Source organism: Carassius auratus, chromosome 28, assembly GCF_003368295.1.
Source record: "Carassius auratus strain Wakin chromosome 28, ASM336829v1, whole genome shotgun sequence".
NCBI classification, from domain to species: domain Eukaryota; kingdom Metazoa; phylum Chordata; class Actinopteri; order Cypriniformes; family Cyprinidae; genus Carassius; species Carassius auratus.
In genome coordinates, this window is record NC_039270.1 from 25,518,015 (window position 1) to 25,590,103 (window position 72,089).

The window sequence follows — 72,089 nt, forward strand, 5'->3', positions numbered from 1 at the left end:
CATTACCTTAAAAAGTAGGCTGAAAAGGTTTAAGATGGCATTTTTAAAATGTTTATAAAACCCTGGCACATGAGTGGAGCCTTCCAAACCACTCAAGACAGGTGCCGCCATCTTTTTCTTGGCCTCTATTCAGGACCCATATATAATACCAAGCTTGCTTTGAAAGAACTTCATGCAGCCATTAGTAAACAACAGACTGCTGACCCGGAGGCTGCTTTTATTGTCGCCTGTGCATGGATCCAACTCCATCATTAAGTTTGCAGATGACACCACGGTGATTGGCCTCATCACAGACAACGATGAGACTGCCTACAGGGAAGAGATACAGCACCTGGCCAAATGGTGCGCTGACAATAACCTGCTCCTTAACACCAATAAGAACAAGGAGCCCATTGTGGACTTCAGGAAGAAGAAAGGAAGCACTCATGACCCCATCCACATTAACGGGATGGTTGTTGAACATGTTTCCAGCTTCAAGTTCCTGGGAACCACCATCTCGGAGAACCTGTCCTGGGCCACAAACACCTCCAGCCTGGTCAAGAAGGCTCACCAGCGCCTTTTCTTCCTCAGGACACTGAAGAAGAACCAGCTGTCTTCATCCATCCTGGTGAACTTTTACCGGTGTGTGATCAAGAGCATCCTGACCAGTTGCATCCCAGTCTGGTATGGGAACTGTTCAGTGGCTGACCGCAAGGCACTGCAGAGGGTGGCGAAAACTGCCCAACGAATCACAGGGACACCACTTCCTGCTCTTGAGGACATCCAGAGGAAACGCTGTCTACGACGAGCTCACAGCATTCTCAAGGACTCCTCTCACCCTGACCATGGACTGTTTAACCTCCTGCCCTCCGGGAGGCGTTTCAGGAGCCTCCGGACAAGGACCACAAGATTCAGAAACAGCTTTTTCCCTAAAGCTGTCTCCTTGCTTATAGTATTTAATATCTGTAAATTATGTCCATAATACTTACCTGTATAGTTATTGTACATATTATAGACCTTTATTCTGTACTTACTGCTTATTGCACTTCTGGTTAGATGCTAACTGCATTTCGTTGCCTTGTACCTACATGTGCAGTGACAATAAAGTTGAATCTAATCTAATCACAGCGTCGCGTCCCATCTCGCGGAGGGGAGCAAAGGGGTTCTGGGTGGAGATCTCGAAGACTGGAGGGTTGCCCAGGTCCTGGCTCACATCATCCGCTGTGGATACACCCAGGGTCCGTGGTGTCCGGGCGCTGGAGTGAAGGACATTTGGGAAGATCACGTCCTGGGTGCACCGGGCCTGTGCAGAGAAACACACAGAGAAGACGTGGAGGGACTGTTAGCAGCGCGCTGTATACTTACCCTGGACTTGTGAGCGTTAGCCCAGGATGATTCCAGCGTGGCTCTCCGCTCTCTCAGCTGGGCCTGCCTCACCTCCAGGTCATGAATCTGCTTCTCCATGGCCTCGAACGTGTCCTCATCTGCAATCAAAGGTAGACATACATCTGCCATTAATTCAGCCTATTTTGCACTACGAGACAGCCACTCATGCATTAAGACGCTTTGGTCCCAGAAATACCGTACCCCCTCAGCACTACCTCCTTCCCTTTTGTTCTACACAGCCTTAACACAACGCGTTAGAGAAGGGTCGGATTTTTGGGGTCTACCAAGTTGTTCTCTCCCAATTGTCAGAGAAGGTTCTTTCTCAGGAATCTCATTATCTGGATTACCCACACTGGACAAGACGGATAACTTTAACTCAGGGGGAGAATCTGGAGAAGCAAGAAAAGTGTCAGACAGATCCATCACATCCTCATTTTTGTGTGTCTGTGCACGAGTAACAACACATGCTGAAAATATTGAAGGGAATCGACTAGCAAGCTCTGCTTCACAAACCGGAGTCTTCGCTACAATTGGGTGAGGAAAAACTTTAGCACTGGCCAGGTCATTTCCCAAGACTAAACTTATGCCCTCTACAGGCAATCTGGAACGTACCCCCATCTTTACAGGACTTGAAACCAGATCAGAGGTCAAAAACAAAGTATGAAGAGGAACTTTCTCACAATTCAATTCGATTCCACAAATTAACACATCAGTTCCAGTGTACGTCACCTCTGAAAATGGTAAGGCACTTTCCAGTATAAACGATTGGGCTGACCCTGTATCCCTTAAAATAGAGCCTGAATTCATGGTACCGTCCAGAGAAACTGACACATTCCCTTTAAATACAAAGGGAGTAAATGCAGAACTGTCTGAAAAATTCTCAATGCCAGACTCTTGCTCAAGAACAATATTAGCTACACTTTTAAGCTTCAAGGCAGCATTTCTAATTTCTTTCTTCCAGGCTTTACAATCAACAATAAGATGATTTGGATCTAAGCAAAAAAAAAGCAAACGCTTTTATTCTCACTCTTGCTCTCTTTCTTACCCTCTACTGCAGAGCGCACCATAGGTTTTGTTGAGCGAGTGTACATCAAAGATTTCTGCACACCTGAAAACTCTGGAGTACTATGATTCGGGCTAACAGCAGAAGAAAATACAGCCTTATGTATCAAAATATATTCATCCGCCAACACTGCAGCTTCTGAAAGGGATAAATCACTAAATTGTCTGAAAAACTATTTTTAAAATCCTCCAACAGAATCAAATCTTAATGAGAGTCATTACAGTGAGAGTAGAAAAAGAGAAACAAAGAACCCGCCACGGAAAACTTGACCACAAATACACATCTTCCTCCATGAACCACACAAAATACCACAATCCCACGTTACACCCTCACTGCAGTTGAAGCTGAGATTCAAATTATCAGCCCAGAATTTTTTCGCTCCATCCCTCAGTTCCGATTTTTAATTTTGCCCTGAGGTGCTCAGAGGCCTTGACAACTGAGATTTTATGCCTTTTATTAAACAGTTTACTGTATTAAAATACACATAAAGAGTAGTGTTAAAGAGAAGTGGAATCTTTTGTGACAAGAGCATAGTTTTTTGTTTTTGATAATTTTTCTGAAAACTAAATGCAATCTTTATTTTTTGTAAAAGTTTCAAAAATACATTGTTCGCCTTTTCTAAAGATTTTCACAAAAAAAAATATTTTAATCTACCTGCATTATTAGCAAGTTTAAATAAGACTACCGTAATTGTATTCTGTATGTAATAGAAATGTGTGTATTTCCAGTGTAAGTACACATTAGTTCCCAGGTACCAACGCAGGTTCCATACTTTATTTTGTGGCCAGTTTTTGTGTATTTTCAGTGTAAGTACGCATTAGTTCCCGGGTACCAACGCAGGTTCCACACTTTATTTTAAGGGGTCAGTTTTTGAGTATTTTCAGTGTAACTACGCATTATTTCCTGGGTACCAACAAATGGTTTCACACTTTATTTTAAGTGGTCAGTTTTTTGTATTTTAAGTGTAACAGTTCCTGGGTACCAAAACAGGTTCCGGACCCTTTCTGGTATCACTTTACAATAAGTTTTCATTCGTTAACAGTATTCCTGTCACAGTTAGTAAACCGTGATCTCGGGGTTTTTCACTATGTGGGTGAAGTTTGTGTGTTTTGCGTCAACACTGATTGTTTCATGTGGGCGTCTCCACTAATTGTTATCAGCAGCAGCTGTCACTCATTACTTATCCCTGTATACTGCCCTGTCGAGCATCTTGTGTTTGTCAGAGCTTGTTTCAGTTCATTGTCTCATGTTCTGCTCTCCTTGTGTTGTTTTCTTCGTTGGATTGTCTTTTCTCCCCGGAACCCCGTCCACTCATCTCACCGTTGGATTCTTCACTTACCTTCTCGGCTTGCTTCCCCGCAGTTCCTGTGTCACCCTCTCCTGCTGCCAACTCACCACCGCACTTCAGATCCTCTGCACACCAGCATTTTCCCGGACTGTGTATCCCCTGCCAAGTATCACATGTGTTCCTGTCTTCATGTACCGTGTTATTCATTCCATTAAAAACCACTAACTCACACTTGCTTCCTGCCACTCCTTTCCCCAGTTACAATTCCACAGCATTTATTAAGCTTAGTTAATGTTAATCTCAGCATTTAGTAATACATTTTTAAGATCAAATGTTGCATCTGACAACCTTGGTTAATGTTCTGTGAATTAACATGAAAGAGAACATTTTAATTTACATCAACTGAGATTAATACATGCTGTACAAATAGGGGTGTAACGGTATGTCTATTTGTACTGAATGGGTCATGGGTAAATTCCAAATGGAAGTGATCATCCCTATGCCCTATTCCCTTGGAAGGACGGAGCAGGGAAATGCATGTTATCATGAAGCCTTTAGGAATGCACTTGGCAAACACCTCGACTACAAAATGGTTTGAATGATATATATACACAAACAAGTAGGCATGAACAATAATGCTTTGTATGTGTAAAAGCATAGCTCCCCCCAAAAAATTTACAGAAACTGTAGCGTAGTTACAATTGTATTTACAATATTGCAATTATGGTGTGTACATACAAAAGTGTACTTAAAAGTGTAAGTACACTACAGTAACTACAGATAAATCAAGCAGGTACCTAAAATGTAAGTACAACCTAAATACGGGTAGGTACAGCATAAGTACATTGTATCAAATGCTTAATTTACCATGTAAGTACATAGTTGTCAAGGCCACTTAATATAAAGTGTGACCAAAAAAACTTTAAGAAATAAGCAGCTTTATTGAGTGTTTGTGCCCAGACACAAAAAAGCATTTACAAAAATCACATTTAGATGTATTAATTTGGCACACTTTTATCTGAAGTGACTTACAGTGCTCTTATTACAGGACCTCAATCCCTCTGGAGTCACCTGGAGTAAAGACAACCCTCTGCTGACCAGTGCAGTTCACTACACCACAGAAGTAATGAAGCTTTGTTAAATTAGCATGCAATTGTATAAATATTAAATTAAATTTAGCAATAAATAGAATGCTGACATTATGAGATATAAACTGTTTTAGTGGTGCTCATGGAGAGCAGCACACAGATGTTTGGAGCAGACACAGCAGCAGTCAGATTGTCCCGCATGTGTTTGTGACGATTCGTGTACCCAGAGAGACACAGGGAGAGCGAGAGATCCAATTGCAGGTGTTTTATTCAAACAAAGGGTAATCCAAAAATCATTGTCAAAACAAGCCAGGGTCAAAACCAAACAGACAGTCCAAAAATAAACAAACAAATAAACAAGGAGGGAACAGGAAAGGGAACTCGGAGGACGAGAAGACTAAGGGGAATCTCGGATGACGAGAATGCTGCATACACGAAAGGTAAGGACTCCATACAAACAACAGAGAAAGACTGGTATTTATAAGGAGGCTAATGACAAGTGACAAATCAAGTGACTGCACCTGGTGCAATTAACAGGAGTGCAATTACTGTGAAGACGGGACTAGAGGAATTATAGTGCCTAAGGAGAAGTGAGCTCACTAGTGGACACCCAGGAAAACAGAGACTGACAGCATGACAGTGTTCTCCTGCTCTTTTAAAGGGCCTCCATCATGGTCTTCCTCATCCTCTCTGTGCACTCAGACATGACTCGATCTCTCTCTCTCATCATGATCAGATTCAGATTTTCCCGCACATGTTTTCCTGCTCTTAAGCTATGCAGAACTACCCCCCCCAAAAAAAATTCCAGCTGAACTGAATTCGGTCTGTTTTTTGGCTGAAAGAAACTATGTATTTTCATGTTACTGAGTTGTAACATGCGTACATTAATCATTATTTAATGAAAATCATTGTTATTTGTGAACATAGCGTTTGCGGAAGGCTTTAATACCAAGCGGAATACTCTGCAGCTGCTCCACCTAAAAGCGCGTGGGACTCCGCTCACTGACGCAGCTTCACCGCCTGCGGTTTGACTTTACTAAATCAGATTGAGGTGAGAGAGAGAGAGAGAGAGAAACTAGTCCAAACACCAGAAAAGTTATGTATTTTATGAATAATGAAACGTTATGAAAAGTATGCATTTTATTTATTGACAGGCTATGGTTGAAATAATATTTTAGTTCACAACTTTAAGTTCCATTGTTTAAAAAAATGCTTTATTGGCTAACATTGCATAAAACTTCATTTTTTATTCTCTAAAATCCAATGCCATTTGTAATTTCACCTCCTAAATCACTAACCTTTAAAGTCACAATTCTATAAAGGTCAAACTTACTCAGGCTGATGGCATTTTTTAATGACATTATTTTATTATTATTATTATTTTTAATATAATTGTAGCCTACATAAATAGGTGAAGCAAAACAAATATTTGGATTATCCCTTATTTTTTTCCCTCATTTTATTAAAGAAGAAACACTTATTTTACATTTACATTTACATTTATTCATTTAGCAGACGCTTTTATCGAAAGTCTATATTATAACTAATCGAAAATTAGGACAGCGGAAGCAATCAAAAACAACAAAAAGAGCAATGATATATAAGTGCTATAACAAGTCTCAGTTAGGTTAACACAGTACACATAGCATGGGATTTTAAATAATATAATAAAAAAAGAAAACCGAATAAAAAATAAAAGAATAGAGCAAGCTAGTTAGAGGTCTTTACACATACACACACACACACACACACACACACACACACAACTGCATAATAAATGAAAAGAAAATAGAATACAAAAAGATTAGAAACGTAGTTAGATTTTTTAAAGAATAGAATTAGAATAGTGAGTGTTAAAGTTAGAGGGTCAAATAAAGATGGAAGAGATGGGTTTTAAGCTGACTCTTGAAGATTGCTAAAGACTTTTAATTTAAAAGTCCGTAAAAGTGACTTGTGCTTCTTTGGGATGGCACAATCAAGCGATGTTCACTTGCAGAATGCAAGCTTCTAGAGGGAACATAAGTCTGAAGTAATAAATTTAGGTAAATGGGTGCAGAGCCAGTGGAGGTTTTGTAGGCAAACTTCAATGCCTTGAATTTTATGTGAGCAGCTATTGGTAGCCAGTGCAAATTGATAAACAGAGGTGTGACGTGTATTCTTTTTGGCTCATTAAAAATTAAGTTCTGGATTAATTGTAAAGGTTTGATTGAAGTGGCTTTTTCAAGAATCAAGAAATTTACAAAGAGAATAAACATGATAACGTATTATTAATTATTATTATGATTACCGTAAATCATAAAAATAAGTTAAGCAATCAAAACTTTTTTTTTTACTTGAATTTAAATACCACTATACTAACTTTCAAATCTCAAGGAGTTTTTAAGGTAAAAGGGGTAAAATGTCACAGTGCATAAACTTGTGTTAACAATGTAATTAGAACTAATATAATTAGTTAATATAATATAACTAATATAATTTAGGTTTTTTTTAAATGAACAATTCCTGTATAAAATGGGGCCGCAACCTTCATATCAAACATTTTTTATTAATCATCCACAGCTTAGCAACGGGAGAGGCGGATCTGCGCCAGAGAGCACATGAAGTGAATGTGATGCACACAGTCATTAAAAAACAACAACAATAACCCTGGATGGCCTAGATTAGGCCCAGACTCTTCCTAAGTATATAATAGTTATAATTACTGTTAAACCAGAGTAACACATTTTAATGGATTAATCTCCTATTTTCATTTGCTACATGTTTTTTAAACACTCTGAGAAAATAATTAAGTTTATGAGAGGAAAAAAAAAAGTAATGTATAAGTTGCATTTTATTACATTTAGAAATAATAACGGCTGGCCAAATAATGTTATAATGTACCAACAGGATATTTTTAGTTCTGTTAACTTTACAACAAATCCTTTAAATTTAACAAATTTCTAAGACCTAAACAAGAATTGAAAATATATAATTCTAATGGATAAATATAATTGCAGTATATAATAATATATGCTTAGCTATAGCCTAAACAAAAAAACTAAAATAATAATTTAAGTTAAGTTTGGGCTTTCTCATTCTCTCACTAGGGAGAAACCCAAACGTGTCCATATTCGTGATGTTGCCCATTTGAAGCTTAATTATTATTCATGAGGTAAAAGAGTTCAATCATTTCTCAGTATCGATGGAAACAAAATCATAATTAACAATATGCCAAAGTGGACAGCTGCTCACGCTGAATGTGATGGCTCCATGGAAATTAAGCCTTTTTTTTAGGACTTAATATTTTTAGCATTGTGGTTTTCAATTAAATTCAGTACATATATACTTAGTGTAACTTACAATTTGTTTGTTACAAGTCAATTTACAAGTACAATTGAATGTACTGTAGTACAGTAAATTAGTAAAGATAATCGATCATGTCAAATTTTGATGATAATGCCACAGTGCAATATTTGTGATTTTGGGTTGACATTTTTAATATGAGTGAAATTCACCCTTCTAGCTGTGTTTTTGTTTCACCAGATGATGGTCCTCTTCACCAGATAATGAGAGATGACCAGCTCAATTACACAAGTATATAATACATGCGTCCCTGCCTGATCTCAGAAGCAATGCTTTATCCCTTTTCAAATGAACATTCACTTTAGATGTGGAAAATCTCTCTAGATTATTGTCTGACCTTAACATTATGTCGGCTTAAAAAGATAGAGACCAGAATCTTTGCAAATAAGAATCTTTAGAAATTATGAGAGAGACCCATGGCACTGTTTTTGGCTTGAATTGCCACAAGCAAGAATATAGCAATATTGCATTTTTGTATGAACTGTCCCTAAAGAATAGTTAGATGCCAGACTCTTCAAAATAACATTTACGTGTGTAAAATGAAACAACAGAGGGGAAAACATATTTCTATAGTGTAATGAACACACAGTAATATTGTTGTTGTTGTTTTGATATTTATGTCATAATGGATCTTTGGATTAAAAAATTTCAAACAAATATAAAAATTACGTAGTGACTAAGTTCTGAATATTTTCTTCTCTTCAAACACAAAGACACTGGAGAATTGCTTAGTTGTCTTTATGACCATGATTTGTTTAAGGAACTCCATATATATACTTTTTAAATAACAGCTCCAGAGTTATATTTATAAATGTGTATTTTAAAGTTTTTAACCAATGAATGAAAAATATGTCCAAAAACTTATAAATTCATAAATTTTTGCTTGTAAATTTGGGAAACTATGTCATCCCAGTGGGCTTTAAAATGGAAACCATATTTGCTGGGTTTATAGTCAACTCCTCTTTCTCTATTTGTAGATAACACACAGTTTTGAATGACATTGAAACTCTAGTTTGCGAAGCAATGGGCCTTGTTTTTTCAGATGCTGGTTTGCAGATGTCCATTTAGCAGTGTGTCCTGAGTTTCTGTTGGCTCATTCATGATTCGTGCATTGTCCTGTTTGATGTCAGCGTGTTCAACCTCATCCAAAGCATCTGCTTTATTCAAGAACAGAGTATTCTGGAAACTCTTTTTGAAGTTCTCTGACAGGAAAGCGTACAATATTGGGTTTGCACAGCTATTGGCGTATCCCAGCACCACCACAAATACAAACATGCTCCTTAAAAAAGGTGTGGTGCTAATGGTGCCTGTAACTGATGTCACATTGAAGATGTAGAAAGGCAGCCAACAGAACACAAAGACGGCAACCACAGTGGACACCATACGCATCACCCTCTTCTCGGACTGCCTCCGTTTGCTGGAGCTCACCCTGATTCCTGAGGACTTCACCTTGATGATAATGAACAGATAGCACAGACTTATGACCATCAGAGGCAGGAAGAAGCCCAAGAAGAAGGTGTAGAACATGAAGGCGGTGTAGTAGACCTCCTGCGGCTCTGGCCACACAATAGTGCAGTAGCAGCCATCGGGTTTGATGATCAGCCCACTGTAGATTACGATTGGGAGGTTGACAATGAGCGACACAACCCACACGATCAGGTTGATGGTCTTTGCCACTTGGGGCTTCCTCCATTTGGTTGACTTAATGGAATGCACCACAGCAAGGTATCGATCAATGCTCATCACCATCAGACAGAAAATACCGGTGAACTGATTGAGAGAGTCCACAGTCATGACCACACTGCACAGAGCTGCACCAAACGGCCAGTGCACCAGTGCCAGCTGGAGAGCAATGAAGGGCAAACTGAGCATGAACAGCACATCTGCCACCGCCAGGTTCAGGATGTAGACATTGGTGACCGTCTTCATCTTGGCATATCGCAGATGAAGACATAGATGACCAGAGCATTTCCGCACAGACCGACAGCACACACCACGAAGTACATGAAGGAGATGATGACTGTCAAGCTCTGGTTGGTCTAGTTTCTCAGGCCTTCCTCAGATATGTTGCCGAGCAGGATTCTCTCGTACATGGGGAGACCGGACAGATTGTTGGGAAGGTTACTGGGTGAGAATGAAGATGTCCAGGAATCCATCATGAATTTCCTTCAGACTCCCAATTCCATTAAGTGGGACATACAGCCTGGGGGGAAAAATGGTAAAACTTTATTTTAAAGACTCACTATTAACTAGTTGCTTATTAGCATGCATATTACTAGCATAATGGCTGTTTATAAATACTTGGAAAGTTCATATTAATACCTTAATCTACATGACCGTATTTTAGATTCCTTAACCCTCTGGAGTCTAAGGGTATTTTTGGGGCCTGGAGAAGTTTTGTCATGCCCTGATATTTGTGCTTTTTTCAGTTTCTTATAAATATCTAAACGGGTAAAGTCTAATATCAGCTCAAACTGGGCTATAATAATATGTGAAATGCATGCATGTACATGATTGTATTTTTGAGTATAAAAAATGTTATGCATGGTTAGTGAAAAACAAAAAATGTTAAATCACTTGAAAAGGCCATAAAACACATACATAACATTGGTTCCCGGGACTGTTGAGAACTGGAGCTTGTAGTCTAGAATTTTTCTTTCTAAATTATGTGAAAATCATCTTGTTTACTCACTCACAGAAAACAATATTTGATTTAAATTTTCTAAGACACTTTTTGTTGGTAAAAGTCATATGCGAGTAGGCGTCAACTATCATGAATATCATTGTGATTTACACCAGAGAAGAAAAAGGGCCGCATAATGAGCTGCATAATGAGCCTCTCATTCAGCTGTGCCACTGTGAGGGAGGAGTTACAAAAAGAATGTGAGAACAAAATAAATCTATATAATTTTATGTTTGTAGTTTATTAAGAATATATTTAAATATCCCACAACATAATTTAATATCCACTTGGGGGAGCAGTTAAACAGGTTATAAGGAACAATCAAAGCTTACTTTCAAACAAATTTTTTGGCATCCTCCAGTCACACAATCCTTCAGAAATCCCTTTAAAAATCTTATTTTCTACCAAAAAAACCCCATTTATTATCATCATCATCATTATTATTATTATTAATGTTGAAAAGAGCTGAGAATATTTTTCAGGTTTTTTAGGGGGAATAAATTGAAAGAACTGCATTGTTTTTACATTTGTTAGAGTTATCTCTATTTGTCACATATTATTTACATCAAGCTTTTGAATGGTATAGTATTGTATATTGCTATTGAAACTTCATAATGTTTCACTTGATTATACGTTTAGTCAGGAATTATAGTTTGGAAAAAGTATTTGGAAAAAGTCTAACTAGTAAAATATTTACACGTTATGTGAAAACTAGTACAAATAAATAAAAAGAGACTTACTCATGTTTATGATCTCTGATGAATAAAGTGCTTCAATCCATTTCTCAAATCCTCAACCATTTCACATTTTTTTGGGGTGAATTATGCCTTATTCCTCTCATCGCGAAGCAAACAGTAAAATAAAATAAAAACTTGAAGAACAGTCTGGCTGCTTTTTCTTCAGTGTGGGCGTATTCAAGCAGCCACGTGCTTCAGTTTGAATCTGAATAGAGCGTTAAGCGCCGGGGCGTGGTCACATTAGATATAATGAAGGGAGACATGAAAAACAGACATTGCGTTGTTTTCATATGGATTACTTTATCTCAGAATATTTGTTTTCGGCAGCACTTGTTCAGTTTAAAAGTAGACATTTCAGGCTTTCTATAGATACAGTATTGTTCAAAATAATAGCAGTACAATGTGACTAACCAGAATAATCAAGGTTTTTCGTACATTTTTTTATTGCTACGTGGCAAACAAGTTACCAGTAGGTTCAGTAGATTCTCAGAAAACAAATGAGACCCAGCATTCATGATATGCACGCTCTTAAGGCTGTGCAATTGGGCAATTAGTTGAATTAGTTGAAAGGGGTGTGTTCAAAAAAATAGCAGTGTGGCATTCAATCACTGAGGTCATCAATTTTGTTAAGAAACAGGTGTGAATCAGGTGGCCCCTGTTTAAGGATGAAGCCAACACTTGTTGAACATGCATTTGAAAGCTGAGGAAAATGGGTCGTTCAAGACATTGTTCAGAAGAACAGCGTACTTTGATTAAAAAGTTGATTAGAGAGGGGAAAACCTATAAAGAGGTGCAAAAAATGATAGGCTGTTCAGCTAAAATGATCTCCAATGCCTTAAAATGGAGAGCAAAACCAGAGAGACGTGGAAGAAAACGGAAGACAACCATCAAAATGGATAGAAGAATAACCAGAATGGCAAAGGCTCAGCCAATGATCACCTCCAGGATGATCAAAGACAGTCTGGAGTTACCTGTAAGTACTGTGACAGTTAGAAGACGTCTGTGTGAAGCTAATCTATTTTCAAGAATCCCCCGCAAAGTCCCTCTGTTAATAAAAAGGCATGTGCAGAAGAGGTTACAATTTGCCAAAGAACACATCAACTGGCCTAAAGAGAAATGGAGGAACATTTTGTGGACTGATGAGAGTAAAATTGTTCTTTTTGGGTCCAAGGGCCACAGGCAGTTTGTGAGACGACCCCCAAACTCTGAATTCAAGCCACAGTACACAGTGAAGACAGTGAAGCATGGAGGTGCAAGCATCATGATATGGGCATGTTTCTCCTACTATGGTGTTGGGCCTATTTATCGCATACCAGGGATCATGGATCAGTTTGCATATGTTAAAATACTTGAAGAGGTCATGTTGCCCTATGCTGAAGAGGACATGCCCTTGAAATGGTTGTTTCAACAAGACAATGACCCAAAACACACTAGTAAACGGGCAAAGTCTTGGTTCCAAACCAACAAAATTAATGTTATGGAGTGGCCAGCCCAATCTCCAGACCTTAATCCAATTGAGAACTTGTGGGGTGATATCAAAAATGCTGTTTCTGAAGCAAAACCAAGAAATGTGAATGAATTGTGGAATGTTGTTAAAGAATCATGGAGTGGAATAACAGCTGAGAGGTGCCACAAGTTGGTTGACTCCATGCCACACAGATGTCAAGCAGTTTTAAAAAACTGTGGTCATACAACTAAATATTAGTTTAGTGATTCACAGGATTGCTAAATCCCAGAAAAAAAAAATGTTTGTACAAAATAGTTTTGAGTTTGTACAGTCAAAGGTAGACACTGCTATTTTTTTGAACACACCCCTTTCAACTAATTGCCCAATTGCACAGCCTTAAGAGCGTGCATATCATGAATGCTGGGTCTTGTTTGTTTTCTGACAATCTACTGAACCTACTGGTAACTTGTTTGCCACGTAGCACTAAAAAATATACTAAAAACCTTGATTATTCTGGTTAGTCACATTGTACTGCTATTATTTTGAACAATACTGTATCTCTCTCATGTCTCTTCGTTGAGTATTCATGGAGTTACAGTTCATTTTAATGACGTGTTTGTACATGAAGATCAGCGCACACAAAGGCTGCAGACAGTGCACCTTGTTTGTTATCTTTATTTTATAAGTGCACAAATGTTTTTTGTTATTAAGTCTGTATCCAAAAAAAGTAGACCCTTTACAGATTCGATTGATGTATTGCTCTTATCTGTACAATTAAAACTGAGAGTGTAATTTAAGTTCTTTTCGGGGTTATCAGGAGAAAATGACTCAAAACGCATATATGCGTTAATCAACTTCAAAGGGTTAACTCACAATTCCAAGAGAAAGACTTTATAACTCACAATTGCAAATTTATATCACGCAGTTTTGTCTTTATGACTCAGGATTGTGAGATAAAAAGTCGCAATTACCTTGTTTTTGTCACGGTTCATGAATGCACTGTTTACATCATGTTGATTGTTTCATGTGGGGTTGGATCAGCGGCAGCTGCAGCCCATTACAACGGCTTACTTAAAGCCCTGTCTTTCGTCTCTTGTTTGTCAGATCGTTGTTTGAGGTCCTCCGTGCTTCATGTCTGTGTCTCCTCTGATCAAGCATTCATCCTTGTGTCTTCGTTCCTGTTCGTCATTCTGTGGATTCATCATCATCATCTCTCACCAACGCTCTCAACTCACCAACTCACCAATCCGTGCCGCCATCAAGGTCATCTGCTTCCTGTCCTTATCTCCCGTGACCATCATGAAAGCAGCGAGTAACACATCAACATCACTAGAAGAATTCCTCAGCTCCAGTGTTCAGAGGATGGACTCCCAGGAACGGAATCTTAACGACACTGGTCACGTCGTCCAGGCATTGGTGACACAGGTGTCCGAGCTCACCCAGCAACTACAACTCCTGCGAACTCCCACTGTGCCGCTCACGCTGCCCGTTCCCCCCACACCATCAGAAACCCCCTCCCAGCTGGAACCAAGCCTTCCGATTCCGGAATCTTACCCTGGTGAGCCCAATTTCTGTAGAGCTTTCCTAACACGATGCTCAATGCACTTCTCCCGTCAACCCAGAACCTTCTCCAACAAATGAGCCAAAGTTGCATTCGTCCTGACGTTGCTCACTGGGAGGGCAGCGCTATGGGGAATGGCAGTGTGGGAGAACCAGGTTCCATGCTGTGCCTCATTCCAGACACACGCCACGGAGATGAAGTGAACTGCTGGAAGGAAAGGGATCTGTGTCGGACTTGAGTGTCATTGGAACGAGGAGGCGCAGTGGGACGTGTTCCTGCATGGGCTGACTGACCGCGTCCAGAAGGTGATCTACACTATGGACCTTCTGACCACGCTTAACAGACTCATCGAGCTAGCGCTCAGGGTAGATGCACGACTGATCCGAGGAGACCGACGTAAACCACCCACTGTTACACCAAGAGACACTATAGGTAACCGAGTCAGCGGCGGGGACGCGGACAGCCCGCTCTATGATCACGAGCCCATGCAGGTAGGGCGAGCTCGGCTTTACCGGGAGGAGAAAGAAAGGCAGAGATCCCTGGGCCTTTGCCTCTACTGCAGGGGAACCGGTCATCATGCCTACACCTGTCTGGTAAAAGACCAAGCCCGGTAGTAAGTATGAGCCTACTATCGGGTGGGATCTCCTCCGAGAAGACCTCATCTACATCTACCCTCCTTTCGGTAAGACTGAGGTGATCAGCACACACTCACGACACTCAAGCACTTCTGGCCTCGGGGCTGAGGGTAATTTCATGAACTACGCGCTTGCATGCCAACTTCAAATTCCCCTCAAACAACTCACTCACATTGCTGTACACGCCCTCAATGGCCAAAGACTCCCTGTCATTTCACTCACCACTGAAGACATCAACCTCATCACGTCTGGCAACCAATCCGAAACCATATCCTTTTACATATTGGACTCACCCCTTGCACCCATCGTTCTTGGTCACCACTGTTTTGGCCTGGGGTAATAAATGTCATGAGTCTTGTCTTATGTGTTCCTGTCCATCTGTGTCTGTGTTTCAGGAGGAAGCAGTGGATTTGTCTAACGTGCCTGCGGAGTACCTCGACCTGAAGGAAGTGTTCAGTAAGTCTCCTGCTGTTTCTCTCCCTCTGTTGACTGTGCCATAGATTTACTGTCAGGTAAGTCTCCGCATAAGGGCTATGGAGAAATATATTTCTGATTCTCTAGCTTCGGGATTCATCTGCCCTTCCTCTTCTCCAGCGGGGGTGGGGTTCTTTTTTGTGGGGAAGAAGGACAGGTCTCTCCGACCTTGTATTGATTACTGGGGACTGAACAACATCACGATAAAGAATACTTATCCTTTACCGTTGATGTCTCCAACCTTCAAGAGGTTGCAGGGAGCATCGATCTTCACAAAATTGGACTTACGTAATGCTTATCATTTGATCCGGATTAGGGAGGGGGATGAATGGAAGACCACTTTTAACACCCCCAGAGGGCACTTTGAATACTTGGTCATGTACTTTAGGCTGTCCAACTCCCCAACTGTTCCCTTTCTTGGATACATCGTGTCGACTGAGGGCATGCGTATGGATCCTGAGAAAGTTAAGGCTGTGGTAGAGTGGCCAAGTCCAGATTCCTGTAAGGCCCTACAGAGGTTTCTGGGATTCTGATCCTTCACGTCAGTTTGTGGTAGAGGTCGATGTGACAGAGATGGGGGTAGGTGCGGTGTTATCCCAACGTTCGCCCTCAGACGGCAAGATGGACCTGTGCATGTTTTTTTCCTACCGTTTATCCCCTGCTGAATGTAATTATGATATTGGTCACCGAGAAATGTTGGCAGTCAAGATGTCATTGGAGAAATGGCGCCACTGGTTAGAAGGCTTGGGGATTCCTTTTATAGTATGGATTGACCATAAGAATGTATAATTCATTAAAACTGCCAAAAGATTGAACTCCAGGCAGGCTCGGTGGGCACTTTATTTTGGCCATTTTGATTTTACTCTCTTGTACCGCCCAGGTTCTAAAAAACATCAAACCCGATTCTTTGTCACATATTTTTGACCTTTCCTGAATGCCAATCTACTACCAAGTGTATTTTCCCCGAGAAATTAGTGGTCTCCACACTTACATGGAGCCTGTCCTCTAACAAAAAACGACCATTTAGATCATTTGTGCAAGCATTTATTATGACCTATATTTTTGTTTTAAAGTTAATTTCCCTCTAGCGGACATTAAAAATAATTACACTATCGCATTGCGTCTGTCGTTATCAATCAATCAATCAATCACCTTTATTTATAAAGTGCTTTAAACAAAATACATTGCATCAACGCAACTGAACAACATTAATTTGGAAAACAGTGTCTCAATAATGCAAAATGATAGTTAAAGGCAGTTCATCATTGAATTCAGTTATGTCATCTCTGTGCATTTATTTGCAATCAAGTCAATGATATCGCTGTAGATGAAGTGACCCCAACTAAGCAAGCCAGAGGCGACAGCGGCTAGGAACCGAAACTCCATCGGTGACAGAATGGAGAAAAAACCTTGGGAGAAACCAGGCTCAGTTAGGGGGCCAGTTCTCCTCTGACCAGTAAATATTAGCGTAGATGCCATTCTTCTAATGATGTAGCAAGTACATAGGGTGTTATGTGAAGTGTTTCCGGTTCCGATTTACCTTATTAATGCAGCCTAAAAATCCTTTAACGGATTTGGATATTAAGAGCATATTAGTATGTTATGTGTAAGCCAGGTTAAAGAGATGGGTCTTTAATCTAGATTTAAACTGCAAAAGTGTGTCTGCCTCCCGAACAATGTTAGGTAGGTTATTCTAGAGTTTAGGTGCCAAATAGGAAAAGGATCTGCCACCCGCAGTTGATTTTGATATTCTAGTTACTATCAAATTGCCTGAGTTTTGAGAACGTAGCGGACGTAGAGGAGCTCATTCAAATACTGAGTTGCTAACCCATTCAGGGCTTTATAAGTAATAAGCAATATTTTAAAATCTATAAGATGTTTGATAGGGAGCCAGTGCAGTGTTGACAGGACCGGGCTAATATGGTCATACTTCCTGGTTCTAGTAAGAACTCTTGCTGCTGCATTTTGGACTAGCTGTAGTTTGTTTACTAAGCGTGCAGAACAACCACCCAATAAAGCATTACAATAATCTAACCTTGAGGTCATAAATGCATGGATTAACATTTCCAACAGAAACGTGGCTTTCTAAGGAAAGATTGTGATCAAATAGCACACCTAGATTCCTAACTGATGACGATGAATTGACAGAGCAGCCTTAGACAGTGTTCTAGGTTATTACAAGCAGAGTTTTTAGGTCCTATAATTATCACCTCTGTTTTTTCTGTATTTAGCAGTAAGAAATTACTTGTCATCCAGTTTTTTATATCGACTATGCATTCCATTAGTTTTTCAAATTGGTGTGTTTCACCAGGCTGCGAAGAATTACAGAGCTGAGTATCATCAGCAAAACAGTGAAAGCTAACACCATGTTTCCTGATGATATCTCCCAAGGGTAACATATAAAGCGTGAAGAGTAACGGCCCTAGTACTGAGCCTTGAGGTACTCCATACTGCACTTGTGATCGATATGATACATCTTCATTCACTGCTACAAACTAATGGCGGTCATATAAGTACGATTTAAACCATGCTAATGCACTTCCATTGATGCCAACAAAGTGTTCAAGTCTATGCAAAAGAATGCTGTGGTCAATTGTGTCAAACGCAGCACTAAGATCCAATAAAACTAATAGAGAGATACACCCAATGTCAGATGATAAGAGCAGATCATTTGTAACTCTAAGGAGAGCAGTCTCAGAACTATGATATGGTCTAAATCCTGACTGGAAATCCTCACATATACCATTTTTCTCTAAGAAGGAATATAATTGTGAGGATACCACCTTTTCTAGTATCTTGGACAGAAAAGGGAGATTCGAGATTGGTCTATAATTAACTAGTTCTTTGGGGTCAAGTTGTGGTTTTTTGATGAGAGGCTTAATAACAGCCAGTTTGAAGTTTTTGGGGACATATCCTAATGACAATGAGGAATTAATAATAGTCAGATGAGGATCTATGACTTCTGGAAGCACCTCTTTTAGGAGCTTAGATGGTATAGGGTCTAACATACATGTTGTTGGTTTAGATGATTTAACAAGTTTATACAATTCTTCCTCTCCTATAGTAGAGAATGAGTGGAACTGTTCCTCAGGGGGGTCTATAGTGCACTGTCTGATGTGATACTGTAGCTGACGGCTGAATGGTTGCAATTTTATCTCTAATAGTATCGATTTTAGAAGTAAAGTAGTTCATAAAGTCATTACTGCTGTGGTGTTGGGAAATGTCAACACTTGTTGAGGTTTTCTTTTTCGTTAATTTAGCCACTGTATTGAATAAATACCTGGGGTTGTGTTTGTTTTCTTCTAAAAGAGAAGAAAAGTAATCAGATCTAGCAGTTTTTAATGTAGGATATGTTACTTTCCCGCCAAGCAATACGAAATACCTCTAGTTTTGTTTTCCTCCAGCTGCGCTCCATTTTTCGGGCTGCTCTCTTTAGGGTGCGAGTATGCTCATTATACCATGGTGTCAAACTGTTTTCCTTAACCTTCCTTAAGCGTAAAGGAGCAACTGTATTTAAAGTGCTAGAAAAGAGAGAGTCCATAGTTTCTGTTACATCATCAAGTTGTTTTGAGGTATTGGATATGCTAAGGAATTTGGATACATCAGGAAGATAACTTAAAAAGCAGTCTTTTGTGGTAGAAGTGATGGTTTTTCGATACTTCCATAACAAGAAGTAGAATTTACAATTTTGGCTATATGAAGTTTGCACAGAACTAAATAATGATCTGAGATATCATCACTTGGCTGAATAATTTCAACACTATCAACATCAATTCCATGTGACAGTGTGACAGAATGACAGAATGTCTATAAATGCTGATCCCAATGCATCCTTTTCATTATCAACATGGATATTAAAATCACCAACTATTAAAACTTTATCTGCAGCCAGAACTAACTCGGATGTAAAATCACCAAACTCTTTAATAAAGTCTGTATGGTGGCCTGGTGGCCTGTATACAGTAGCCAGTACAAACATAACAGGGGATTTATCATTAACATTTGTTTCTCTGGATATATGTTATATGTAGCACCATTACTTCAAATGAGTTATACTTGAAGCCTGCCCTCAGAGAAATCCTGAAAACATTGTTATCAATTGCAGCAACTCCTCCCCCTTTGCCTTTTAGACGTGGCTCGTGTTTATAACAGTAATCTTGGGGGGTGGACTCATTTAAACTCTGTCAAACAGAGCACATCTAGATTATGATCAGTGATCATATTATTTACAAAAAGTGTTTTCGTAGAAATTTGTCTGATATTCAATAAGCCAAGCTTTATCATTTGTTTATCCATATTGCATTTATTTTTTATTTGTTGAACCTCAATTAAATTGTTAACCTTAACTTGGTTTGGGCGTTTTTTGTATTTTCTAGTTCAGGGAACAGACACAGTCTCTATAGTGTGATTTCTAGGTGAAAAAGTCTCTATGTGCTGAGAATTAACTGACCTCTGTGTTATGAAATGATGTATAACGTCATTACCAATCAAACCACACGTTTATTTAAATGTAATGTGTGGTCTTTTTACACCAATCTCACAGTATTTCCTACATATTTTACTAGGTGGTTATTCGTTCGAATGACCACACCTAACCCCACCCCTAAACCTAACCCTCACAGAAATCATGCTAAACTATGATTTATTGAGCATATAAATTTAAGTGCACATCCGTTCCCTGGGATCGAACCCATGATAGCATGATTACATATCAAGGTATAATGCAATAACCTACCAACTGAGCTACACGAAATGCAAATCAGAGTGCAAATAAAAGAGTACAAAAGATTAATATATAAAAGAACCTTTTGCCGATAGGGGCGCAATTGTAGTATACGCTCTGATGGGTCGTATTTCAGGGATTTGGACAAACGACCTATACGAGCATATTAGTTAGAGGACAGGTTGCTCACATGAGAGATTTAATCGAAGGTCAAGATGGCCTTAGAATAGGTAACCCCTCCGCCCGTGTGCTGACCAAATTGGTTATTTGTGCCGGAGGGATTATGGTCCAGTGGGGGCATTGTTCCAATGTGGTTTGTCATCCAGGAGATAACTGTACAACATTTTTGGTCAAGCAACGATTCTAGTGGCCACTTATGGCTTGTGATGTCCACAGTTTTGTACCACTGGTAAGACTTCCAATCAACCCCCTGATGGGTAACTCCAACCACTGCCGGTCTGTTCGAGACCCTGGTCCCATATCATATTAGATTGTATTACTGTCCTCCCAAGGCAACATGATAGTTTCGCCAATGAGACAGCGTTGACCGTCGTAGATCACGTCTTTCGCTTACATGGCCTCCCGACAGACGTGCGTAAACTTTGAAGTGTCAGCTTTGTGGACAAATGTTGATTATGTATCTAGCCAGAAAGAATCATGAGCAAAAACTTTTTTATTTTGCGTATGTCCATTTCTGTCTCCATGCCAAAAATGGGGTGTGACTGGTAATATGCTTTTAATATCCAAATCCATTATTATAGGATTTTTAGACAGCATTAATTAGGTAAACCGGAACCGGGAACACTTCCCATAACACCCTATGTACTTGCTACATCATTAGAAGAATGGCATCTACGCTAATATTTGTCTGTTTCTCTCCTATTCCGAGGTCACCGTAGCCACCAGATCCAGTCTGTATCCAGATCAGAGGATCACTGCAGTCACCCGGATCCAGTACGTATCCAGACCAGATGGTGGATCAGCACCTAGAAAGGACCTCTACAGCCCTGAAAGACAGCGGAGACCAGGACAACTAGAGCCCCAGATACAGATCCCCTGTAAAGACCTTGTCTCAGAGGAGCACCAGGACAAGACCACAGGAAACAGATGATTCTTCTGCACAATCTGACTTTGCTGCAGTCTGGAATTGAACTACTGGTTTCGTCTGGTCAGAGGAGAACTGACCCCAACTGAGCCTGGTTTCTCCCAAGGTTTTTTTCTCCATTCTGTCACCGATGGAGTTTCGGTTCCTTGCCGCTGTCGCCTCTGGCTTGCTTACTGTGCGTTCACACCGTCGGCGTCAATATTTCAATCTCAATATTTCGTCCACAACAATATTTAATGAGGTTAACTTATAACGTTCCCCTCCTTGTGGTTAGTCTTCACGAGATCAACAAGCTTGTTTGCTTTGCAGCCACTTTAAATACAAAATAAGCATTCGATCTACGTCAGAGCGTCTGAGCGCTCACAAATCTTTCTGCAGCGTCGTGAGCAGAGCGGCAAGAGCGATTTTTGACGCTCTCGACGCCGGCGTTGTGAACGCACAGTTAGTTGGGGTCACTTCATCTTCAGCGATATCGTTGACTTGATTGCAAATAAATGCACAGACACTATTTAACTGAACAGAGATGACATCACTGAATTCATTGATGAACTGCCTTTAACTTTTTGCATTATTGAGACACTGTTTTCCAAATGAATGTTGTTCAGTTGCTTTGACGCAATGTATTTTGTTTAAAGCACTACATAAATAAAGGTGACTTTGACCCAAATTTTTTGTCGATATTTGGCTTTTTTTTCTGTCATGTACTGCCGAAAGCTGCATCGCTCTTTGAATGGCACAAGCTGGTCATCCACTGTGACATCTTTGCCAGGGTTGAATAGGAGGGGAAAGTGATGCGTCCACATTTCCCACAGGGATCTGATGGGGGCAAGCTTGTCCTCTCTATGACGAGCTGGTCTCTGCAGCTTGATTTTATAGAATCTTGAGAGGGACATGGTGGCTCTGGATATAGCAAGACAGCTACTCTAGAGGTTCGAATCATGTTTAACCTTTGCCACTGATATTAAACATCTACACACACAGAACTAGTATACTGTACATTACACAGTGTAGTCATCCCTTCAAACTCTTTCAATTAGTTAAATTGTAGCACTTATTTAAATTCAATCAATATGCACCAAATATGTCATGAGACAAAGCAAAAACAGTATTTTATTAATTCTGGTAAAAAGAAAAGAAAAAAGAAAATAAACTGAAATGACACACTGACACAAATCCAAGAGTCACATTACAGAAGCGTCGTTATTCTAGAATCCTGTTTTATCTTTGTAGTGACCATGGTGATTTCAGATCACAAAACCCATACTAGAGCAGCATTTCCTAATTGCATTAACTCCACACATCCCTCTCTCTCCCAAGTGGTAAGCATTTATAAATTATGGAGGCCCCTGTGGTCTTGGAAACCTTCCATATGTAGCTTTTTCTCTGATAGGCGTTGTCAGCTGAGAGATCTAATATAGACAGGCATGTGCCTTTCCAAACCATGATTAATTAGCGGGATTTACCATTGGCAGTGTCTCAAGTCTCAAAAATGATAAAGGTAATGGTACAGGAGGAGGTAGTAGGAGGAGCAAACAACAGACACAGTGGGAGTTATTTTTTAACAGAAAATTACCAGTGTAATCACCAGTGTAACTGGGTGGAATGAACACACAACAAAGAGAGCTCGAATAAATACCCCAGAGTGTCCAAGTGAGTGGAGTAGGTGCTGAGGTGAGCAGGTGCTTCTCTGAGAGTGTGTTCCAGTGGCGGCGTGTCTTTGAGGCACTCTTGTTTGGGTTGACTGGTCACACGCTAGTTTCTGGAATGCAAGGGGAGAGAACAAGTTAGATCTCAGCTTCATGGAGAGTATGGGTAAAACACTATCGGGCCTAATGAGGCTTATCTGGCCTGATGGCTGATGACTTCTAGCTGTGACCGATCAGCCCGTGATAAGCCCGTGCAGGTGTTACTCGTAAATTTTCATGGCAACGCTGATGTAAGCTCGGGATGGTCATCACACTATACATTAAAATTTTTTTTTTTACAAAAATATAATAGCTATATATGTGCATTTTGACAAATCAAGTTGGAAACAAATTGAGTCTTAAAAGCAAAGCTTTAAAATTTAGCTCATACTGACCTTTACATCTGACACCAATCCACTCAAAAGATGACTGCTTAGTGGCAGGTAAGAATAAGTTGGGATGGGCAGGTAAACACAAAATATTCCCAATGAACAAGGCACTGATTCAAGGAGTGTAGTGCTGGGCAATATACAGGTTCATCCGGTATAGCCTTTCAGTTTTGTGTGCAATATGTATTTTTCAAATTCCGCCATTCCAGTCCACAGCTGAAGCAATTGCTGTATCTATTTCAATATATATGTATATATGTATATATATATACACAAATACATACACACACACACACCTCGGCATCCTGGCTAAATTGGCTAAATTCGCCCATTGGCCTCTGACCATCATGGCCTCCTAACAGTCCTCATATCTGCTGATTGGCTTCATCACTCTGTCTCCTCTCCATCAGTAAGCTGGTGTGTGGTGGGCGTTCTGGCGCAATATGGCTGCCGTCGCATCATCCAGGTGGATGCTGCACACTGGTGGTGGATGAGGAGATACCCCCCCACACACACACACACCTGTGCTGGCAATGACAAAAATGTGTTATTTCTATGTTCATGTCCTCCATTAGAATATTTTCAGAATGATGTATAATTTTTTGTTATCAGATGAAACATATATGAGTTACACCTGTTTGAAATGGATAGTCAGCAAAGTCAATTTTGAGGAAAACCCTAACATTGCATCTTATTTTACAGGCACTCAAAGCGCTTTACATTTGTCAGGGGGTATCTCCTCATCCACCACCAGTGTGCAGCATCCACCTGGATGATGCGACGGCAGCCATATTGCGCCAGAATGCCCACCACACACCAGCTTACTGATGGAGAGGAGACAGAGTGATAAAGCCAATCAGCAGATATGGGGACTGTTAGGAGGCCATGATGGTCAGAGGCCAATGGGTGAATTTAGCCAGGATGCAGAGGTCACATTTTTACTGACCACAGAGAGACAGGACCTAGGTTTAACATCTCATCCGAAGGACGAGTTCTTCTCTTTATAATAATTACTATATTATCACAACATAGTTATTTTTTATTTTATCTTTGTTATTATAAATAAGAACAGATGCAAAAAAAGTATAAGGGAAAAAAAGAAAATAATACATTACCTTTTTCATTTTTACATCTAAACAAAAACTCAAGAAAAACAAATTATAAAATGTAAAATTCCCTTTACTGTGGTTATTACAAATAAATGTATAATTATATTATGTAAAAACAATAGAGTTGTTGCAGTTTTACCCAATTCAAGGAACAGTGACAAAGTCTTCAAAGTTTTTATTTTATTTTTTTGCAAGAAAGGTGAACAGTCATACAGGTTGGCTGCAAAGTGCAACCCAGAATAACACTCTGACAGTATTTATATCCTAATCAAACCAGGATGCTTCTATCTCATCCAATCATAATGCATATTCAACATATGTGTCCATTTAAGGTATCCAACTATGTCTCCTCGATGCAGTTTTATGTATTTAATGCAAATCAACTTAGAAGCTAGGATGTAATAATGTCTCTAAAATATATATTTTTTTGTCTCAAACTTGTTTTGCACACACACATTTCATACATTTCCTGTTGTTGTTTTACCACATAAAAATAACTCAAGCATACTGATGAAGCACTCAGAGAACATTCTTTAGTAGAGTGAAGGAAATAATATCAATGATAATAATAACATTTCTTCCCCAATAGAAGTATATGTAACTTCCCCATTTAGATAGCTAAATGTGTGTGTGTGTGTGTGTGTGTGTGTGTGTGTGTGTGTGTGTGTGTGTGTGTGTGTGTGTGTGTGTGTGTGTGTGTGTGTTTGTTTATATTACATAGTGGGGTCCACAACACGTTAGCACACTCACATAGTGGGGACCGAAAACATAGTGGGGACCAAATCCCCGGTCCCCACAATGTTTTGCTTTTAATCGGCTCAGGAGGCGGTGCTGATATGACTAGTGCAGTTTTTTTCTTGATCCCCTCCATGAACAAAAACCGGATTTCTGTGTGTGAGTGTGTGGGGCCGCGCTGCTCTACAGCGCCCCTGTAGCCAGGTCGCGGAACTGCACCTTTATACACACATGTGACGTAATATATGAAGGTACACATTTTTTAAACCGCTCATGCCAAAGTCGCTTAATTAAACGACAAAAACAACTTTAAACAGTGTCTGTCAACGGGGAAAGTACATTCTTTCAGGTAATTAACCTACTTGTAAATATTATATTACATAATTCAATAAATATACATCACAAATTCGAATTATTTTTAAGAATGTTTATGTGATGGAGTTTTTTAATGAGATTAATTAATTAACGTTAAAGTTTTTATCAGAATCATAATCTTTGAATAAGGCGAATGAATTATTGCTTAACTTAAATTTAATGCTGTTATACAATTTAAAGTGTTTACTTGTGCGTGTTACTGCATATTGTAAAGTGTTATAAACTGCGGTGTGGCGGGAGATTGTGAGACCGCGTGACCTCTCTCAATTACTGGAACCCGAGGAGCAACGTGAGACGGCCTGTTGAAATGAAACGGAGAAGAATAAAACCGTTAAAAGAAGCGGAAGATCATGTTCTCCGTTGCATCGACAAGACCGACGCACTGGAGGCCAAACACATAAACGATTATAAAGGTAGGTTTGTAAATCACTTCGATGTTGTTGTGACTGATTGTGATTAGCACTACGGCGCTCCCCACATGACGCGGGAAATATAAATATATAACTTCTCATGGCTATGAATTGGATGTCTTCCACGAATTAATTATGAAACTGCTAACACCAGGGAATAAAATAGGAATTCCTGGCCACGAATAAACAAGGCAGCGAAAGATTTCTTATTTTTGCTTCCACTATATAGCAAAGAGCCTATAGTACTGTATAGTAAGGCCTAGGTATTGCTAGCAGCACTGGGTTTCTGAATTGGTAACGTTATGTGTGAGTCACATACGTTTTAAATATGATTTAAGTGGTTCAAAAATACTAAATAAGTAACCATGATTATTTTATGGGATCTGGGTCCATTGGGATATAAAGGATAATGTTAGTGTTGTTTGTTTTAGCAGTTTTAAATTGCTCTTTGTGATAGTATATGTAAATTAATGAAAGAAATACGCATGAGCTATGAAAGAATGTTGAATACATTGGTTAAACTAATACAAAGCATAAAAGTTGTTTACAGTTGGCTAACCATCAACATATTAGTTACATGTCTACAATGAATTTTATTAACAATTGTATTTACCCCCCTCCCCCCACCTTTTTTCAGGTCGTGGAGTCTTTGCCTTAATTCCTTTTATTAAAGGAGATTTTGTTGTCGAATATAGGGGAGAAATGATTAGCTTAATTGAAGCCGAACAAAGAAGAGAGGCCAATCAAGACACTTTTTTTATGTTTGACTTCATCTGGCAGAACAAGAAATGGAGGTATTTGTTTTTTGTTTTTGTTTTTTTGTTTAACGAATACATTAAAAATTTACAGTAAAGAAAAAATTAAAATTTGTAGTTTGTTAGGTTAAATTATACATTTGTTTTTTTCCTGAAGCATTGATGCAACTCATGAGGATGGCACCCTTGGCCGCCTTATAAATGATGATCACATAAACCCAAATTGTACAATGAAAAGGATTATCGTTGAGGGAAAACCCTGTTTGTGCCTATTCGCTGCAAGAGATATCATTCCTGGAGAGGAACTCACATATGACTATGGAGGAAGTCACTGGCCTTGGAGAAAGGTTTGGCAAAATTTGACTACTTACATAATTTGTACAGTAGAGGAAATGGAAAGTTTTTAATTAAAGACCCAGTATGTGCCTTTTTTTTAGATTAAAATATATAAATAAATTACTATAACAATGCTATATTTTTTTTTGACCTCCATACATTATCCCAAATGTTTCCAAGAATGTTTGAAACCAAAGAAATCAGCTATTTTTACCGGTGTAGCGGTGTCATTGCATCACCTGTCAACAATGTCATACCCGCATGGAAACGTCAAATAAATAACTTTTTCTTTTTTTGGTAATACAAATTTATCTAAGGGAATAAAAGCCTTTACAATGGCTTAAAATACATATATAATAGCAATGAGGCAATAATAATTTTGATTCAAAGCAAGCACACCTTGTTTGTTATCTTTATTTTATAAGTTCACAAAGGTTTGTTGTTATTATGTCTGTAGCCAAAAAAAATAGACCCTTTAAAGATTAGAATGATGTGTTGCTCTTATCTGTATGATTAAAACTGAAAGTGTAATTTAAGTTCTTTTCGGGGTTATCAGGAAAAAATGATTCATAACGCGTATCCGCGTTAATCGACTCCAGAGGGTTAAATGGTTTTATTGAACAAAAATGTTAAAATACATAATGTAATATTTAAAAAATATATACTCCTAACTTAAAGGGATACTCCTCAAAATGAAAATTTTGTCATTACCATTGGTACCATGTCGTTCCAAACCTTTAAAAGCTTTGTTCATCTTCAGAACACAATTTAAGATATATTTTATAATAAATCTAGGAGCCTTGTGACTGTCCCATGGACTGCCTGGTAAATAACAGCATCACGGTCCAGAAAAGTTTGAAAGACATTGTCAGAGTACTCCATCTGCCATCAGTAGTTCAATCTGAATGCTAGGAAGTGACAAGGATTTCCTCTAAAATGTCTTAAATTTTGTTCCAAAGAAGAACAAAGCTTTTATAAGTCTAGAATGGCATGGGGGTAATTGATTAACTACTAAATGTTCTTTTTGGGGTGGAGTATCCCTTGAAGTACATTTATTTATCCCCCAGTTTCACAGACGAGGTTTAAGCCTATAGTAACAGAAATAAGATAAGGAATTTCTTTAAAGTACTTGTTTTGCGAGTACATGTTCGGTGCTGTATGTAGGGCTTGCAGCCAAAGTCCTTTAATAGTCATTGTTGCAGCGCTTAAGTTAAAATACTGAGATTTTATATATATATATATATATATATACATACACACACACACAGGCAACGTTGTCCGCACGCACCGCTCCTTTATTCACGTAAACCTCACCCCTTTCTGACGGGAAAATGGATATTCGCATGACTACTAACATTTAATAAGTGTAGCATAAGTGTGCACATCAAATTATCCTCACTCATTGAGCCTGGCTCAAATTAGTGAGACTGTGTGAGTTAAATTGTCGTTTATGAAACCGCTTTAGTCCACAATAACACTTTGCTAAAGTAAGAGTTTGAAATGGTTGAAATGCATAGTGCAGCCTTAGGAAGAGGATTAATGCGTTTCATGGATTCTCATCTGGGTTAATCTACAGTTAAAATAGTAATCATACATTTTTTAAATATAGTACTCCTTAATGGAATCATGGAATCATGACACCCCTTCTGTATGCCATTCTGTCTATCAGTCTATCTTTTATTTTCTTTTGTTGTTGTCCGTCCATTTGTCTGTCTATTAATTTGTTATATTTGGTATTGACTTGAGAAAGTCTTACACACTATTTCCAGTGTAATGTACATAGTGGGGACCAGTAGTCTTAGGAAAGCCATACAAACCCGTTGGTACCAAATACACACATTTCATAGGTTTAGCATAGTGGGGACCATGTCTAATAAGTGATGACTTGTAACTATATTTTAAATAACTTTATTATAGCCTCCATGCAAGGATGATGACAACATGACAGCAATAGAGAACTGCTCTGAGGATTCTGTAACTACTGAAGGCATTTCACGATTCACAGCTGAGGTATGTGTATTTATTATCTCTGTCTGTGTCAGTCTCTTTATCTGTCTGTGTCAGTCTCTTTATCTGCCTGTGTCAGTCTCTTTGTCTGTCTGTGTCAGTCTCTTTCTCTTTGTCTGCCTGTGTCAGTCTCTTTCTCTGTGTCAGTCTCTTTCTCTGTCTGTGTCAGTCTCTTTCTCTTTGTCTGTGCCTGTGTCAGTCTCTTTCTCTGTCTGTGTCAGTCTCTTTCTCTGTCTGTGTCAGTCTCTTTCTCTGTCTGTGTCAGTCTCTTTCTCTGTGTCAGTCTCTTTCTCTTTGTCTGTGCCTGTGTCAGTCTCTTTCTCTGTGTCAGTCTCTTTCTCTGTCTGTGTCAGTCTCTTTCTCTGTGTCAGTCTCTTTCTCTGTCTGTGCCTGTGTCAGTCTCTTTCTCTGTCTGTGCCTGTGTCAGTCTCTTTCTCTGTCTGTGCCTGTGTCAGTCTCTTTCTCTGTCTGTGTCAGTCTCTTTCTCTGTCTGTGTCAGTCTCTTTCTCTGTCTGTGCCTGTGTCAGTCTCTTTCTCTGTCTGTGTCAGTCTCTTTCTCTGTGTCAGTCTCTTTCTCTGTGTCAGTCTCTTTCTCTGTGTCAGTCTCTTTCTCTGTCTGTGTCAGTCTCTTTCTCTGTCTGTGTCAGTCTCTTTCTCTGTCTGTGCCTGTGTCAGTCTCTTTCTCTGTCCGTCTATTAATTTGTTATATTTGGTATTGACTTGAGAAAGTCTTACACACTGTTTTCAGTGTAATGTACATAGTGGGGACCAGTAGTCTTAGGAAAGCCATACAAACCCATTGGAACCAGGTTTAGCATAGTGGGGACCTTGTCTAATAAGTGATGACTTGTAACTATTTTTTAAATAACTTTCTTATAGCCTCCATGCAAGGATGATGACAACATGACAGCTATAGAGAACTGCTCTGAGGATTCTGTAATTACTGAAGGCACTTCACGATTCACAGCTGAGGTATGTGTATTTATTATCTCCGTGTCAGTCTTTTTCTCTGTCTGTGTCAGTGTCTTTCTCCGTCTGTGTCAGTCTCTTTCTCTGTCTGTCTATTAATTTGTTATATTTGGTATTGACTTGAGAAAGTCTTACACACTATTTCCAGTGTAATGTACATAGCGGGGACCAGTAGTCTTAGGAAAGCCATAAAAAACCCATTGGTACCAAATACACACATTTCACAGGTTAAGCATAGTGGGGACCTTGTTTAATGAGTGATGACTTGTAACTATATTTTTAAATAACTTTCTTATAGCCTCCATGCAAGGATGATGACAACATGACAGCAATAGAGAACTGCTCTGATGATTCTGTAACTACTGAAGGCATTTCACGATTCACAGCTGAGGTATGTGTATTTATTATCTCTGTCTGTGTCAGTCTCTATCTCTGTCTGTGTCAGTCTCTATCTCTGTCTGTGTCAGTCTCTTTATCTGCCTGTGTCAGTCTCTGTCTCTCTATCTGTTTGTGCCAGTCTCTTTCTCTGTCTGTGCCAGTGTCTTTCTCTGTCTGTGTCAGTCTCTTTCTCTGTCTGTCTATTAATTTGTTATATTTGGTATTGACTTGAGAAAGTCTTACACACTGTTTTCAGTGTAATGTACATAGTGGAGACCAGTAGTCTTAGGAAAGCCATACAAACCCATTGGAACCAAATACACACATTTCACAGGTTTAGCATCGTGGGGACCTTGTCTAATAAGTGATGACTTGTAACTATTTTTCAAATAACTTTCTTATAGCCTCCATGCAAGGATGATGACAACATGACAGCAATAGAGAACTGCTCTGAGGATTCTGTAATTACTGAAGGCACTTCACGATTCACAGCTAAGGTATGTGTATTTATTATCTCTGTCTGTGTCAGTCTCTTTCTCTGTCTGTGCCAGTCTCTTTCTCTGTCTGTGTCTGTGCCAGTCTCTTTCTCTGTCTGTGTCTGTGCCAGTCTCTTTCTCTGTCTGTGTCTGTGCCAGTCTCTTTCTCTGTCTGTGTCTGTGCCAGTCTCTTTCTCTGTCTGTTTCTCTGTCTGTGTCAGTCTCTTTCTCGGTCTGTGCCAGTCTCTTTCTCTGTCTGTGTCTGTGCCAGTCTCTTTCTCTGTCTGTGTCTGTGCCAGTCTCTTTCTCTGTCTGTACCAGTCTCTTTCTCTGTCTGTGTCTGTGCCAGTCTCTTTCTCTGTCTGTTTCTCTGTCTGTGTCAGTCTCTTTCTCGGTCTGTGTCAGTCTCTTTCTCTGTCTCTGTCAGTCTCTTTCTTTGTCTCTGTCTGTGTCTGTCTCTTTCTCTGTCTCTGTCTGTGTCAGTCTCTTTCTCTGTCTGTCTATTAATTTGTTATATTTGGTATTGACTTGAGAAAGTCTTACACACTGTTTTCAGTGTAATGTACATAGTGGAGACCAGTAGTCTTAGGAAAGCCATACAAACCCATTGGAACCAAATACACACATTTCACAGGTTTAGCATCGTGGGGACCTTGTCTAATAAGTGATGACTTGTAACTATTTTTCAAATAACTTTCTTATAGCCTCCATGCAAGGATGATGACAACATGACAGCAATAGAGAACTGCTCTGAGGATTCTGTAATTACTGAAGGCACTTCACGATTCACAGCTAAGGTATGTGTATTTATTATCTCTGTCTGTGTCAGTCTCTTTCTCTGTCTGTGCCAGTCTCTTTCTCTGTCTGTGTCTGTGCCAGTCTCTTTCTCTGTCTGTGTCTGTGCCAGTCTCTTTCTCTGTCTGTGTCTGTGCCAGTCTCTTTCTCTGTCTGTTTCTCTGTCTGTGTCAGTCTCTTTCTCGGTCTGTGTCAGTCTCTTTCTCTGTCTGTGCCAGTCTCTTTCTCTGTCTGTGTCTGTGCCAGTCTCTTTCTCTGTCTGTGTCTGTGCCAGTCTCTTTCTCTGTCTGTACCAGTCTCTTTCTCTGTCTGTGTCTGTGCCAGTCTCTTTCTCTGTCTGTTTCTCTGTCTGTGTCAGTCTCTTTCTCGGTCTGTGTCAGTCTCTTTCTCTGTCTCTGTCAGTCTCTTTCTTTGTCTCTGTCTGTGTCTGTCTCTTTCTCTGTCTCTGTCTGTGTCAGTCTCTTTCTCTGTCTGTCTATTAATTTGTTATATTTGGTATTGACTTGAGAAAGTCTTACACACTGTTTTCAGTGTAATGTACATAGTGGGGACCTGTAGTCTTAGGAAAGCCATACAAACCCGTTGGTACCAAATACACACATTTCACAGGTTTAGCATAGTGGGGACCTTGTCTAATAAGTGATGACTTGTAACTATATTTTTAATAACTTTATTATAGCCTCCATGCAAGGATGATGACAACATGACAGCAATAGATAACTGCTCTGAGAATTCTGTAACTACTGAAGGCACTTCACGATTCACAGCTGAGGTATGTGTATTTATTATCTCTGTGTCAGTCTTTTTCTCTGTATGTATGTCTGTCTCTCTGTGTCAGTTTCTTTCTCTGTCTGTATGTTTGTGTCTCTGTGTTAGACTCTTTCTGTGCCTGTCTCTGTCTGTTTCAGTCTCTGTCTGTGCCTGTGTCCGTCTCTGTCTGTGCCAGTCTCTTTCTCTGTCTGTGCCTGTGCCAGTCTCTTTCTGTCTGTTTGTCTGTCTGTGTCTGTCTCTTTCTCTGCCTGTGCTTGTGTCAGTCTTTTTCTCTTTGTCTGTGCCTGTGTCTTTCTCTTTGTCTGTGCCTGTGTCAGTCTCTGTCTGTGCCAGTCTCTTTCTGTCTGTTTCTCTGTCTGTGTCAGTCTCTTTCTCTTTCTCTGTGTCAGTCTCTTTCTCTGTCTGTGTCAGTCTCTTTCTCTGTGTCAGTCTCTTTCTCTGTCTGTGCCTGTGTCAGTCTCTTTCTCTGTCTGTGTCAGTCTCTTTCTCTGTCTGTGTCAGTCTCTTTCTCTGTGTCAGTCTCTTTCTCTGTCTGTGTCAGTCTCTTTCTCTGTCTGTGCCTGTGTCAGTCTCTTTCTCTGTCCGTCTATTAATTTGTTATATTTGGTATTGACTTGAGAAAGTCTTACACACTGTTTTCAGTGTAATGTACATAGTGGGGACCAGTAGTCTTAGGAAAGCCATACAAACCCATTGGAACCAGGTTTAGCATAGTGGGGACCTTGTCTAATAAGTGATGACTTGTAACTATTTTTTAAATAACTTTCTTATAGCCTCCATGGAAGGATGATGAGAACATGACAGCTATAGAGAACTGCTCTGAGGATTCTGTAATTACTGAAGGCACTTCACGATTCACAGCTGAGGTATGTGTATTTATTATCTCCGTGTCAGTCTTTTTCTCTGTCTGTGTCAGTGTCTTTCTCCGTCTGTGTCAGTCTCTTTCTCTGTCTGTCTATTAATTTGTTATATTTGGTATTGACTTGAGAAAGTCTTACACACTGTTTTCAGTGTAATGTACATAGTGGGGACCAGTAGTCTTAGGAAAGCCATACAAACCCATTGGAACCAAATACACACATTTCACAGGTTTAGCATAGTGGGGACCTTGTTTAATGAGTGATGACTTGTAACTATTTTTTAAATAACTTTCTTATAGCCTCCATGCAAGGATGATGACAACATGACAGCAATAGAGAACTGCTCTGAGGATTCTGTAACTACTGAAGGCACTTCACGATTCACAGCTAAGGTATGTGTATTTATTATCTCTGTCTGTGTCAGTCTCTTTCTCTGTCTCTGTGTCAGTCTCTTTCTCTGTCTGTGTCTGTGCCAGTCTCTTTCTCTGTCTGTGTCAGTCTCTTTCTCTGTCTGTGTCTGTGCCAGTCTCTTTCTCTGTCTGTGTCTGTGCCAGTCTCTTTCTCTGTCTGTACCAGTCTCTTTCTCTGTCTGTGTCTGTGCCAGTCTCTTTCTCTGTCTGTTTCTCTGTCTGTGTCAGTCTCTTTCTCGGTCTGTGTCAGTCTCTTTCTCTGTCTCTGTCAGTCTCTTTCTTTGTCTCTGTCTGTGTCTGTCTCTTTCTCTGTCTCTGTCTGTGTCAGTCTCTTTCTCTGTCTGTCTATTAATTTGTTATATTTGGTATTGACTTGAGAAAGTCTTACACACTGTTTTCAGTGTAATGTACATAGTGGGGACCTGTAGTCTTAGGAAAGCCATACAAACCCGTTGGTACCAAATACACACATTTCACAGGTTTAGCATAGTGGGGACCTTGTCTAATAAGTGATGACTTGTAACTATATTTTTAATAACTTTATTATAGCCTCCATGCAAGGATGATGACAACATGACAGCAATAGATAACTGCTCTGAGAATTCTGTAACTACTGAAGGCACTTCACGATTCACAGCTGAGGTATGTGTATTTATTATCTCTGTGTCAGTCTTTTTCTCTGTATGTATGTCTGTCTCTCTGTGTCAGTTTCTTTCTCTGTCTGTATGTTTGTGTCTCTGTGTTAGACTCTTTCTGTGCCTGTCTCTGTCTGTTTCAGTCTCTGTCTGTGCCTGTGTCCGTCTCTGTCTGTGCCAGTCTCTTTCTCTGTCTGTGCCTGTGCCAGTCTCTTTCTGTCTGTTTCTCTGTCTGTGTCTGTCTCTTTCTCTGCCTGTGCTTGTGTCAGTCTTTTTCTCTTTGTCTGTGCCTGTGTCTTTCTCTTTGTCTGTGCCTGTGTCAGTCTCTGTCTGTGCCAGTCTCTTTCTGTCTGTTTCTCTGTCTGTGTCAGTCTCTTTCTCTTTCTCTGTGTCAGTCTCTTTCTCTGTCTGTGTCAGTCTCTTTCTCTGTGTCAGTCTCTTTCTCTGTCTGTGCCTGTGTCAGTCTCTTTCTCTGTCTGTGTCAGTCTCTTTCTCTGTCTGTGTCAGTCTCTTTCTCTGTGTCAGTCTCTTTCTCTGTCTGTGTCAGTCTCTTTCTCTGTCTGTGCCTGTGTCAGTCTCTTTCTCTGTCCGTCTATTAATTTGTTATATTTGGTATTGACTTGAGAAAGTCTTACACACTGTTTTCAGTGTAATGTACATAGTGGGGACCAGTAGTCTTAGGAAAGCCATACAAACCCATTGGAACCAGGTTTAGCATAGTGGGGACCTTGTCTAATAAGTGATGACTTGTAACTATTTTTTAAATAACTTTCTTATAGCCTCCATGGAAGGATGATGAGAACATGACAGCTATAGAGAACTGCTCTGAGGATTCTGTAATTACTGAAGGCACTTCACGATTCACAGCTGAGGTATGTGTATTTATTATCTCCGTGTCAGTCTTTTTCTCTGTCTGTGTCAGTGTCTTTCTCCGTCTGTGTCAGTCTCTTTCTCTGTCTGTCTATTAATTTGTTATATTTGGTATTGACTTGAGAAAGTCTTACACACTGTTTTCAGTGTAATGTACATAGTGGGGACCAGTAGTCTTAGGAAAGCCATACAAACCCATTGGAACCAAATACACACATTTCACAGGTTTAGCATAGTGGGGACCTTGTTTAATGAGTGATGACTTGTAACTATTTTTTAAATAACTTTCTTATAGCCTCCATGCAAGGATGATGACAACATGACAGCAATAGAGAACTGCTCTGAGGATTCTGTAAATACTGAAGGCACTTCACGATTCACAGCTAAGGTATGTGTATTTATTATCTCTGTCTGTGTCAGTCTCTTTCTCTGTCTCTGTGTCAGTCTCTTTCTCTGTCTGTGTCTGTGCCAGTCTCTTTCTCTGTCTGTGTCTGTGTCAGTCTCTTTCTCTGTCTGTGTCTGTGCCAGTCTCTTTCTCTGTTTGTTTCTCGGTCTGTGTCAGTCTCTTTCTCGGTCTGTGTCAGTCTCTTTCTCGGTCTGTGTCTGTGCCAGTCTCTTTCTCTGTTTGTTTCTCTGTCTGTGTCAGTCTCTTTCTCGGTCTGTGTCAGTCTCTTTCTCTGTCTCTGTCAGTCTCTTTCTTTGTCTCTGTCTGTGTCTGTGCCAGTCTCTTTCTCTGTCTGTGTCTGTGCCAGTCTCTTTCTCTGTCTGTGTCTGTGCCAGTCTCTTTCTCTGTCTGTTTCTCTGTCTGTGTCAGTCTCTTTCTTTGTCTCTGTCTGTGTCTGTGTCTGTCTCTTTCTCTGTCTCTGTCTGTGTCAGTCTCTTTCTCTGTCTCTGTGTCAGTCTCTTTCTCTGTCTGTGCCAGTCTCTTTCTCTGTCTGTGTCTGTGCCAGTCTCTTTCTCTGTCTGTGTCTGTGCCAGTCTCTTTCTCTGTCTGTGCCAGTCTCTTTCTCTGTCTGTTTCTCTGTCTGTGTCAGTCTCTTTCTCTGTCTCTGTCAGTCTCTTTCTCTGTCTCTGTCAGTCTCTTTCTTTGTCTCTGTCTGTGTCTGTCTCTTTCTCTGTCTCTGTCTGTGTCAGTCTCTTTCTCTGTCTGTCTATTAATTTGTTATATTTGGTATTGACTTGAGAAAGTCTTACACACTGTTTTCAGTGTAATGTACATAGTGGGGACCTGTAGTCTTAGGAAAGCCATACAAACCCGTTGGTACCAAATACACACATTTCACAGGTTTAGCATAGTGGGGACCTTGTCTAATAAGTGATGACTTGTAACTATATTTTTAATAACTTTATTATAGCCTCCATGCAAGGATGATGACAACATGACAGCAATAGAGAACTGCTCTGAGAATTCTGTAACTACTGAAGGCACTTCACGATTCACAGCTGAGGTATGTGTATTTATTATCTCTGTGTCAGTCTTTTTCTCTGTATGTATGTCTGTCTCTCTGTGTCAGTTTCTTTCTCTGTCTGTATGTTTGTGTCTCTGTGTTAGACTCTTTCTGTGCCAGTCTCTGTCTGTTTCAGTCTCTTTCTCTGTCTGTGCCTGTGTCCGTCTCTGTCTGTGCCAGTCTCTTTCTCTGTCTGTGCCTGTGCCAGTCTCTTTCTGTCTGTTTCTCTGTCTGTGTCTGTCTCTTTCTCTGCCTGTGCTTGTGTCAGTCTTTTTCTCTTTGTCTGTGCCTGTGTCTTTCTCTTTGTCTGTGCCTGTGTCAGTCTCTGTCTGTGCCAGTCTCTTTCTGTCTGTTTCTCTGTCTGTGTCAGTCTCTTTCTCTTTGTCTGTGCCTGTGTCAGTCTCTTTCTCTGTCTGTGTCGGTCTCTTTCTCTGTCTGTGCCTGTGTCAGTCTCTTTCTGTCTATTAATTTGTTATATTTGGTATTGACTTGAGAAAGTCTTACACACTATTTCCAGTGTAATGTACATAGTGGGGACCAGTAGTCTTAGGAAAGCCATACAAACCCATTGGAACCAAATACACACATTTCACAGGTTTAACATAGTGGGGACCTTGTCTAATAAGTGATGACTTGTAGCTATTTTTTAAATAACTTTCTTATAGCTTCCATGCAAGGATGATGACAACATGACAGCAATAGAGAACTGCTCTGAGGATTCTGTAACTACTGAAGGCACTTCACGATTCACAGCTAAGGTATGTGTATTTATTATCTCTGTCTGTGTCAGTCTTTTTTCTGTCAGTCTCTTTCTCTGTCTGTGCCTGTGCCAGTCTCTTTCTGTCTGTTTCTCTGTCTGTGTCTGTCTCTTTCTCTGCCTGTGCTTGTGTCAGTCTTTTTCAGTCTTATTCAGAGCGGTTCTCCTCGTGAACACACACACCACGTCTGCTCCTCTAAGTTGATCGCTGGCGCCGATACAGGATGGCTGCCTCCGTGACGAGCTCCGCATATGTTTTTGTGTTTTTGTTAGTTTCTCCTGTCTTTAGTTATATTCCTGCCATCAGTTTCACCAGGGAAGAACTGCTGAACATTCGGCAGAACGCACCACAAGATGTTTTTCCGGATTTCAATTATTCAGATGTTTTAGTGAACGTTGTTATCGGAGGAGCGGCGGCGCTGATCAAACGCTTCCGGACGCGCAGAAGGGGGAAGCGAGCGGGAGCGCTCGTCAGACTCAGGAAGCGCGGATTTCGAACGCCGTTGCCTAGCATCCATCTGGCAAATCTCCGCTCTCTACCCAACAAAACGGACGAACTCCTTCTGCTCTCTCGGACAAATAAGGATTTCACACACTCTGCTGCTCTGTGTTTCACGGAAACCTGACTGAATGACACCATACCGGACAGCGCGCTCCATCTGCCGGGATTTCAGCTGTTTAGAGCGGATCGTGAATCAGAATCCACTGGGAAATCGCGCGGCGGTGGGACATGCTTTTACATCAATGAACGGTGGTGTACAGATGTAACTGTGTTAAAGAAGACGTGCTGCTCAAATCTCGAAACACTCTTCATTAACTGTAAGCCGTTCTATTCGCCGCGGGAGTTTCACTCGTTCATTCTGGTCAGTGTTTACATCCATCCACAAGCGCATGTGAGCTCAGCTTTACAGAAACTCGCTGATCAGATCACAGAGACAGAACAACAACACCCGGACTCTGTTTTAATCATTCTCGGGGACTTTAATAAAGCCAATCTGTCCCGTGAACTGCCAAAATACAGACAGCATGTTACATGTCCCACAAGAGACAGTAATATATTGGATCACTGTTACACCACAATAAAGGATGCATATCACTCTGTTCCACGAGCAGCTTTGGGACGTTCTGATCACTGTCTGGTTCATCTTATACCGTCCTACAGGCAGAAACTAAAATCAGCTAAACCTGTATCAAGGACTGTAAAAAGATGGACTAATGAAGCAGAGCAGGATTTACAATCTTGTTTTGACCTCACTGATTGGAGTGTTTTTGAAGCTGCTGCCACCGATCTGGATGAACTCACAGAGACCGTAACATCATATATCAGTTTCTGTGAGGATATGTGTATTCCTACAAAGACTCAACTAATTTACAATAATGACAAACCGTGGTTCACTGCAAAACTCAGACAGCTCCGTCAGGCCAAAGAAGATGCTTACGTGAAGGGGGACAATGTCTTGTATAAACAGGCTAAATACACATTGGAAAAGGAGATCAAAGTGGCAAAGAGGAATTATTCTGAAAAAATAAGGACTCAGTTCACTTCCAACGACTCCGCATCAGTGTGGAAAAGTCTAAAGAAGATCACCAATTACAAGACACCACCACCACCACCACCACCACCACCACCCACCACCACCACCACCACCCCCCAGCACCGTAGAGAATCAACGACTGGCAGACGATCTGAACGAGTTTTACTGCAGGTTTGAAAGAACACCCATCACCTGCCCTGAACGCCTCCCCACAAAAACATTCACACCCTTCACAACTCCTGCAACCAGCCCTGAATGCCTCTCCAAACTACCGTTCACACCATTAACAGCTCCTGCAACCCATCCTGAACAACTCTCCAATCAAGCACTCTCACCATTCTCACCTCCTGCATCCCCCCTCTCCCCCCCACCTGCAATTCAGATCAGCGAGGATGCGGTGCGCCAGGTCTTCCGCAAGCAGAAAAGGAAAAAAGCACCAGGCCCAGATTGTGTTACACCAGCCTGTCTGAAATCCTGTGCTGACCAGCTGGCCCCCATCTTCACACAGATCTTCAACAGATCGCTGGAGCTGTGCGAAGTCCCTTCATGCCTCAAACGTTCCACCATCATCCCCATCCCTAAGAAACCCAAAATTACAGGACTAAATGACTACAGGCCTGTGGCTCTAACGTCTGTAGTCATGAAGTCATTTGAAAAACTGGTGCTGGGCCACCTGAAGGACATCATTGGACCCTTGCTGGATCCTCTTCAGTTTGCCTACAGAGCAAACAGGTCTGTGGACGATGCAGTAAACATTGGACTGCATTATGTTCTGCAACACCTAGACAGACCGGGGACTTATGTGAGGATCCTGTTTGTGGACTTCAGCTCGGCCTTCAACACGATCATCCCAAACCTCCTCCTGCCCAAACTAAATCAGCTCTCCGTGCCCACCTCCGTCTGTCAGTGGATCAACAGCTTCCTGACAGACAGGCAGCAGCTAGTGAGGCTGGGAAAATACACATCCAGCACCCGTACAATCAGCACCGGAGCTCCCCAGGGCTGCGTTCTCTCCCCACTGCTCTTCTCCCTGTACACTAATGATTGCACATCTAAGGACCCCTCTGTCAAGCTCCTGAAGTTTGCAGATGACACCACACTCATCGGCCTCATTCAGGACGGTGACGAGTCTGCTTACAGACAGGAGGTAAAAGAGCTGGCTGTCTGGTGCAGTCTCAACAACCTGGAGCTTAACACCCTCAAAACAGTGGAGATGATCGTGGACTTCAGGAGAAACCCCCCTGCACTCCCCCCACTCACCATCATGAACAGCCCTGTGACTGCAGTGGAGTCATTCAGGTTCCTGGGAACCACCATCTCTCAGGACCTGAAGTGGGACATTCACATTGACTCCATTGTGAAAAAGGCCCAGCAGAGGTTGTACTTCCTCCGCCAGCTGAGGAAGTTTAACCTGCCACAGGAGCTGCTGAAACAGTTCTACTCCACCATCATTGAATCCATCCTCTGCACTTCAGTAACTGTCTGGTTCAGCTCAGCTTCTAAATCTGACCTCAGAAGACTACAGAGGGTAGTCCGGACTGCTGAGCAAATCATCGGTTCAACTCTCCCATCTATTCAAGAACTGTACTTATCCAGAGTGAGAAAAAGGGCTGTCAAAATCACTCTGGACCCCTCACATCCAGCACACTCCCTCTTTGAACTGTTGCCATCTGGTCGACGTTACAGAGCACTGAGCACTAGAACGACCAGACATAGGACCAGTTTCTTCCCTCAGGCAATCCATCTTATGAACAGCTGACAATAATGGCGAACACACTACACTTTATATTTATATACACACACACTTTATTTATCTAACACACATACTTAGTATACACTTAAATTTTGCACACAATATATATGTACATACATAACTTCACTTTGTAATATACCTGCCTACAATTGTCATTTGTATATTGTCATTCACTGTCTACATATTTGTATTTTTTATTCTTTTATTATGTGTTTTATGTTCTGTCGCTGTCATTCTGTTGTACTGCGGAGCTTCTGTCACGAAAACAAATTCCTCGTATGTGTAAACATACCTGGCAATAAAGCTCATTCTGATTCTGATTCTGATTCTGATGACAGCTATAGAGAACTGCTCTGAGGATTCTGTAACTACTGAAGGCACTTCACGATTCACAGCTAAGGTATGTGTATTTATTATCTCTGTCTGTGTCAGTCTTTTTTCTGTCAGTCTCTTTCTCTGTCTGTGCCTGTGCCAGTCTCTTTCTGTCTGTTTCTCTGTCTGTGTCTGTCTCTTTCTCTGCCTGTGCTTGTGTCAGTCTTTTTCTCTTTGTCTGTGCCTGTGTCTTTCTCTTTGTCTGTGCCTGTGTCAGTCTCTGTCTGTGCCAGTCTCTTTCTGTCTGTTTCTCTGTCTGTGTCAGTCTCTTTCTCTTTGTCTGTGCCTGTGTCAGTCTCTTTCTCTGTCTGTGTCAGTCTCTTTCTCTGTCTGTGCCTGTGTCAGTCTCTTTCTGTCTATTAATTTGTTATATTTGGTATTGACTTGAGAAAGTCTTACACACTATTTCCAGTGTAATGTACATAGTGGGGACCAGTAGTCTTAGGAAAGCCATACAAACCCATTGGAACCAAATACACACATTTCACAGGTTTAACATAGTGGGGACCTTGTCTAATAAGTGATGACTTGTAGCTATTTTTTAAATAACTTTCTTATAGCTTCCATGCAAGGATGATGACAACATGACAGCTATAGAGAACTGCTCTGAGGATTCTGTAACTACTGAAGGCACTTCACGATTCACAGCTAAGGTATGTGTATTTATTATCTCTGTCTGTGTCAGTCTTTTTTCTGTCAGTCTCTTTCTCTGTCTGTGCCTGTGCCAGTCTCTTTCTCCGTCTGTGCCTGTGTCAGTCTCTTTCTCTGTCTGTATGTTTGTGTTTCTGTGCCTTTCTGTCTCTTTCTTTGTCTCTGCCTGTGTCTGTGTCGGTCTCAAACTGTGCCTGTGTCTGTCTCTGTCTGTTTCAGTCTCTTTCTCTGTCTGTGCCTGTGTCAGTCTCTGTCTGTGCCAGTCTCTTTCTGTGTCTGTGCCAGTCTCTTTCTGTCTGTTTCTCTGTCTGTGCCAGTCTCTTTCTATGCCTGTGCCTGTGTCAGTCTGTCTGTGCCAGTTTCTTTCTCTCTGTTTCTCTGTCTGTGTCAGTCTCTTTCTCTGTCTGTGCCTTTCTCTGTCTGTGTCTTTCTCTGTCTGTGTCAGTCTCTTTCTCTGTCAGTCTCTTTCTCTCTCTGTGTCTGTGCCAGTCTCTGTGTCTGTCTGTGCCTTTGCCAGTCTCTGTCTGTGCCAATCTCTTTCTGTCTGTTTCTCTGTCTGTGCCAGTCTCTTTCTGTTTGTGCCAGTCTCTTTCTCTGCCTGTGCTTGTGTCAGTCTCTTTCTCTTTGTCTGTGCCTGTGTCAGTCTCTGTCTGTGCCAGTCTCTTTCTGTCTGTTTCTCTGTCTGTGCCAGTCTCTTTCTCTGTTTCTCTGCCTGTGTCCGTCTCTATCTCTGTCTGTGTGCCAGTCTCTTTCTCTGTCTGTGTGCCGGTCTCTTTCTCTGTCTGTGTCAGTCTCTTTCTCTGTCTGTGTCTGTTCCAGTCTCTTTCTCTGTCTGTGTCAGTCTCTTTCTCTGTCTGTGTCTGTTCCAGTCTCTTTCTCTGTCTGTGTGTCAGTCTCTTTCTCTGTCTGTGTCTGTTCTAGTCTCTTTCTCTGTCTGTGTCTGTCTCTTTCTCTGTCTGTGTCTGTCTCTTTCTCTGTCTGTGTCAGTCTTTTTTCTGTCTGTCTCTTTCTCTGTCTGTGTGTCAGTCTCTTTCTGTCTATGCCAGTCTCTTTCTCTGTCTGTGTCACTCTTTTTTCTGTCTGTCTCTTTCTCTGTCTGTCTCAGTCTCTTTCTCTGTCTGTGCCTGTGTCAGTCTCTGTCTGTGCCAGTCTCTTTCTCTGTCTGTGTCTGTGCCAGTCTCTTTCTCTGTCTGTTTCTCTGTCTGTATCAGTCTCTTTCTCTGCCTGTATCAGTCTCTTTCTCTGTCTCTGTCTGTGTCAGTGTCTTTCTCTGTCCGTCTATTAATTTGTTATATTTGGTATTGACTTGAGAAAGTCTTACACACTGTTTTCAGTGTAATGTACATAGTGGGGACCTGTAGTCTTAGGAAAGCCATACAAACCCGTTGGTACCAAATACACACATTTCACAGGTTTAGCATAGTGGGGACCTTGTCTAATAAGTGATGACTTGTAACTATATTTTTAATAACTTTATTATAGCCTCCATGCAAGGATGATGACAACATGACAGCAATAGAGAACTGCTCTGATGATTCTGTAACTACTGAAGGCACTTCACGATTCACAGCTGAGGTATGTGTATTTATTATCTCTGTGTCAGTCTTTTTCTCTGTATGTATGTCTGTCTCTCTGTGTCAGTTTCTTTCTCTGTCTGTATGTTTGTGTCTCTGTGTTAGACTCTTTCTGTGCCTGTCTCTGTCTGTGCCAGTCTCTTTCTGTGCCAGTCTCTGTCTGTGTCTCTCTTTCTCTGCCTGTGCTTGTGTCAGTCTTTTTCTCTTTGTCTGTGCCTGTGTCTTTCTCTTTGTCTGTGCCTGTGTCAGTCTCTGTCTGTGCCAGTCTCTTTCTGTCTGTTTCTCTGTCTGTGTCAGTCTCTTTCTCTCTGTTTCTCTGTCTGTGCCTGTCTCTTTCTGTCTGTTTCTCTGTCTGTGTCAGTCTCTTTCTCTGTCTGTGCCTGTGTCAGTCTCTTTCTCTGTCTGTCTATTCATTTGTTGTATTTGGTATTGACTTGAGAAAGTCTTACACACTGTTTTCAGTGTAATGTACATAGTGGGGACCTGTAGTCTTAGGAAAGCCATACAAACCCGTTGGTACCAAATACACACATTTCACAGGTTAAGCATAGTGGGGACCTTGTCTAATAAGTGATGACTTGTAACTATATTTTTAATAACTTTATTATAGCCTCCATGCAAGGATGATGACAACATGACAGCAATAGAGAACTGCTCTGAGGATTCTGTAACTACTGAAGGCACTTCACGATTCACAGCTGAGGTATGTGTATTTATTATCTCTGTGTCAGTCTTTTTCTCTGTATGTAGGTCTGTCTCTCTGTGTCAGTTTCTTTCTCTGTCTGTATGTTTGTGTCTCTGTGTTAGACTCTTTCTGTGCCAGTCTCTGTCTCTGTCTGTTTCAGTCTCTTTCTCTGTCTGTGCCTGTGTCCGTCTCTGTCTGTGCCAGTCTCTTTCTCTGTCTGTGCCTGTGTCCGTCTCTGTCTTTGCCAGTCTCTTTCTCTGTCTGTGTCTGTGCCAGTCTCTTTCTGTCTGTATCTCTGTCTGTGCCAGTCTCTTTCTGTCTGTTTCTCTGTCTGTGCCTGTCTCTTTCTGTCTGTTTCTCTGTCTGTCAGTCTCTTTTTCTCTGTCTGTGTCAGTCTCTTTCTCTGTCTGTGCCTGTGTCAGTCTCTTTCTCTGTCTGTGTCAGTCTCTTTCTCTGTCTGTGCCTGTGTTAGTCTCTTTCTCTGTCTAATAATTTGTTATATTTGGTATTGACTTGAGAAAGTCTTACACACTATTTCCAGTGTAATGTACATAGTGGGGACCAGTAGTCTTAGGAAAGCCATACAAACCCATTGGAACCAAATACACACATTTCACAGGTTTAACATAGTGGGGACCATGTCTAATAAGTGATGACTTGTAGCTATTTTTTAAATAACTTTCTTATAGCCTCCATGGAAGGATGATGACAACATGACAGCAATAGAGAACTGCTCTGAGGATTCTGTAACTACTGAAGGCACTTCACGATTCACAGCTGAGGTATGTGTATTTATTATCTCTGTCTGTGTCAGTCTTTTTTCTGTCAGTCTCTTTCTCTGTCTGTGCCAGTCTCTTTCTCCGTCTGTATGTTTGTGTTTCTGTGCCAGTCTCTTTCTTTGTCTGTGCCTGTGTCAGTCTCTGTCTCTGCCTGTGTCAGTCTCTGTCTGTGTCGGTCTCTGTCTGTGCCTGTGTCAGTGTCAGTCTCTGTCTGTGCCAGTCTCTTTCTCTGTCTGTGTCAGTCTCTGTCTGTGTCAGTCTCTTTCTCTGTCTGTGTCAGTCTGTGCCAGTCTCTTTCTCTGTCTGTATCAGTCTCTTTCTCTGTCTGTGCCAGTCTCTTTCTGTCTGTTTCTCTGTCTGTGTCAGTCTTTTTCTGTCTTTTTCTCTGTCTGTGTCAGTCTCTTTCTCTGTCTGTATGTCTGTGTCTATCTGTGTCAGTTTCTTTCTCTCTGTGTTTCAGTCTCTTTCTCTGTCTGTTTTGGTCTCTTTCTCTCTGTTTCTCTGTCTGTGCCAGTCTCTTTCTCTGTCTGTGCCAGTCTCTTTCTCTGTCTGTATGTCTGTCTATCTGTGTCTGTCTCTGTATCCGCCTGTATGTCTGTCTCTGTTTGACAGATTTTCTCTCTTTCACTTCATTTTCATATTTATCTTTCTTTTTTTGTCTTTAACAGCCTTTGGTTGATTACTCGGACACCGAAGATGAAGTTTTGTGTTCTAAAATTAAGACATCTTATAAAAAGGTATATTTTACATTTACTTAATTTGTTTTTACCTGCCTCACACCTAAATTGAATTATTTTTAGCTGAATAGTGTGAAGTAAATTTAAAAGGATAAATAAACATTGAAAGACCACCATCTTTTGGACCACCTAAAAATCTTTTTTCTATATGCAAGTTACTATTGTGAATATCGTTTCACAACCATAAGTCGTTTGTTAATCTTCAGAACATGAAGATATTTTTGATATCTTTCCCTCCATCTGGAGTTAGAATGGCAGGCAAAAGCTCAAATTTAATCTGTTTTCTGAAGATGAATAAGGGTCTTATGGGTTTGCAACAACATGAGGATATGTAATGTTAATGATAGAATTTTTGGGGGAGCTATCCCTTTAAATCAGGGTTCCTCAAATCTGGACCTCAAGATCCACTTTCCGGCAGAGTTTAGATCTAACTCTAATCAAACACACCTGAGCATGCTAATCAATGCCAATGAATGCAGACCTGCCAACATGTACGCATTTTTCGTACTCTGCACGCATTTTGACCCTTAAGTACACTAGTACGATTCGCTGCTCTTTAGGTAGGCATTTTGTTGCGTCTCGCATTTTGCCGATTTCAGTTTCTATGCAATCTATGACGCTGATTCTGCCGCTGATCCACAGCGTGTAAGTGGAGTGAAAAGCTTTCGGCCAATCAGAGTGGTGCATGTTAACCCACCGCCCACCTGCCCCTCCCATCCACAAGCTTAGTTGGCAGTTAAGTGGTGGAATGGCTTGCAATCTAGAAGGTTTTAGACTGGCCAGGTGCTGATTAACGTAAGATAAAGGTAACAGTTAGGCTATGTTTAGCCTAATTGAATTTATGGACATTAAAAATGACCTTGACATGACATCATAACAAGCAGTCCAGCTGTGACGAGCTCAGTTCAGTTCACGCGTTCATGTAGGCTAACATGAAAGGGTGGCCCTTCCAATAACGCACCTAAAAGCTGTCACAAAGAACCGGCAAAAGTAATGATTATGAATATTTTATCAATATAATTACTAATAAACAAGTGTTTTCTGTATCAATGTCGTGTCGACTGCAAAGATAAAGTTGACGAAAAAGTCGCAGTAGTGAACGCGCCAGAGAAATGCACATTTCATACGGATTAACGGTAGATAAGCAGAGAGCAGTCTGTTTTCTTTCGTTTTGAAGTGTTCTGTTCAACCCTCTTGAGTCGTTTAACGCGTATACGCGTTATGAGTCATTTTCTCATGATAACCAGGAAAAGAACTTAAATTACGCAAAATCGAATCTGTAAAGGGTCTACTTTTATTTGTATACAGACATAATAACAACAAAACTTGTGCACATAAAATAAAGATAACAAACAAGGTGTGCTGTCTTCAGCCTTTGTCTGCTGTGATCTTCATGTACAAACACGTCATTAAAATGAACTGTAACTCAGTGAATACTCAACGAAGAGACACGAGAGAGATATCTATAGAAAGCCTGAAATGTCTACTTTTAAACTAAACAAGTACCGCCGAAAACAAATATTATGTGATAAAATAATCCATATGAAAACAACCCGATGTCTTGTCCGTTTTTCACATCTCCCATTATCTTCTAATTCGACCACGCCCCCGCGCTGAACGCTCTATTCAGATTCTAATGTTAAATAAAGTTTTTATTTTTATTTTACTATTTGCTTCGCGATGAGAGGAATAAGATATAAGTCACCCCAAAATGTGATGTGGTTGAGCATTTGAGATTTGGATTTCCTCAGAAAAAAAGAATGAAGCACTTTATTCAGCGGAGATGATAAACATGAGTAAGTCTCTTATTATTTATTTATATACTTGTACTAGTTTTCATATAACGTATAAACATTTTACTAGTTAGACTTTTTCCAAACTATAATTCCTGACTAAATGTATAATCAAGTGAAACATTATGAAGTTTCAATAACAATATGCAATACTATACCATTCAAAAGCTTGATGTAAATAATATAAATGTAACAAATAAATGTAACTGTAACAAATGTAACAAACAATGCTGTTCTTTCAATTAATTCCCCTGTAAAAACCTGAAAAAAATATTCTCAGCTCTTTTCAACATTAATAATAATCTATTAATATGAGCACAGAGATGTTTAGTTCTCTGGTGACAAGAAAAGTCATGATTGCCTCCAAAGAAAGCATTTGTTACAAAGAGACTTTCACTGATGCACTACTTAAAAAAAGCCAAATCTGCAACCTTTAACAAGTTAAACAATGCAAAAGTTTAAACACTTGCATGAAAAATTATTTTAAAAAATGTTGTTTGTTTTTAGCAAACTGATTTTGATATTGATAACTGCTGGTTTTGCACATTTATTAAATTTTTTGATTGATTTATTTAGAAAGAATGTCCTCAGTTTACTTTTTATTTCTGACAATATTTTCAGGTGGAAGAAGTTTCCATGGCCTATGCCTCCAGTACAAAATGTTCGGAGGGATTGCAGAAATTGTATAACATTTATGGTCTACTTGTATATGTTATGGAGTAAATAATAAATCTTAATTGGTGAAAGGATATTATGTGTATAATATGTATTATAGTGTTAGGTATCTCATAGGTTTCTCACAGATGTGTGTGCAATGGTGGAGCATACATTGGCGGTGGGCTGTAAGGTTCACGCGGTGTGTGTGTGTGGGGGGGGGGGTGTAGTACTCATAAAATTTCTTCAAGGTTGGCAGGTATGCGAATGTCTTTGGGATCATTAGAAAATCACAGGCTGGTGACTTTGATCAGGGTTGGAGCTAAACTCTGCAGCGCATTGGACCTCCAGGGCAAGATTTGAGGAAGGGGGCTTTAAATTAATAGACATTGATCGAGCATTTAACATGTTGATTTAATAGATACAGATTTTACACATTAAAGTGTAAAAAAAGGCAAAAGTTATTTTTCATTATGATAAACACACTTTTTCTAGAACATTTGTAACTTGTCATTCTGATGTTTTTGTTTGTTTTATTAGAGATCTGTGATTCATGATGATTCGGATGATCTCTTTGAAAATTCGAGTGTAAATGGTAAAGATGACCAAGACATTCAACGTGACGTCAGACGGAATCATGCATCATTTGCAATGAGTGAACAACATTCCGCTTGTACCACAGCATCCAAAAGAGCAAAAAACACAAGAGTAAGTGTTAATTATTTAAATAGCTTAAATAAAGGGTTTCCGCGGGGTCATAAAAAGTCATAAATTTAACCATAAGAATTTAAGGCCATAAAAGTCATAAAAACGTCCGGATTTTCCATACAATGTCATAAAAAAACATTTAGCCACGTCTTAAATTGATATGCTAGTCCATTAATTTGTTCTTCCATCAAAATACGCTCGCAGCAGCAATGGCATTCATTTGTTTGACCTGTTGTAGTTCTGTATGAGGAATCTGGGTGGTATCACACTGGTATCACAGCGTTCCAGAACTACAAGGTCCATGCGGCAGCATACAGACTTGTCAGAAGGACTTTCACAGTAACCCGCGCGAACCCCGAACATACTGTGTCATACTGAGTCACTGCTTAGCTTAATTGAAATCATCCTGGCTATCACAATGGTAAAATGTACCTTTAATGATCCATGGTTCGGAGAAGGTGCGTTTAGCAGCTGGCTCAAGCCCGTCACTAACAATCGGTATCAAGCATCGATCCATACACAAGACGCGGAAAAGGTTAACCGATTAGCTGGTAACTATCGCGCTGTGTTCGGTGCGGAGAGAGAGAGAGAGAGCCGCGTATCACGGACAGTCCCTCCTGCACATGAACCAACAAATACTAATCACAGTTTTGAACAAACAAAAGGACGTGAAAGAGCCCAATTCAGTACCACGGTGTTCAGGGGTTCAGGGTTCACGCTGAGAAAGGCGTCTAAAAACACTTGTACACCGAATTTGCTTCTTTTTGCTCTTGTGCCGACAAATACATAGCCTACAAAATATATCAAAATACCCGCCTTGGAAAGTATGCTCAAAAACTTTTTTTTTTTCAGTTATTTGTATATTCAATTATAATATATTCAGTTATTTGTGTGTATATATATGTATATATATAAGTCAAAGTAAACAGTTGAGGAAAAAGATGCGTTCATCGTCTCTTAAAGTGACCACGCCTAATTTAGCTATTAGCTGCTGTAATGTTAATCCAAGAAAATGAAAGAAAAATCACTCTCTCCTTGACTGCATTACTTTGTAGTTTTAATAAGAATTTTAAGCAAACTGTGACATATTAGACCCAAATAATCTTCACAGTGAACTACTAGTGAAATAGATATAAATCTTTTATCTATCTATATATAAAATTGGGATCAAAAATTATTCAGCACCTTATAAAGCACCATGCATTTTTTTCTGAATTGCTAATGCAACCTTTTCACACCACAGTCTGAACAAAATGCATTGGTTGGTAATTGGTCAACAAAGTATTGATAGTTGTGTAAATATTATCAGTAACAGTTGTCTGTAGTTTTGGTTGATTGTAATCCATTACGTACATTTTTATCAAAGTTATGACATTATCAAGACGAATTTAACTCTAAAGTCTTGTCGTATTTTATAACCATTTTAGAAGCAATAGCAATTAAACTGTCTGAATAAATTTTGGTTTGATTGTATATTTAATTTTTACATTGAAGACTATCCAGTGCTATTTTAAATTTAATTATTCGGTTTCTGTACCTGGACACCTACAAACTTGAAAAAAAAAAAAACTTAAACATTGTGTAAATAGCAAAAATAAATAAAAATAAACAAACATACATACAAATTAGACAATTTCAAACAGGGCGCACTGGTACAACCTTCACCGCTGACCCCAAATATACCCTGCCTCTGGGTGTTGAATACTGTGACCAAACACCAATACACTTTTTATTTTGGAAAGTAATGCCATAAATAATTGTTAATTTACAATGTTACTTTACAATGTTACAATTGTTAAGTGTTCCTGTGTTCTTGATACTCAAGAAAAAGAAGGCGAAGGCTTCAGTTTCTTAATCTTAAGACTTAATAGAATAACTCTTCAAATAATAAAACTTGTTACTTTCAATGAAAAGTCAATAATAAATACTTTTGAAAGGAATTTTAATGACTGAATTTATTTATCGTAATTCGTGTAGGTCATAAATTCAAATCCTAATAGTCATGAAAAGGTCTTAAAAAGTCTTAAATTTGACTGATTAAACCCTGCAGAAACCCTGTAAATAGAATAGAATGGAAAATAGCCTATGATAGAGGATTAAATTAACTGAATGGTCATTGTCTTTCAAGGCTAGAGGGAAGATCGCGGAGTACTCGGATGTTTCGAGCGAAGATGAGTTATCTGTTAGTGAGGAAGAGTACATTCCTGATACATCAGAGAGTTACACATCAGATAGTAGCATGAGCTTTACTGCTTCACCAAAGGGTAAAGAAAAAAAGTTACAGACTTTGCCAGTCCGGAGCAGTTCAGCTGTGAACAGAATCAAAAAGTTCAGTATTCAAAGCAGCGGTGACTTAGGGAGCTCCCAGAACCACGACATAGCCAAAGTTCCTGACACATCTTCCATTCTTGACAGCGCAACATCAGTAGTTATCCCAGCTGTAATTAAAAAGAGAGGTGGATTGAGAATGTACAGCAAAAAACAACAGTGCTTTTTTTGTGAAGGTGCTTTTACAAAAATGTCTAGACACCTGGAACGAAAGCATAGAAATGAGGTAGAGGTAGCAAAAGCGTTAAGTCATCCAAAGGGCTCAAAAGAAAGGAGGATGCAACTTGAGTATCTACGTAACAAAGGGAACTTTGCTTACAATAGTACTGTTATTAATACAGGTGCAGGACTGATGATTCCGCGGAAACTGCCCAAAAAGAACCTGGAGGGGGAAAGTTTTATGCACTGCATTTACTGCAAAGGACTCTTCTTAAAAAAAACTTTGTGGCGACATGTCAAGGTTTGCAAATTCAAGCCTGGTGATGAGAAGCCGAAACCTGGAAAAACCCGTGTCCAGGTTCTTTGTGGCTTTGCACAACCTCCCCCACCAGGAGTAACTCATGGTGTTTGGAAGCTGTTAAATTCCATGAACCAGGACCAAGTGGCACTTGAAACTAGAAATGACTGGTGCATTTTAGAGTTAGGAAAGCATCTTTACAACAAGTATGGATCAAGAGTTAAAATGCATGAACACATCCGCCAAAAGATGAGGGAGCTTGGAAGACTCCTAATATGTGCAAGAGAGGTATCCCCCCTTACATCTATTAAAGAGCTCATTCATCCCACAAACTTCATGCATACCATCAATGCAGTTAAAAGGGCTGCTGGCTACAATGAAGAGACCAATGTATTTGAAAAGGCTAGTGTGGCTGTGAAACTTGGACAGAGTCTGAACAAAATCGCAATGCTTATTGAGAGCCACTCTACTATTAGAGGAGACGAAAAGACAGGAAAAAATTGCGAACAGTTTTCAACAGCTTTATAAGTCCAGATGGCCCGAATACATTTCTACAACAGCCCGGCGAACACTGGAGGAAGCAAAATGGAATTCCCCACAATTACTTCCATTCACAGAAGATGTTAAGCTCCTTCATATATATCTTGACGAGCAAGAGAAGACCCATCGCAAACTCTTGTTAACACAGCCATCATCTCAGCACTGGGCAAAACTGGCCAAGATCACGTTAACTCAGGTTATGCTTTTCAATCGTAGACGAGAAGGGGAAGTCTCACAAATGCCATTGTCTGCATACATCTCCAGCAACCAATCGGATGCTCATCCAGATATTAGCATGGCCCTCACAGATTTAGAAAATAAACTGTGTCAGTACTTCAAGCGTGTAGAAATTAGAGGCAAAAGAGGCAGAAAGGTTCCCGTGCTTCTCACACCTTCCATGCAAGAATCAATCAGCCTGCTTCTTGAAAATCGGAATACCTGTGGAATTCCAAATGAAAATCCTTTTCTCTTTGCACGCCCGTATGCAATGACATTTTTCAGAGGCTCTGATTGCATTCGCGAATTTGCTGTTGCATGTAGTGCAAAAAATCCTCAGACTCTTACATCAACAAAGTTGAGAAAACAGATCGGGACACTTTCTGAAGTTCTTAATCTTAGCAACACAGAGTTAGATCAGTTGGCAGACTTTCTAGGCCATGACATTCGAGTTCATCGTCAATTTTACAGGTTACCCGAAGGCACCCTCCAACTGGCCAAAATTAGTAAAATTCTTCTGGCCCTCGAAAAAGGACGCTTGGCAGACTTTAAAGGGCGAAATCTTAATGAAATCAACATAGATCCAGAAGGTACTATACACCGTACACAACATGGGTTCAGATTTTGGGAATGCTTTGAATAACATTACCTTGTATTTTAAATAATATATTTCTGTTAGGGGTGCACCAATCAATATCGGCCAATCATTAATGCGCATCTCGTCAGTAAAGCCGGTTCTCTAATCAGCTGTAAATTCCACCAGGCCGTTGTTAAATGACTAGCTGCGCAAATAAACGCTGTATCAAAATATCACGCACCTGGTGCAATTTACAGCTGATTAGAGAACCGGCTTTACTGACGAGATACGCATTAATGATCGGCCAATCTTGATCGGTGCACCCCTAATTTCTGTATTTTCTACCTTTTAGAGGAAGTTACAGTGGACAGTGATTTGGAGGAGTCCACTTCTAGTCCAAAAGGTAATGATTACATAATGTCAGTTTCAATTTATGTTTGCCTAAATAATGGGACATCGGATGCCCATTTTCCGGAGTTGGACTGATTCTTTAGGGTCTTCATATAATGTCTGCAAAATACCCGTCTGCCAACTCTGAAACCCGGCAGCAGTTCAAGCGGATGATGTAGCACGTCGGCATTGCGTGATTACTGAGAGCACAGAGAGAGAACAAAACAAAATGCTGTTCACGAATTATATATATATTTGCTTGTTTGTTTGTTTTAGTGTTTATAGCTCTTTTGAAGCCAAGAACTCAACCATCTGGAGTCCATTGATCAGCCTGTTTCTTCCTCTTCTTATCACAGCACTCGCCTAAACCTGGCTCCTGGTCAGGTACACTTGTCCCCATTAGCACTCCAATTAACTCACTCATCAAGCCCCACATAAAAGCACACACCTGAGAATCATTCACTGTCCGGTCTCATAAACTGTTTTTATCCTCCATGAAGTCCGAGATCTAGATGATTTTGTGCAGGAGTTTGTGAATTATGGTCAACTCGCCGCATGTGATGACCTTACCTTAATGAAGGGATTCTGGTGCGGTTTGGAGGAAGATATCCATCTCGTCATGCTGAGAGCTTATCCATGCTGGTCATTGAAGAATTATATCAACTTCGCGCTGTGGTTTGCCAGATTAGACTTCACCATGGATGAGGCGAAGTCCCGTCCACAGTCGTCACGTGGATGCTGTTGCGCTCTGTTCCACTTGCTGTTCCCCAGCTGAGCTTGCATTTTCCAGCCGCCGGTGCCTCAAGTCCTGAATCACTCTCCATGGCTCTGCTGTTCAGCCCGCACTCATGCCCAACACCACCATCCGCGGCCAACACAAGTCTGTAGCCGTCAACGGTTTACTCAAGCTGAGTGCCATCTGTGGGCAAAGCCTGTGCCGCTGCCCAAAGCAAGATTAATGCCGCCATAAGGTCCTATGGCAAGGCCTTATAACATTAAGATGCCCGCACCTTACAAATGCCCTCCCCTGTGTCAGATTCCCCAGAGCTCAGCCTAGTGCCTGTTTCTCTTGAGCACCCATTAGTTCCTGTAGGCAAACAGGTAGGTATTCTGGATTTGACACTTCTCCCTGAGTTCTCAGCTCCTCTCCTCACCCCAAGCCTTCATTTCCGTTGGCTCCATTGGTTCTGTCCAGTTCTCCTCCTCCAGAGCCTCCGCGGGTCCCGTCCAGTTCCGCTCCTCTAGAGGGTCCTTAAGTGCCATCTTCTCCTTAAGTGTCATCTTCGCCCACTAGAGCCCACTCCTCCTCAGCGCCCCCATGAACCTAAGACCCTGGACTTTCCCAATTATTTTTTTGGGGGGCTATATAGCCATGGCTGAGTTAAGGGTGGGTGGGCTGTGGGCCAAGATTATCATCGTCGAGCTGCCTGCTCTGCCATGGCCCCCCAGTAACCTGATCCACCATGGCCTCCTGGGTCTCCTACTCCGTCATGGCTCCCCGACTTACCTGGAGGTCCTCCTTTACTCCATCCTATTCCTGCCCTGCACCAGCCCCGGGGCTTATTACACCTCGGGACGAGCCTTCTGGGAGGGGAAGTACTGTCACAAGATTAGCATCTTTCTTCCGCATCTCATCACAGCACTCACCTGGCTCCTGATCATGCACACCTGCAGCCCATGAGCACTTTGCTGAACATAAAAGCACATACCTCAGAATCATTCACTATCCAGTCTCATAAACTCGATGTGGACTAAGCAAGCTATTACCTGCCTGTGATACTTGCCACCTGTCTCCTTCCTCAGTGATCCCTTCCGTCTCCAGCTCAATTCTCTAGTCGAGGTGTCTGTTTCCCGTCAGTCCTGGTCTCCACTCTCCGTCTCTACGAGTCTCCTGTAAAGCAAGAAAGATCAGATTATTTCCTGGATCATCCTCTAGACAAATCTCAGTGCTGGCATACTCACCTGAACAATCTCCACTCAGCTCCTTTGCTCTCCTGTTGTTAAATAAACTTCGCCGTTGTTTACTTACCTTGCTCTCTGACCAGTAACTGTTACAGAAATATTTCCATCATTTCTTTTCGACTGAAGACCGAAGTACATACACATCCTAGATGAAATTGGGGTGAGTAAAGTGTCATGAAATGGTTATGTTTGAAAGTGGTCCTAGAACATTGATCCTCAAATCTGGCTCACGGGATTCATTTTCCTGCAAAGTTTAGCTCTAACCCAAATCAAACACGCATGAGTTTGCTAATCGGTGTCTTCAGGATCATTAGAAAATCACAGGCAGGTGTGTTTTAATTAGAGTCGGAGCTAAACTCTGCAGGAAACTGGATCTCGCGAGCCAGATTTGAGGATCACTGTCCTAGAATAACTTTTATATTTTTCCTTTTCTCTTTGGAGTATTACAAGCTCTTGGTGCATAAAAAACATCTGTTAAGTTACGAAGACTAAAGTCTTAAATCCAAAGAGATATTCTTTATTAAAGTTAGGAGTCTGCCACACACCCCTAAAATGGCCCGTTCTAACACACCCCCACATCTCTACGCAAACATTTGGGGGTGATTTGCACCGAACCGCCCAAATTGGACTTTCCCAATTATTTTTTTGGGGGGCTATATAGCCATGGCTGAGTTAAGGGTGGGTGGGCTGTGGGCCAAGATTATCATCGTCGAGCTGCCTGCTCTGCCATGGCCCCCCAGTAACCTGATCCACCATGGCCTCCTGGGTCTCCTACTCCGTCATGGCTCCCCGACTTACCTGGAGGTCCTCCTTTACTCCATCCTATTCCTGCCCTGCACCAGCCCCGGGGCTTATTACACCTCGGGACGAGCCTTCTGGGAGGGGAAGTACTGTCACAAGATTAGCATCTTTCTTCCGCATCTCATCACAGCACTCACCTGGCTCCTGATCATGCACACCTGCAGCCCATGAGCACTTTGCTGAACATAAAAGCACATACCTCAGAATCATTCACTATCCAGTCTCATAAACTCGATGTGGACTAAGCAAGCTATTACCTGCCTGTGATACTTGCCACCTGTCTCCTTCCTCAGTGATCCCTTCCGTCTCCAGCTCAATTCTCTAGTCGAGGTGTCTGTTTCCCGTCAGTCCTGGTCTCCACTCTCCGTCTCTACGAGTCTCCTGTAAAGCAAGAAAGATCAGATTATTTCCTGGATCATCCTCTAGACAAATCTCAGTGCTGGCATACTCACCTGAACAATCTCCACTCAGCTCCTTTGCTCTCCTGTTGTTAAATAAACTTCGCCGTTGTTTACTTACCTTGCTCTCTGACCAGTAACTGTTACAGAAATATTTCCATCATTTCTTTTCGACTGAAGACCGAAGTACATACACATCCTAGATGAAATTGGGGTGAGTAAAGTGTCATGAAATGGTTATGTTTGAAAGTGGTCCTAGAACATTGATCCTCAAATCTGGCTCACGGGATTCATTTTCCTGCAAAGTTTAGCTCTAACCCAAATCAAACACGCATGAGTTTGCTAATCGGTGTCTTCAGGATCATTAGAAAATCACAGGCAGGTGTGTTTTAATTAGAGTCGGAGCTAAACTCTGCAGGAAACTGGATCTCGCGAGCCAGATTTGAGGATCACTGTCCTAGAATAACTTTTATATTTTTCCTTTTCTCTTTGGAGTATTACAAGCTCTTGGTGCATAAAAAACATCTGTTAAGTTACGAAGACTAAAGTCTTAAATCCAAAGAGATATTCTTTATTAAAGTTAGGAGTCTGCCACACACCCCTAAAATGGCCCGTTCTAACACACCCCCACATCTCTACGCAAACATTTGGGGGTGATTTGCACCGAACCGCCCAAATGTATACGCAGAGAAAGTAATCATCATTTCTTCACTGTATGTTGTCATGTGCGCCGGTGACACGGACTGTTTTCTGAAAATGGGAGAGAGCAAGGCAGGTTGTGCATTTAACCGCTCTCCAACTCGCCCTGCTCTGAGCGGGCCGCAAACACTCATCATTCTGTGGTCAGTCAAGTGAGGTATATTTACACTGTTGATGGACAACACGGACATTACAGAGAGTCTGGCACTTCTTACAGCCTGGCAGGAAGTTACATTTTATAATGTGCTACCTAACTTTACTATTTAAACGCGAAGTGCTTGTGGTTTGTTTCTCCAATTACAAATGCCGATATGTTGTTATGTTTACGTCGCGACGTGTAAAAAGACAATATAAGTCATAAACAGTAATTATGTTCCCGCTTAACACAACAAAAGCCTCATTTGAAATGGCTTTTAATGTTTTTTGCGGGGATGTTTTTTGTAAGGGGCATAACATTTCCGTCAAACGCTTGACTTTGGGCAATCACAATGCACTGGATTGCTGGCCAATCGGAGCATACCTCGGTGTCTTGCAGCTCTGAATTTAGACCAAATCCACCGGTATCAGAAAGGCGGGGCTTACAGGAGATAAAATAATATAAAATATGTGGAAAATAATGCTGTTTATTTTTTATTTAAACCCAGTAAACACATTGCATGATACCAAATAAACACAAAAATGATCTTTTATATATACATATGACAAAATGCTGGTGAGGACCGTAAAGAGAAAAGAATAACTTAACTGGCAGGTTCCAGGTCTGGATATGCATGGGAAAAAATAATTTAGTATGGAAAGAATTTGTTTCCAGACTATTTCACCTATTCAGTTTTTTTTTTTTTTTTTTTGTAATATAAAATTGAGTTGAATCTGCTGATTTAAATGGTGATATGTCTATAACACCTAAAACTTCTAGTAGATGGGTCCCCAGGACTGAAATTGAGAAACGCTATACTCAGGGCTGGACAATAATTCAATTTCTATCTATGAATCTATCTATCTATATGTATGTATGTGATTTTTATTTTTATTTTTTTATTTTTTTCAGTAAAATTGATTTGATTTATTAAACACATTTACGATATTTTGGTACAGGCTGCGTTATCCCATACATTTATTTATTTGCGTGGTTGAATTTGTTGAATAAACATGAGCACTGCACATTTCAAAATCAATATAGATATTGGAATTATATCTTATAGACCGAAATTAAGAAATGTATTGCGACGTAAATTTTGGCAATATTGTTCTGACCTGATCCTGATTGCACCTCAGGAACTTTGTGTTCTTGAGATGACTGTCTTTTTGGCTGCAGAGATTTGTCAATACTCAAGACTGGCTTAATTTTTACTTTCAGAGTGCACCACAGTATCATCATCACAGCACACGGTTTGTGAGAACGGCACACTTCCAGCAGACCCAGTCTCCAAAAAAAAGAGAGGTATGATAATACTTAGGTATGATGATACTTCACTTAATGCCGATTGTCCTGAAAAAAAAGTGAATTTTACCGTAGTACAGTGCTGACTTCGTAGCCTACTTTGACTGAATTCTTTGCTTGCTTTATTTATTTCTTCTTATATATGACTCTATACTTTGTACCTATACCTTTATAGTGGCTATTATTGTTCATTAAAACTGACGTTAACAAAAGTTAGGTTTGTGCCTATTTCATGCTTTCCCACATACACCACGCCTAACAAGTAAGGTCAGTGAAAACACAAGCCTGATCAGGTTTACCTGTACCGAGCTGAACTGTACCATACCACTCAGGTTGATGCAAGTGTTTCTCATGGGTAAAATGCTAATGTGTCTCTCCCCCCCCCACAGGTTACGTTAAGAAGACGGCCTGGAACAAACTTGAGATACAGGCTGTGGAGAAGCATATGATGAGGTTTATTAACAATCACAAAATTCCAGGAAAGGCAGACTGCATGAGGTGTAAAGAGGCGGAACCACTTGCACTTAAAAATAGAGAGTGGTCTACACTTAAATTTTACATCAAAAATCGAATCTCCGCTCTAAACAGAAAATATCTGCCAAATTAATTGACACACTGTCAGACTGAATTGTTCATTGGTAGAAACAAGCTTTTATAGTTTTAAAACAAGCTTCCATAGTCAAATGGTTAGCGCAATAGACCATCAGTTCCATATTATTGTTTGGAAATGTAGATTGTTCTTTCGAAAATTAAGGCATTTTAAATAACTTTTAGACTGGAGTCTTTTTTTTCATCCTTGTCTGCTTCAAATGTAGAATTGTTTTTCTATAAATGCAGACATGGTAGATTTTCATTCTATTGTACTTGTTTTCAAAAACTTGAGAATGCAGTATTTGTCATGAAGGGTTTTATTAATATATATTTTTTAATTCAACTAGTGTTTACTGTGAACATCTTTATGAAATATTTCTGCAAATTTTTGTGGACGACTGAAACTTATGCTAATGTTTCTGACCCTGACTGTTGACGTACTAATGTTATGAGTTTTGAAAATGTATGTCATATACTGTATAACACTTTTTTTTTTACTAAACCTTTAAAAGTACTAAGTTAATTTTGTTTCTACATCTAAAACAAACATCTCCAAAATCAATTAAAGCATGGAGCAGATTGTAGCTCCTTTTCTGTCTAAAGTACGCAGATTCTCTTTTGTGTGTGAGTCCAGTCCCCACAATGACCAAAAACTGATGTTGAGTGTGTGTTTATAGTCCCCACAATGACCAAAAACTGATGTTGAGTGTGTGTTTATAGTCCCCACAATGACCAAAAACTGATGTTGAGTGTGTGTTTATAGTCCCCACAATGACCAAAAACTGATGTTGAGTGTGTGTTTAAAGTCCCAACAATGACCAAAAACTGATGTTGAGTGTGTGTTTATAGTCCCCACAATGACCAACAACTGATGTTGAGTGTGTGTTTATAGTCCCCACAATGACCAAAAACTGGTGTTGAGTGTGTGTTTATAGTCCCCACAATGACCAAAAACTGATGTTGAGTGTGTGTTTATAGTCCCCACAATGACCAAAAACTGATGTTGAGTGTGTGTTTATAGTCCCCACAATGACCAAAAACTGATGTTGAGTGTGTGTTTATAGTCCCCACAATGACCAAAAACTGATGTTGAGTGTGTGTTTATAGTCCCCACAATGACCAAAAACTGATGTTGAGTGTGTGTTTATAGTCCCCACAATGACCAAAAACTGATGTTGAGTGTGTGTTTAAAGTCCCCACAATGACCAAAAACTGATGTTGAGTGTGTGTTTATAGTCCCCACAATGACCAACAACTGATGTTGAGTGTGTGTTTATAGTCCCCACAATGACCAAAAACTGGTGTTGAGTGTGTGTTTATAGTCCCCACAATGACCAAAAACTGATGTTGAGTGTGTGTTTATAGTCCCCACAATGACCAAAAACTGGTGTTGAGTGTGTGTTTATAGTCCCCACAATGACCAAAAACTGATGTTGAGTGTGTGTTTAAAGTCCCCACAATGACCAAAAACTGATGTTGAGTGTGTGTTTATAGTCCCCACAATGACCAAAAACTGATGTTGAGTGTGTGTTTAAAGTCCCCACAATGACCAAAAACTGGTGTTGAGTGTGTGTTTATAGTCCCCACAATGACCAAAAACTGGTGTTGAGTGTGTGTTTATAGTCCCCACAATGACCAAAAACTGGTGTTGAGTGTGTGTTTATAGTCCCCACAATGACCAAAAACTGGTGTTGAGTGTGTGTTTATAGTCCCCACAATGACCAAAAACTGATGTTGAGTGTGTGTTTATAGTCCCCACAATGACCAAAAACTGATGTTGAGTGTGTGTTTATAGTCCCCACAATGACCAAAAACTGGTGTTGAGTGTGTGTTTATAGTCCCCACAATGACCAAAAACTGGTTGTGTGTTAGCCGGACCCCAGATATACTCAATACCTGAAAGGTCCCCACAAGTGACCACTGTGTCAGGTTTGTAATTTTTATAGTGAAATATTTGTAATCTGCAGTGATACTTTGAAACAGGCTTTTTAGCTTTTGTCAAATAATTTTTTTTAGGTCTGTAAGATCATAGGAATGGGTGGTCCCCACTATGTAGCAATACTGACAGGTGACCCCCACAATGCACAAAAACAAGTATGTGTGTGTGTGTGTGTGTGTGTGTGTGTATGTGTCAGAGAGAGAGAGAGAGATTATGCTGGGGCCCACAATATACTTTGGTCTCTTAAAATGGTTTATTCTTTTGCTTACTTTGTTGTCTGTTCATCAGTAGAATCTTCTTTTCCTTTCATCCCCGTAGAGAGGGGGTGAGACCAGTACACCAATGTGATGGAATGTTGCAGAATACCCTGACCCCTCAGGGTAAAAGGTCAAAGGTCGTCATCAATCAAAAAGTTGACAGGCTGCCCAGCATAGCTAATAATCTCACAATTCTGAGAAATTAAGTCGTAATTCTGAGTAATAAATTCAGATTTGTGAGATAGAATTTCACTATTGTAAGAAATTGTCTCTTTATTCCTCTTCAGAATTTGGATTTATAACTTTCAATTCCGAGTTCATTTCCTGCCTAAGTAAGAATTTTGAGAAAGTCACAATTACCTTGTTTTTTTTTTTCTTGCTTTTTTGTTTGTTCATTTTTTTCAAAGGCGGAAACAGGTTTTCTTAAATTAAGAAGAAATTTAATGAATGTGAATTTAGTGAGTCAATGAGTGTTGATTTCCAGGGCATTATTTTCTTGTATCACAGCGACCTGTAAATGAAACAGTTTTGCTATTACATATAATAACTTTATAATGATTCCTATTTGTGCAGCATATGTCATAAGTTATTGTAGAGTTGTGAGAACACACTCACGTTTGCCAGCGTTCCCTTTCTGCATCACTTCCTGTTTAGGAGTTTGAGACCAACTCAATGTCACATCTGTGAATCCTCTATCAGCCAGAGCAGATCCCAACTGGAAATTACATAATTTACTTAACTGATTAAATCACAATATGACGAGACATTCAAATCTTCCTCTCCTCTTTTCTTGTGTCATGTCCCAAACAGTACTTTTGTGAAATCATGTCTCTTTAAAATGTGAGAACATTGTACATTTGTTCATGCTGTAAATAGTTTGACTAAGAGGGGTTACACACTTGGTTCACTTGCCTGGTCCGAACCTGAATTGATTGCTCCCCCTCCCCTGCCCCCGCTGGACTCCGTTCATATTTTATTTGGGGTCTGAACCGCAGTTTGTTTGTGTCATCAAGCAAGCAGCTTTTTAGCACGTTGTTTAGTAATGAAGGCACAGGAGAAAGCATCAAATGCATGACATAACTTTCTGCACATTTTTGAACAGTTAATTTTGTTTACAAAGCTTCGGTACATAACGGCACTTACTTCTTTCATACGAATATACTGCAAATGCTCTAAAAAAGCTGAAGCCGAACAGGTAATGAGATACACAGCTCTCTGTTTGCAGCACGTCTGTCATGATCATCAGGAATATGAGTGAAACACACACAAACACAATTTTTTATCAAATAATACGTCATTAATAGCTGTTAACTTCTGAGATTTGGTATGACTGCGTTCACATCAGCAGCGAACCATACCGTAGTTCACATGAACCATACCCCAGACCACCCTTTTTAAGTGAACTCGTGTACAGTTCATCCAAATGAACCAAACTCTGACGTCAATCAAATCCGGTGTGCACACCAAGTGTCACTACATCTGCCCGGCTTTCAGCTTTTTAAAGCAGATTGCAATGCAGAATCAATTGGGAAATCGTGCGGCGGTGGCACATGCTCTCACATCAATGAAAAGTGATGTACTGATGTAACTGTGTTAAAGAAGATGGGCTGTCCACATCTAGAAAGTGCATTTAATTAACTGCAAGCCATTCTATTCACCGAAGAATTTCATTCGTTCATTCTTGTGAGTGTTTACATTACTTTGCAAGCACACTTGAGTCTAGCTTTGCAAAAACTTGCTGATCAGATCATAGAGAGAGAGAGCAACAACAACCGAACTCTGTTTTTAATCATTTTTGGGGCCAATCTCTCCCGTGAACTGCCAAAATATAAACAGCATGTTACATGTCCCACCAGAGACAGTACTACTACTAGATCACTAATACATAGCAATAAAAGATGCATATCACTCTGTCCAAGGGCGTAACTTTGGGTCTACCATTGGGGGGGTTAAACACGCAGAATATTTATTAATCTATTTATTTATTGAATAATTTTCTTGTGTAAAAGTTAACATGCTTATTTGCATATTTCCAAAACGGGTGACTGTATTGGAGCAAACAGCAACTTAAGTTACAATTCAGTGACATTGGTTCTACACAGTCCCTGGCACCCTCTGGCTTTACCTCACAGAACACTGGCAAACGAACATCTAGCCAGCCAACTCCAGCCAACAAAACTAATCATCAGCTAACTCAGTGTTTCTCAGACTTTTTCTGCCATTCCCCATTTCGGAGGTAGGGAAAGGGGAAGCCCCACCTGTCCCCAATCACCCCAACAAAATGTTAATAAACTAGGCTTTAAGATTAACTGTTAAAATGTATTTTATTAGCATCACATTTTAAAAACTTAACATCAAATAACAGCATTAAAAACTTGAAAACAGAGAAAATTAAAGTACAATTATATTATCACTTTGCATGAAATAAGACTCAAAAGTAGATAAAAAAAAATAGAAATAATTGTGTTTGTATATATATATATATATATATATATATTATAATAATCTCAAATTGAACTGGAGGTAGTAAATTCCTAATAATAATTTAACGTTACGTATTTTTTTAGGTATTTTAATAAGATAGATACCTAAAATACTTTGCGAATACAGCTCAACTAAAGGTGTTTGAACAACAAAACACATCCACTTGCACATATTTGATAATCGAATATGAGATATATCCTGCTATAGCTAACAAATTTCTGAAATTTGAATAAAAAGTCATCAGTCATTCAGCGCTGACAAACAATGAAAAATCGTTGTCTGGCTGCCTTTCAGTGTCCTTTTCATCTTTCCATCAGCTTTCTCCAACCATTCATCCCAGCGACTGTGCAAAATAGTGAACAAACTTGGTAGAGAAAGCCGGTTGGGTAATACCAAGAAGTCGGTGCGGTGGGTACATTACAGATTATTTAAAATATGATACTATCTTTCTTCCTGGCAAATTAAATTAATAAATAAAACGAACAAAAGTATTCATTCTGAATATTTCATGTTATTTTAATCTGCATGATGAGATGATATTGAGGGGGTTATATTAGTTGGATCTGATTTTTTGGGGGGTCATGACCCCAGTAACCCCCCTGCAAATTACGCGCATGACTCTGTCCCACAGACAGCTTTGGGGCTCTCTGATCAGTCCCTGGTTTCCCTTTTGGGGTCAAAGATAGTCAATGGCCACAGATTATTAGTATTTCACTTTCACAGCACGTTAAACATCACTCTCTTACTTGATCTGGACAAACTGTGCATCAATTGAAGGTTTAAAGACTCTAGCTTTGATATTTGACCAATATTTTGATAAAACACTGTTTCAGTGACAGTTATTTAGTCATTTATGTCAGGAGTACAAAATAAACATGTATGAGTCATTTTTAGAATAGAAATTCACCAATCATTCATATTCAGTCATGTCACAAGTAAATGGACAAACAATTAAAAATGTAAATGAAACAAAATATTTAGATCTAATACTTGATTCGAACCTTGGTTTTAAAAGTCACATAAAAAATCTGAGTAATAAATTGAAATTTAATTTGATGAACTATAAACATATTAGAAATTCATTAACTACGGAAGCCTCAAATATATACCTCAACACTATGATTGATCCACATCTTCTGTATTGCATGTCTAGTTGGTCTCAGGCGTGTAAAACGTCGTTAAAATTACTTGAATTATTATATAAAAGGGCCATAAAAATCCATGATAAAAAGCCTCGCCAGTACCATCACTGTAAAGTACAGAGTAAATATAACATTTTGAGTTTTGAAAACCTTATTAAATATAATCAATTTCTGCTTTATTTAAAATTATCCATAACATCGCTGCTCCCCCTTTGAAAAAATGTGTCACATTAAATTCGGAGAGAATTTCTAGAGCCACACGGTTGACAGTCAGAGAAAAGTGCAGCATTCCAAAACGTATAGAATACGAATATTCTTCCAAACGAAATTATCTCATGCACAAACTATAGTACATTTACACGCCTGACCAAACAGTGGTTATTATTAAAGCAAACCTGTACGCACTGAATTGACTGTGATATGAACGATGTAAATTCTGAGTGAGTGAGTGAGTGAGTGATAGATTCCTGAAGTAGAGTGTGTTTTTATGATGTGAGTGAAGTAATGATTTTATGTATTATTCTGTATATGTTTTATGAACTTTTGTACGTAGGGCCTATAACATCTACCTGTCCAGGGACTGCGGGTGGAAATTAGCATTTTTTGCTATAACCTGGCACATGACATCTCTTCTTTTTTAGAGTAATGTTTTTTCTGTGCATTGTCCCTGATCAAATAAAAATAAATTCAAATTCAAATTCAAATGTCTGCAGCCAGGGGCGTAGATTACGCGGGGATGCAGGGGATGCGGGGGACATGTGTCCCCCACTTTTATCATCACAGAAATTCGTCGCCCGCACTTTTTCGTGCAAGTGTTTTCGTATAGAGGTTTTCAAGAGCTGGTGTGAATAAATATAGATTTAAACTCACCCATTTTTTTCTCTCTGTATTTGCTTCCTCTGGGCTGAATTTTCAAAAAGCATGGTGTATTATTTGATTGCTATGCAGATGATACACAAATTTATTTGCCTCCGAAATGCAACAAAGTTTCTGCTCTGAAATCTCTTTTTCCATGCCTACAGGAAGTAAAAATTTGATTTTCTCAAAACGTTTTATTTCTGAATGAATCCAAAACCGAGTCTTTGGCCCTCATGACAACTTTAATTGCAGTAACATTGATCTGGATTACCTTTCTCCAACTTCATCTTGCACTAAGAACTTAGGTGTTCTCTGGGACCACAACCTCAAATTTGAAAAACAAATGCAATGATTGGTTCATGTTTCTTCCAGCTACGTCTTCTCTCTATGAATAATGGCGTGGTAAACGTTTACTGAGATTAAAGCGAGAATGGAGCTTTGTGTCTTGGTAAACCTTGAAATACCACAACAAAGGCTAATAAAGGTGGAATAAAAACAAAAGAATAATGATAAAAGAATAAGACGGTTAATGTGTCAAAGACTCGTTTCACGAGTTCACACTTACATACAATTTGAGGGGGTAAAGTTTAACCCTCTGGCCCTCTTCGGTTTTGACCGAATTTTTTTTTTATTTTGAAATGTTAAAAATCCTAGCTTCAACGGAATGAGATGACACTTGGTGATTTTGTCACATTATCAATATGAACACACAAAAAATCATGGACAAGATTTGGATATGTTAAAGAGTCCAAAAAAAATAGTCACACTTACCTTCTAAGCGGTCAAAAATGACCGACCTAGGAAATGAATGGGAAATACGGAAAATTTTGCCACTGGAAAAAAGTGTGCAGCAATAAAGGGGTGATTCTCCAGAATATCAGGAGTGCAAAATAGACACCAATCAATAAATGGAAAAAATACAAAAGGGTCTCTCTCTCTCTCTCTCTCTCTCTCTCTCTCTCACACACACACACACACACACACACACACAGAGAGAAATTAACAATTAACTGGTAAGACTGCAAGAGAGCACATTGTGAGAATATGTGAAATCAATGAATGAAAACAAAAACAAAAAACCCAAAAGGCTTGCTTTCTCTCTCTCTCTCTCTCTCTCTCTCTCTCTCACACACACACAAATGATTTGGTAAGACTGCATTTTTTGTTCAAGTTGTTGAAATAAAATCAATAAATCATAAATAAAAAAACCAAAAGAGATTCTCATTCTCTCTCTCTCTAAAATTTAAGTACATTGAATAAAATATTAATTAATTACAAAATGTTTGTATAGTGTTTTGAATGATCACTTTTTATTCCTTATTTTGTTAGATTTTAAAATTATCAAATGATTGTGAGTAACAAAAATGCTTTCTATGTGCTCCCTTTCTAACAAGACTTTAATGTTTGTCTGTAATCATAATGTGAAACCTGATACTTATCTAACCAAAAATATCTAAACCTTGACAAAAAGTAATCTTTTAGAATGTCTAGATATAGATCTAAATGCAAAACCTAAAAAAATTAAGAGATGAGGTCTAAAAAACTATGGGAATCCAAAAGCCTATGTATATATCTATATAGGGTGTTAATACAAGAGGTTACGCAACATTACACAAGTTTTTACTTTTTTAATGCCTCCAGATTGCCCAATTTTCACATCACAAAAATTATTTTAAATGTTTTCACTCTATTTTAATGTGAACTATTGTATTTATCAAAAAATAGCTCATTAAAAAATTGTGTAAATATTGCATAGTATCATCAAAGTTCCCTAAAATTCATATATAATAATCAAAAAATATTATTGAAAAAATAAAGATAAGGCTAGGTAAATCTGTGTATCATTCGCATAGCTGTGATAGGCAATTTGCTTATTTCTCATTATTTGACTTAGTGGAAGCATATACAGGCTAAACAAGAGTGGTGCAAGAATTGAGCCTTGTGGGACTCCACATGTCATGGATGTCCACTTAGACTTATGCTCTCCTAGACTCACATAATAGCCTCTCCCTTCTAAGTATGACCCGAACCATTTGAGTACCATCCCAGAAAGCCCAACCCAGTTTTCCAGTCTCTCTAGTAGTATGTTATGATCGACATTGTCAAACGCAGCACTGAGATCTAGCAATACCAGCACCAAAATTTTGCCACAATGTAAGCTAATATAATTTATTATCTTAATGAGTGCTGTCTCTGTGCTGTGATGCAGTTGGAAACCAGACTGAAAATTGTTCAGGTATCCATTTGAGTTTTTGTCAAGTATTTGTTCAGATGATTAAAAACTAACTTTTCTATAATTTTGCCTATAAAAATACTGGTGACCCATACCCAGACTTAGTGCTCTGCATTTAACCCATCTAAAGTGCACACACACATAGCAGTGAACACACACACCCGGAACAGTGGGCAGCCATTTATGGGGAGCAGTTGGGGGTTCAGTGCCTTGCTCAAGGGCACCTAAGCCATGGTATTGCCGGCCCAAGACTCTAACCCACAACCTTAGGGGTTACGATTCAAACTCTCTAACCACTAAGCCACGACTTCCCCTGGACCCCCTGCAGTTTGATTTTGGAGCAAACAGGTCTGTGGATGATGCAGTCAACATGGGACTGCACTTCATCCTGCAACATCTGGGCAAAACAGGGACTCATATGAGGATCCTGTTTGTGAACTTTAGTTCACCATCATCCCAATAGCCCTCCAGACCAAACTGATCCGGCTCTCTGTTCCTAGCTCTATCTGTTAGTGGATCACCAATTACATTTAGTGAGACTGGGGAAATTCATGTGCAACAGCTGCTCCACCAACACTGGTGTCCCTCAGGGATTTGTTCTCTCCCCACTGCTCTTCTACCTGTACCATCTGGTGCAGTCTTAACAGCCTGGAGCTGAACACGCTCAAAACAGTGGAGATGATAGTGGACTTCAGAAGAACACCCCCCTGCACTCCCCCCACTCACCATCATGAACAGCACTGTGACTGCAGTGGAGTCATTCAGGTTCCTGGGCACCACTATCTCTCAGGACCTGAAGTGGGACAATCACATTAGCCGTGTTTCCACTATCGAGCTAGGACCGGGCGTGCTAGTGCGTGCCAGGGCCAGTCGCGTTTCCACTGTCACTTCCGGGGCTTGATCGTGCCTCGCTGGGGCTTGCTTGGGGCCAACGGCCAGGTTTTTTCGGCCCGACGAAATCCTTGGGCCAAAGCGGGCCAGCTGGGGCTAGAGGAGGGGTCACGAACAAAGGCGGAGTTTCTCCGTGTCTGGAGAGCGTCAGCGCGGATCATTTCAGAAAGATAACAGCTTTAACACCAGCATTAAAGACTTTTTAAAATCAGTTGAGCTCAACACTCACTCTTAGTCAGCAGCGAGTGTTTGAAATAACTTGATCCGATGTGGATTACAATCACTAAACAAGGCAGAAATATTTATAAGCGATGTAAAAGACTATGCACGCTAAACATTAACGTTACCATAGTAAATATGGTAAATATGACCGCTTGGAGAAATCAGACGTCAGCTTCTTATTCTCTATCACAATTGTGTATTTATTAAGTAACATTTTATCTATCGTCTTGTTTCGTGAGTTTAGCTCCACGTTGCATATTATCAAAATATAATAATGATATTTGTTCGGGAGCTTTTATAAAAATAGAGAGTCTGCGCTGTGGATCATTTCAGAAAGATAGCCGCGATGACGCCAGCATTAAACGCTTTATTTAAATAAGTTGAGCTCAAAACTCACTTTCAGTCAGCAGCGAGTGTTTGAAATAACTTGATCCAATGTGGATTATAATCACCGTACAGGGCAGAAATATTTACAAGCGATGTAAAAGACTATGCACGCTGGGCATTAACATTAAACATGGAGAATATGACCGCTTGAAGAAATCAGACGTCAGCTTCTTATTCTCTATCACAATCGTGTATTTACTAACTTATATTATCTATCACAAGCCTTGTCTCGAGAGTTTAGCTCATGTTGCCTATTATAAAAATATAAGAATGTTTTTGTTCGGGATCCTTTATAAAAATAAAGATATCATTCATTCTTAATGTGACGTATAGACCACTGTGACTACAAATAAACAGAAACAGACTCTACTGAATAAGCAGGCTATTTTCATAAGCGTTAAAAATAAATAAATAAAATATAAAGTGTATTTATGTGCGTTTAATTTTGAGTCTTGATAAATTAAATCATTATGATCAATGTATCACTTATTCTATAGTTAAAACATCATGCTTTTGAATTTGAATAAAAAAGCATGCAAACAAACGGCCGCTTTTATCATGTTCGTTTTGTGATCGCGCATGTTCCAGTGACTTATTTCTTAGTTTTCTGATAACTTCTCTTTGTTAGTGAAATAATGAGGTTGCATGACGTTGTTCTGAGAGGCGTGTAAAGGGCGTGTTTTAGTGACGAGCAGCGGAGCTTCAAGCTCCACTGTGGAAACCCTGCGCTACTCTGGCCTCGGTGCTACTGGCCCGGGGCTATGAGCCCCGCCCGGCCAGCTTTAAGCCCTGGCTCGCACTGGCCCGACAGTGGAAATGCGGCTATTGACTCCATTGTTAAAAAGGCCCAACAAAGGTTGTACTTCCTTCACCAGCTGAGGAAGTTTAACCTGCCACAGGAGCTGCTGAAACAGTTCTACTTAGCCATCATAGAGTATGTCCTGTGTACTTCAATAACTGTCTGGTTTGGTTCAGCTACATAATCAGACATCAGAAAACTACAGAGGATGGTTCGGACTGCTGAAAGGATTATTGGTGCTCCCCTGCCCACCCTTCAAGAACTGTATACATCCAGAGTGAGGAAAAAGGCTCAGAAGATCACTTTGGAGCCCTCACATCCATGATATCCCCTTTTTGAACTTTTGCTATCTGGCCTGCGCTTCAGAGCCACAAATACCTAGACAACGAGGCACAAGAACAGTTTCTTCCCCCAGGCAATCTACCTCACTTATGCAATAAAAATATACAATAACCTTATATTTATTTGTTACCACCTCTGTCGTAGTACATCCCTGCATATCACTCTATTCTATTCCATTATCATCTATAGCACAACTGTACATAAGGTTTATTTAATTTTCAATTTATTTTTCAATATTTGTCTATTCATATTTGCATATGTGTATTTTTTTGTCTGTGTTGTTGTTGTTGTTTCTGTGTACTGGAAGCTTATGTCACTAAAACAAGTTATTTATAAGCTCAAGCATACTTGGCAATAAAGCCCTTTCTGATTCAGATTCAGATTCTAAGGGGGAATAGTAAATTACTCTTTTTGTTGAAGACTACATATAAAATAGCTACCAAAATAAATGTTGGTAACTGCAGCTTGACAAAAAATTATGACTAAAAGATGACAAAAATGCAATTACTTATAGTTTACGAAGACTAGACTAAAACTATGTAAGACTCAAAATGAACTATAAAGCATTTTCGTCTCAAGATAAAGTTTAAGTCTAAATCAACAATGCCTGTCAAAATTAACATTGTGCACTAACCATTTTTTTTACCCATTTGATAAAACAGAAATTGAACTCTGAACACACTTTACTTTTTTACAACAAAAGGCTAAGTAAGTGCACGGCACTGACAAGGCATGCGATACATTACTAGATCAAACATATGCATTCTTCTTCAGAAATGGTGTTTTACAAAATAAGCATTTCACTGCCTATTTGTCAACTACCTCATTTTTTTTTTTTTTTTACAAATTCAGGGCATAATATTTAACAATGCAGTTAGTGTTTGTTTCCTCATCACTTGTTAATTTTCTTCCTCACCTGTTTCAGAACGCTTTCTCTCATTGTTGAATCAGTCAAATCTTTGCTGGAGTGAAACATCAGTTTTATAAATGATCTTTTTAAACAGGGACCTAGAAAAATATATTAATGTATTTGTAAATTAATAAAAATCTTAAGATATATGGTTTTCAACCTATAAATGAGCTTGCATTTATAAGAACTCCTCACTGCATCATACAGACAAAAATATGATAATGTGAAGACATTATCTGATATATTATAAACCAATTTTACAGATATATACCTTCTCCATAGACCTTCACCTCACACAGAGTG

At 39.9% G+C, this 72,089-nt stretch overlaps 1 protein-coding gene and 1 pseudogene across 1 annotated transcript; one reads left to right on the forward strand and one right to left on the reverse strand.

Annotated features, from left to right (window-relative positions):
• Window positions 1-9,116: 9,116 nt before the first annotated feature.
• On the reverse strand, window positions 9,117-10,302 carry LOC113047311 (somatostatin receptor type 2-like; annotated as a pseudogene).
• A 15,355-nt stretch (window positions 10,303-25,657) lies between these two features.
• On the forward strand, window positions 25,658-59,927 carry LOC113047314 (histone-lysine N-methyltransferase ASHH1-like). Its single transcript, XM_026208675.1, has 9 exons — window positions 25,658-25,778; window positions 26,019-26,217; window positions 26,852-27,008; window positions 27,127-27,316; window positions 29,223-29,315; window positions 45,699-45,767; window positions 48,755-48,922; window positions 58,648-58,731; window positions 59,121-59,927. Exons 2-9 carry the CDS (start codon window positions 26,112-26,114, stop codon window positions 59,178-59,180), a joined length of 927 nt encoding a protein of 308 aa, XP_026064460.1. The 5' UTR covers window positions 25,658-25,778; window positions 26,019-26,111; the 3' UTR covers window positions 59,181-59,927.
• The last annotated feature ends 12,162 nt before the right edge of the window (window positions 59,928-72,089 follow it).

Coding starts and splice junctions, on each gene's coding strand:
- LOC113047314 (XM_026208675.1), top strand. CDS start 26,112: ATGAAACGGAGAAGAATAAAACCGTTAAAAGAAGCGGAAGATCATGTT. Junction 26,218..26,851: donor ACACATAAACGATTATAAAG/GTAGGTTTGTAA, acceptor ACCTTTTTTCAG/GTCGTGGAGTCTTTGCCTTA. Junction 27,009..27,126: donor TGGCAGAACAAGAAATGGAG/GTATTTGTTTTT, acceptor TTTTTCCTGAAG/CATTGATGCAACTCATGAGG.